Source organism: Pagrus major, chromosome 4 (assembly GCF_040436345.1).
Source record: "Pagrus major chromosome 4, Pma_NU_1.0".
Classification (NCBI taxonomy): domain Eukaryota; kingdom Metazoa; phylum Chordata; class Actinopteri; order Spariformes; family Sparidae; genus Pagrus; species Pagrus major.
Window position 1 is genome coordinate 21269747 of NC_133218.1, and position 57854 is coordinate 21327600.

The 57854-nt window shown below is 39.3% G+C and overlaps 1 protein-coding gene across 1 annotated transcript; it reads left to right on the forward strand.

The window, feature by feature from the left end:
• Positions 1-15212: 15212 nt before the first annotated feature.
• lgr4 (leucine-rich repeat containing G protein-coupled receptor 4) lies at positions 15213-55782 on the forward strand. Its single transcript, XM_073463987.1, has 18 exons — positions 15213-16038; positions 30228-30299; positions 37303-37374; positions 38469-38540; positions 42104-42319; positions 44002-44073; positions 45071-45139; positions 45856-45927; positions 46163-46234; positions 46348-46416; positions 46500-46571; positions 46864-46929; positions 47336-47407; positions 48277-48348; positions 48471-48596; positions 49821-49918; positions 50960-51013; positions 51125-55782. The coding sequence occupies exons 1-18, from the start codon at positions 15857-15859 to the stop codon at positions 52531-52533; spliced, it is 2937 nt and encodes a 978-aa protein (XP_073320088.1). The 5' UTR covers positions 15213-15856; the 3' UTR covers positions 52534-55782.
• The last annotated feature ends 2072 nt before the right edge of the window (positions 55783-57854 follow it).

The following is a 57854-nucleotide window of genomic DNA, read 5'->3' on the forward strand; positions in this document are numbered from 1 at the left end:
TATGCTGAGCCTCTGAAACGATATTTCGTTCTGTGTTCACTTGTTGCTCACTGAATGACAATAAAGTCTGTCTAAGTCTACGTCTAAGTGTCTGCATGGACATTCATCAAACAGGTCGGGAAGATGTACCACAGCAAGAGTTGATGACTTTATGGTCACTGCCTCGAAAGACAAAAATATGGTTTAAAAGCAGCCTTATATTTAAGACTATTTCTGACCTTATTCACAGTAGATCTACTCTATACTGTTGTCATGTGGCATAATCTATATGTAGCCCACACATGACAAAGCCACACAGAAAGGCCCCACCCTGCCCGCAGAACCTTCTTCTTTCTGCAGGGCGACAGGGATAACTGCTGAGCCACCAAGCCATCATGAACATAACATATTTATCATTACGGTTAAATTGCATTAAGTGGCCAAGCCAAGCTGACACATTGTGCATAGTCAGAACAATTTGCAAATCAAGTGAGATTCCAGGCTCCATTTCAGTCTCCAGAAATATTATCATACAGTGACTGGGTCCTTATTAGCAGATGAATAATATCAAATTAGCCACTTCAAACAAATTTTAATGCTCTTAATTATACTAAATTGGATTTGGCTGGACTGTATTACCTCTTGCTTGCCAGTAGAAATTCAGTATCATCTTAAATAGACAGACAGACAGACAGACAGACAGATAGATAGATAGATAGATAGATAGATAGATAGATAGATAGATAGATAGATAGATAGATAGATAGATATTTTTAGGCAAATGCTGTATACGTAATGCATACGCAATCGATATATTTATGGTGCCAGGAATTCACACACACACACACACACACACACACACATATGGAGTCTGTGATCCTATATTTTGTTTGCTAAAAGTGCTTTAACAGCAGCATGTAAAAATAGGCTCCGAGGAGTCAGAATCTTTAAACAGCTCCTTTACAAGAAAGTGCTTACGGTGCGATGCTTTGTTCAAATGTTCAGGTACATTTATTCATCTTCACATCATTAGGCCAGCTGTTCAAATCGAGCCTGACTGACGCACGGCAACGCGTGCGCAGGACACGATTTACTTGATTGCTGTATTAATAGTAACATGTTTTAGTGATTGTGTCCACGTTTTTGGAGGGTGTGGTGACTCATATCTTGTTGACATGGAGACCAAAATAGCAGCCAAATGGAAGAGGACATTCAGTCTACCCTTGAGACTTTGCACGATGGTGAATAAAATGGAGAGAGAAAGACAGAATGAGAGGAGTGACAGAAGGAGCAAGGATAGGAGAGAAGAGCTTAGAGAACTATGAAGGTTTGTGTTGTATAAGCCAACGGTGAGTCACACTCACCGTTTGAATCTTGAGAACTAATAGAAAATCGTTTGTTTTCTTCTCACTAGGGAGTGGGTTAACTCTGCAAGGACAAAAAAGGAAATAGGGTGATTTGAGAAACAAGAAGGAGTTGTCTTATGCAATGCATGTCAGGGTCAGTGCAGAGTGACATTAGGATTTGGTTCACCAAGTGCACCATTAAATGCACTTGCAGTAGGTCAGGTGAGGTTCTGAGAGGCAGGGCTTTTACTGCTCAAATGTGTCATAGCAGCACAGAAGTGTGTCAACACGGCAACAGATTTTACCACCAGAATGAACCCTGATTGTGCCATTTAGAGGGCAGACAATACAAATTTAGCTATGTATGCAAGCACCATAGCTCTATGGATGGTGATGTCAATCTGTCGGTCAGCCGATTGTTCCACCATTTTATTCCAGACTGGAATATCTCTACATTCACTGAATGGATTGCAACAAAATTCAGAACATACATTAATGGACCCGGGAGGATCAGCCCAAAAGACTTGATGATCCTCTGACCTTTTCTTCAGCACTACCATGAGGTTAATTCTTGGTTTTGAATGAAATGTCTCAGCAATGATCAGATGGATTGCTGTGAAATTTGGTACAGACATTCATGTTCCGCTCCAGCCCAGTCTTACCTTAAAATGTGTAGTAGACTCGCCAATCCACTAGAGGATGGCGCATGTCATGGTTTGCCTTGCCTAGGTGTGTATAAAGGTGCAATACCAGCAGGGGGCGACAATGACAACAGCACAGGACAAACGTGTTGATGAGCCAGAGGATCCGTGCCTGAAGGAAGATGGGGCGGATGGCTGGGTCGGTCATTGGATTTTTGTTAAGGAAGTAATTATTTTAAGTCAACCTATTGTCTTTTCCTAAACCTGACTAGCTAGTTTTGGTGTCTTTGTTGTTAAGTGTAACCGGACATGGGATATTTATTATTGCTAACCACAGAATGAGAACGCGGTAGTGACATGGACTGACTTCGGTGATCTCTTTTTATTCACTGCCATCATTAGGCCAAAATTTCAGTTTGTTCAATACTTCAGTTTATGATCAAAATACCTGAAAAACTAATGACACTCCCACAAGCCTCAGCTGCACTTAATGTTTACGGCTAATTAGGAAATTGTCATTATGCTAACACACCATACATGTGTAACACTAGCATATTAATATTGTCTTTGTGATCATTTTAGCATGCACCATTGTGCCTAAGTAGCTAGAGCCTCACAGAGCTGCTGTCAAAGCTGTAGACTCTTATGTCACATTTCCAGTGCATTTAATCAGGTTATGTTAGAATGTAATGTTTGATCACCCTTCCTTAGCTTAGCTGAAGAATAAAAATGAGACATTGTTTTGGTCTACACCGCTCGTTCCTAACCTGGGGAGCTATGTGGAAGAATCCCGGCCAGAAGTTGAGTGTTTTTGGCTTCATGCGCCACTGAGCAGCTTTCATAGGAATGAACGGGGCTCCGCCTTGAAGGCTGTGTCCACTAGTTATAGGTCCATGATTTTAGCATGGGGTTTCATGGGTATTGACTTGGAGACAGCCTCAAGTGGCCACTTGAGGAACTGCAGCTTTTGGTACCTCTGCGTTGGCTTCATCTTTCAGTTCCTGGAGGTTGCTGCTTTGCCACACCACTATAAAGTAGGTGATGTGGAGTTTTTGTTCCCACTAATAGTGCTGTGGACCAATACATTTTCAAAGGTGGATTGCAATGTTTTTTCTTCACTTTCAGACAGAAGCTTGTGGCGACACAATCTACTACGTTCAATCTGTTACTCGGATCGACATTGACACCCCAATAAACATAGCAATGCACCAAAACAGGCGTAGAAAAAGACAACTGCAAGCTAGAAAATATGGACGTAAACAAGACAGAATCTTAAATATTTTAAAAATCAGCTTTTCTTTCTTTATGAGATAGTGCACGTTTGTTTGGCTTCAATGTAAACTTTTTGTTCGTTTACAAGAAAATTCCTCATGCTAACTTTAACTTTTAGTCATCAGTTCTTATCAGAGGATAAACGTGTTATGTATTCGCTGCTTCACACTTTCTCAGGGACTTCCCAAGGAATGTTTTACACCGACAATCGAGAGAATCCAAAAATCTTATATATGGCATTTTAATTTACACAATATGAATCTTAATGAGACCAGTTTGTCAGACAGCTTTTGCTACAATTAATTTGACCCATCAATAGTAAACAACTGTCTAAGCTGGCATTTGCTTTGTCAATAATTTTTGGCCCAAACATGTAACAAACTTGCAACCTTTTAACTGATTTTCATTCCCCACCCCCTTCGCCCTGCACTGTTCAAATTACACCACTGTTCCTTTTCATTGTCTACACCCAGTAGACTTTGTGGGCATACAAAAGGAAAGCAGCATGGTTTTCTGGTCCTCCATCAATTGCAAATGTAGTCCCACAATGAACAGGCAGCATAAGCCGAACCTCGCCATCAGCAGGACTTTCAGATTGAGAGGTTGAAAATTAATCTGACAGCATGCTTTCAAAAGACAGCCTGGAGCTACAGGACACACATGGGCTAATATGTGTTTCTATGTTTCTCCTGTCACTGTGGTTTTCAATTATTGTGTTTTGGGACTGTTTGGGCAGAGTTTCACACTGGGTAGCTCTTTGTGCCTAAAAAGGTCCACATTTAATCCATCATCAACCGGCTGTTTTTCTTGTTGTATACTATGAACATTCTCTACTGATATTAGCTTGTTAATGTTTTATTGCTGGGGAATGTGCCAAAGCTGATTTATTTCAAAGCACAGTTAACTGTCCAAACAAAAACACATCTAAAACAACAGCAATGTGCCATGTAGTGTAAATAAAGAAAAAAATATCAATGACAGCTGAAGTAATGAGTTGATTAGTCGATCAGTTGATTGACAGAAAATTACTACATTTATAACTGATTAACTTTTTTGTCCTTTTATTAAGAAAAAGTGTCGCTAACACTTTCTATGAAGCCCATGTCTATAATGCCTTATGACACATTATAAACATACTTATAATGCATTCTAATGCAACTATAGCACTTTATAATCAAAGTTATAAACACTCATGAATATTCATAATGCTTTACACAACTCATTATTATGCCGATGTCTAAAATGCATACATATTTATAATGTGTTATAGTGTGCCTGTAGTTATAAGCAACTATACTGTAAATATTCAGAATGCTTTATAACAACCACAACACATTTATCATGACTTATAAGGTCAGGTAACAATACTTCATAATTGCTGGTCACTCACTGTTTTTGCAAGGATCATATTAAAATTCTTGTAGTTGTAATACATTGTAATTATTTTATAACACAGTATAATCACTCTTATTATGTATAAAATGTTACTGTAAGTGACCATTGTTTGTTTTAAGTAAAGTTTTAAAAAATAAGTTTAAGTCAATGTAAGAACAGTGCACAAAACACTAAAATGTATCTTTTTGCGAGATGAGTGAATGGATGACTCGGATTTCACAATCCATTATACTAATGTTTATAATGCATTATAGACATCTGTGTTATAATGAGTTATGGATATTGTTATAAAGCATTATGAATATTCATAAGTGCTTATAACTACGATTAAATGGAGCTCTAGGTGCATAATAACACTTTACTTAACAAATATGTTTGTGATGCATTATAATGCATTATAGACAAGTGCTTCATAGAAAGTGTTACCAAAGTGTCAAATTATATAATATATTCATATTTGCTGGTTTTCTTAGTCCTAAATTGACTCTTTATGGATTTTGTACTGATGTAAACAGCAAAATCTGAACCAGTTCATTGATTTGATCAAGCTAGAATGAAATTAATCGTGAGTTGCTGCCCTGTTATTAGTGAACTGTCATAACAGACTAATTATTGTATCAAGCATTTTGTATACCCTATATTAGCTATTGATTGTGTTGCATTGTATGGTTTATCCTATATGTGTACAGATATCCCATCATCTTTTTAATCAATTCTTACCTGTTGGGGAAAATAAGTAGGGCTGCAACTGACAATTATTTTCAGTTAATCTGTTGATCATTTTGTCAGTTAATCTATTAGTTGTTTGGTTAATAAAACGTGAGAAAATGGTGAAGAATGTGTGAAGCAGTGTTTCTCAAAGCCCGAGGTGACATTCTCAAATTTCTTGTTTTGTCCACAACTCAAAGATATTCAGATTACTGTCATAGAGAAGTAAAGAAACCAGAAAATATTCACATTTCAGATGGTGGAATCAGATAACTTAGACTTACTTAGATCAACTAATCCATTATCAAAATAGTTTGCCGTCAATTTAATAAACGTATCAATTAATTGATTGACCATTGCAGCATGAGGACACACTTATGCTCATGATGCAGACGCTCCATCCTGGATTGAATTGTCACTTCTGATCATTTACAGAAGTCAGTCTGATGAAGGCACATCTTGTTCATCTGAGAGGATACTTGATGTCAGTCATATGTCACCAACTGGTGAGACACAACAGTGAGCACTGTGCTGATGCTACCACGCTCATATACCAGAATATAGCTTGAGGGGACAGTATCACAATGAGCATTTATACAGACAGAGAGGATGAATGACAGGACCACATAGGCCGATCATGCAAGAATGCAATTACCGGACATGCGTTCTGCCAGATTTTAGAGGGTAATTTGGGGATAAAACGTCTTAATTTACAGAACATTTGTGACACAATGTTCCTTCGCCAAGAGCCTTTCCACAAAAACGACAACTGAAATGTATATACTTATACATGAGAGTGTTTTCAATAACTTATAACAACCATTCTTTGATTAAAAACCTGGAACAATTTGCCCTCTGTTGCTGGAGAGGCATTATATTCATGAGTAACTTTTAATGAGAGTGGTAGCTTTAGGCCTTAAGACTTAGACGCTTCTTTAGAGCAATTTGTCCTCCATTGCTGCTGAGGAATTATATCCATGAGTAACCTTTAATATAAGAATGTTAGCTGTAGGCCTTAATAGTTAACATTTCTAGGTCACCATATCCGCAAGCCTCATCCATCTGAGTCAGTATAACCCGATCCAGTTTCCATTTAGTTCCATCACCGCAGGTTTATAGTAAATTTAGTGGCTCTCGGATGGGCCATATAAAATTTGCGTAAATGACACTCACAACAGCACATTGAGATTTGAATGGCTGCAACTGTGTATGCCCTCAAAGCCTCCTTTCACAGCCTCAAAAACACAGCAATGTCCCAAGGTTATTTATATATGCTGTCTGAACAAAACGACAAGTGCTTCATTACCTTGAAAACGCCAATGACTTCATTTTCATTAGTTCACTTCACAGTCCGCTCTGTTTCTGTGATCCTTTTTTACCCGAGATGCTCCTTATTTGTGTCAGCTATGGTCATCAGACAAAAGAAGCTTTATTATAGTCTGGGAATGACGAACATCAGACATCCATCTAGAAGAAGGTGATCATTGTGACCACTGACACTCCTCTGAGGACAGACAGATAGCGTCATCTGGCGTTACGGTCACTTTATCCCTTACTTGCTAATAACTGTTCTAGCCTTAGCATCAAATTGTCCCTCAGGGCTTGCCTTTCTTATTGAGCATCAGAGCTAAAAGGAACAGCCTAGCGGAAAGAGACAAAAAGTGACAATCACTGACATTTTTCACAGTATACACTGGAGTTATGTGTCTGACAGGACAAAGAAGTCCAACTCGACCCGGAAGAAGGCCTGTGTGAAAACCAAGGTTGTCTTCTGCATGAACAAGAAATCAGAGCTACATGAAAGAACTCTGAGACTCTGTGTTAGTCATATCAAAGTAATTACAGGGAAATAGATCTTTATGTTGCATAAAGTGTATTCAAATGTTTTAGCTGTAGCCATTAGCATTATTGTTGGATGATGTGCAATCAGATTTTGGCCTCAACGTGGTGCAAGAACAAAGGTATGTTATTGCCTAAACCAAAAGGGTTTATCACGTGAATTTAGACTCAGCTTATCTTGCTTTACAGATTTAAGGTCTATAGTCAATCCTCATGGGCTGTGCTTTTAAAGCATCTCTAGAGTGATTTTTACTTCTGTCACTTGTCCATCTTGTGGAACAGATATGCCTACATTTTAAAGGAGCTCATTTTTAGGTTCTTAATTTTATTTTGGTTTAGCACTAGAATAGGTTTACATGCTTTAATGCTCAAAAAAAGGCATCAGTTTTCATACTGTCCAGTGCTGCAGCACTGTATTCCCCCCTCGCTCTGTTTTAGCTCCTGTCTCTTTTTTCCAAGATGGGGGGGTCATGTCCCCCCTGCCACCCCAGGATTTACACCCATGGATTAGTCTAATCTAACGGTAAAAAGCACAATATTTCCCTCTGAAATGAAGTAGCAGAAGTAAAGTACCATACAGCTGATACAATCAAGTTAGGGACAAGTAACTCAAAGTTATACAGTACTTGAGAAGGTGTATTTAGTTACTTTCCACCACTGGGATTACTTTCTTCATTTTCTGTAGTTATGTCATCAACTGTTATACTTCATTACTTCATCAAGAGGTTCAATATTTCAGTTTATTTTAGATTTGTGCTGTTCTAAATTGGTGTTTTCCTTGTTTATTCCTTCTTTTCCCTCTTAGTCTTCTTCTCGTATTCCTTCTGTTTCTTTTCTGAAGACAGACACGAGCCTTTCTGACAACAGAGATGACATTTGTTACACATCGTACAGAAATGAAACTCCGGTGTCACATTTGAATTCTTACACACTGTGCTGTAATCCTCTGTCATGTGGAATACATTAACTCACAGTTTTCCTCCGGCTGAATGCAACACATGCACGGTGTCTGTTCCAGTGCTCCAGGGGGGTGAAATTCACGACTGTTGAATGGAGCATAGTTTGGAGCACTGAGAAAATCTAACCACTGTGGGGTAGTGTTTCTCTTCATAAGAGTTCCACTACACCCACAACTGTGTTGAGAAAGTCACTATTATAACAATTAATGTACACTCCGGGCTTAATATCTGTGTGCTGAAATATCACAACACAATCATATCAAATTCTACAAGGTACACATATTTAATGATAGGGCACATTTATAAGGGCTTGTGGGCACATTGGCTTCAAAGACCAAGACAAACTCATCTACCTGCTCAGACACGTATACCTTTCATATATTTATAATATATGAGAGTTTGTTGAATGAGGGCATAGCAGAGTGCTTGTCTATTTCAATACTTGAAAACAGGCAAAGAGGAAGTATTTAAGAAAATATCCTTGGTAGATTAATGCTATTATTCTTGACCAGATAACCAGATAATAAATAAATACAGGGAATTAGTGCTGGTATTCAATGAAATTCTTTAAAGAAACACTGCCCCTCAGTGCAATTTTCGTTCATGTCAATAAACACAGACATGATTTAAGTCAGAGTTATAATGTCAGACTTAACTGCTAATCCTTTTGGATGTTTCAGGGAACTTATTCAACAAAGCAATGCTGAAGGTACCCACTTGATGACCTCTGTGTAGGTTCATTTTACTCATTTAGAGTATGTAGCACAATGTTGAGGCTGTACTTGGACTCAAGGCTGACTACAACTTGAGTCTGTGGATAATTCAATGTGTTTTGACCTTTCGCCTGATGTCTCACTAGAATAGATCACAAGTATGACTACTTGTCAGACATGTACAATGCCTCATTTCTGACTCATAAGCAGAAAAGTTTTTTTTTTTTTTTATAGATTGTCATTGACAGGGACTTCATGTAAGACCAAAAGTCATCACTGTAACTTAAAGTTATTACTTTTTGTTCTTACAACTCACTGATTATGTCTTAAAAATGTACTACAGAAGAAATATGGCTGGTTGACATCATAACTGGAGCTCTGAGTGTCAAGTGAATTTGTTGTTGAATTTGCAAGAGGTATGTTTAGATGCACATTTTATTCATGGTGGAAATGTTTGTGGGAAAAAAGATGTGGAGGCAGGAGGAAGATCACTGACAGAAGCCGGGTATAAGAAGAGCAATTATTGTGATGTTTATGACATGCAGTGAAAATGAGACTGATGAAATCAATTTCATCAATGTGGGTCCAGTACAGAAGTTCAGAATGTCTTCAGCCTTGCTCATCCTCACGAGGCAGTGAACTTTATTCAAAGCAACATTATGTAACTTTAATACCTTAAAATAACAGCTTCAAAATCATGTTGATGGTACAGTGTCTTGTAATAGGGTGAATGGTGTCTCTGTCTCTATCACTTGTTTCTGCACTATGTAACTTCAGTGAGAGGGTAGGATCACAGCGTTACATACATGTTTGCTTCAAGATACAGTTTTTCGACATATAACATTGTTATGATGTAATGAGTTTTGTTTGTAGTTAGCACCTACATTACATCTGATAAATTATTACAGACCTGGAATGTGTATTTAAGATGGTGGTGTTGCACTCAGAGACTGTAGGGGGGGCCAAATCACACAAAAATGCCAATTTCTACATAACATTGCTTCAACAACAAAAAAATGTTTGCTGGCAAGCTGGTTAGCAAAATGCGTGACTTCTGACGAATCGTGTGCAGTTACAATGATATCGGGGTGTACTTTGCTCTAAGAAATGTCATATATAGAAGTGGTTTTGAAAGTGGGGTCCAGGAGACCCACATGGGTCCATGAGGGGATTCCAGGGGGTCCACAGCAAAATGGGGAATGATTTTTTTTCACTACGATTCCATCTATAAGTAACAAATAATGTGTAATAATGTATGACTATTCCAGTCATGGGTTTCATATATTTTTCGTAATAAAGCATCTTCAAGCAAAACATCTTACTGTATCAGATCGTGGGGGAAAATTTTATCAATTGGGGGTCTGTGGTCTAATTTTTAGGGATCCTTGACAGGAAAAGGTTTGACGTCACACTGATTTTCGGTGTGAGTCTAAGAGCATTATTTCATTTTCACTTTCAGTTATTTTGCGCTATTTCCACAAATCTGAATATAGCTCTACAGCTTCTGAACAAGACATTAGTTAATTTTTGGGAGAAGTTCATTTAAGAGAAGTGTATGCCATAGTGCAAACAGTTCTTTCAAAGTGAATGTCCGTGGCTGATTTGACTGGCCATGATTGATGCCGTGCTGTAAACCACCCCGCTGATAATGTATTGCTCGTAATCCAATCCCAGTTTCTTTATGTGCTGCAGGTGCACCATGTTCCTCTGGCTACAGGAATACCAAACATAGTCGCCACACCCAGCGCACCTTTTGCCCTGTCCGATTGATTGCCCTTTCCCCACGCACCAGTGGTTATCCCACAATGTGAAGGGTGGAGATGCTCTGAGTGTCAAGTGAATTTGTTATTGAATTTGTAAGAGGTATGTTTAGATGCACATTTTATTCATGGTGGAAATGTTTGTGGGGAAAAAAGATGTGGAGGCAGTGTGGTTTTTGTCCCATTTTATGCTTGCAGCCAGCACTTAAAGATATAATGTGTAGGAATTCTACATTAAAATGTCTAAAAATGAATAGACCTTTGTTGTATTTTTGCTGGTACTTACGTTTTTCCAAATATTTCCAACAATGTTCAAACCCAGAGAAATCCAAATGTTTACGCAAGGTAACGGTGTGTTTCATTTGGTCACCTGCTGTGACTTCCACTTCCCATGTTTGTGATCATTTGTGCCTGAATCACGTCAGATAGATTTTAATCAGCAGTGGTTGTTTAATATCGTGGTCACCATCAGTGAAGCCAGATTGAGTGCAGGATCATTTGTGTTTACTCCTGCAGTGTTTTTCCAGCCCAAAGAGCTACATTGTTTAACTGGACATCAGCTGTAAGATAAAAATAATGAGCAACGGCACAAATCAGGAGTGTGTGTCTGTGTGTTTGAATTCAGGTCAACTCTCATTAAACTCAGCACTCACCAGAGACTCCAGTTCTCTCTCTTCTTTCCCCTCTCTCTTCTCTGTAATGTTACGTTCATGAAGTAAAGTAAAAAGTAATCACTGTGCCCTCCTCCTGTCAGTAAACAGCTCTGGATCAGAGCAGAATCTGATGTGACTCCTCCAGATGCTCTGGCTCTGCAACTGACTCTCAGCAGCTATGGCCCCCACTCGCTCGCTCGCTCTTCACACAACACAACACACAAACATCTAACATAGCGTACAAAAACATAAACATAAACATAAACAAAACGTAATGCAGAAAAAGATGGTTGGAGTTATACATAATTATTTAAGTCCTAAGTGCAGTAATGTGATTTTGGACAATTTTAATATTAAACTGTAAAGTATCCTGCCTACGTCACATGTTTGATAACCACATTTGAGGGAAAATTGCAAAAAATGTGTGTGTATTGGCCAACACATTGATATCTGAATTATTTTACTCCCTAATAATGGCATCAGAGTATTGGCTCTAATGTAAAGTAACAAGATAGAAGCATTTAGGAGCCACATGTATAGGACTTGATGGCAAGTCTACAAACAATTAACATCTGTATAGCAGATTAAAGACCATGCCATAGTCATACCTAAGCATAACTGTGAAGATATGTACAATAGAAATGTTATGTCTGATGTGTTTATCCTCTGACATGTTACTTCCAATACAAAATAAGACTTTATTCTATGGTTATTATTTTGCTGGTTAATCAGTCTCTTTTATAGCAACATCAGGAGATCAAACTGTCTGTCAGACATCATGTCGGACTTCAAGACCTGCCAAACCAATTCCACATTCGGACTTTCAGCTGTCAGGACCTACAAATTATTTGATAGAAAGGTCATGGATGTAAAAGACATTCATTAATACCTTCTTTTATAATTTCATGCTTATTTAATACTCATGTTTCGTATAATGTCATTTTAAATGTCTGAAGATACAGATGTAGGCATGCGTATTTCCCTACATTTGTTTGTATGTACAGCGAATTAGTGTATTACTTTGTTTAAATGGATGCACATATGTAACAGAAAAGGATTGTATTCTGTAAATATCCTGGTTTCACATATTCAAAATGTCAGGGATAGCTTATTTGTTCTATATGACAAACTTCTGGTGAGTTGACCCATGTTTGAATAAGGCACAACAAAAACTTAAACGCAGCTTAGACCTGCCTCAGTCAGCTGTCCAGTTCAGCCTGAGCTGTGTACGGTTCAGTGTCTTCTTCTTCAAAGGTCTTTGATGGTAGCTGGTGATTCATTCAGCTCTTCATTATAGTGTTTTCCTGTGTATTGTGGGTTAAACAGATGAGGAGGTAATCGGTAACCCTAAAAACAACAATATGCAATCACCTTGAGGCAGGAAGTGTACAGCGTTCTTCAACTAATTTACCCTTCATCCCCAACCTGAGGCTTAAGGTTGTGCACTTTCACACAATTTTAAACTTGTGATTATTAGACACTTGTAATTACTAGTGATTGCTATTCTATCATCTGTTACTCATCATCTGTCATCATACTAAATACTATTTAGTGTTTTTTATTCTTGACATTCCCACTGACACAACACATACAGATACCCGCATTATCTGTGCAAGCTTAATGTGATCTCCACTGAACTCTGCACACTGTGAATTTCTTTTGTGAAAGAAACCCAATTCATAGCATTGGAGGTGTTAAGTATGGAAGTGAAAGCACTTTACTTTGTACTTTTGTTCCATTACATTTATTGCATCTGGCTACTTCCCAGAAAAAGATTTTACATTATAAACATATGATGAACATAATTGAATTCAAGGTATAACTGTTTAAATCATGATGACTGAATAAATGAGTAGTATGAGCCACATAAATACTTCTTATTATGCATTAACATTTTATCAACTCTGTACTTTTAACTTTGGTACACATACACACTTTACATATTATAATTTGTATCAGATATTCTGTCAATGCAAATTGTAAGTTGTGATTTTGTTGTTCTGTTCTGTACATGTGACATCTACTGCATGTCTGTCCATCCTGGGAGAGGGATCCCTCCTCTGTGGCTCTTCCAGAGGTTTCTTCCATCCATCCAAACGTATTGCTTTAAAGTATATCATAAACTCATGTTAGCACTTGCAAACCGCTATTCCTCGTATCGAGAGCTCTGTCTCTGTTTGTTAATAGGCCTATAAAAGTTGTATGGTGCACCTTTAAGTTATATATTTCACATTGTGATTTTACCTTCAGTATCTGACTGCCTCTTGCACAGATGAATATTTTTGAAAGATGCTTTAATATTTTGAAAATGTGTATGGGTAAGGCTGGATAAACAACTGTGCAAAACAAGCAGATGCTCCAGGGCCCCAGAACATGTGCCCCAAAACCTCCTTGTTCATGGTGTGCTAACTAGCTGTAGGTAGTTTAATTAGTTGCTAACTGGTTTAGGAGTTTGCTCCATAAAGTTTAATATTATGTTATTTCCATACATAATTATGGAATTGTGACTTGTGGTGGGGCACTTTCCTAAATAAAGTTGTTTACTCAAACTGACACTAAACACCTGTGTAACTATTCTTTAAGTACATATTGTGCTTTTTACTCTCCGACATTTATTTGGCAACTTTATTTATTAGTTACTTTGTAGACTGCATGTTGCATTAGAGCCACAGCAGTGCATTTCTAAATTGATTTATTTTATTGCCAATAATAAACACTGACTCGGATAATCAGAAAAATGCTGACTATTGAATGTGATAATCCTCCACGTGGGTAATCCTATAGTACACATGTAAATATACGTGATACGTTGACATTTAAGATTCAAGATGTTTATTGTCACTCAGGCTGTACAAGTACACTCGATAGAAATTCTTTTGCTTCGACTCCACTACAGAAATGGTAATAGCAATTGGTAAGTAAAATGTATATAATAAGATTTAATAATAATAATACAATAATAAATAAAGAAACACAAAAACAGAGTATACAGAATAAAAAAATAGGACCGTTAGAGTGCACCGATAAAGTGCATGTGTATATATCTATCTTTACATGTATGTACATGAGATACAAATATTATAACAGAATATAAAGGCAACACGGGTGTATTGTTGTTTATTGTCTTTATTCCCAGTAAATTACTTTTGATACCAAAGTTCATTTAATATCAGATACTTTAAGACTTTTACTCAAGTAGGCTACTATTTTAGATATTTTTTACTTTAACCTTTACTCAAATTGCCTCAAACTGACACTAAACAACTGTGTTGGGCCTTTAAGTGCATATTGTAATTTTTACTCCACTACATGTTTTTGTTAACTGCAGTTACTAGTTACTTTGCAGACTGCCTGCATGGGATAAGGTGCATGTGTATATATCTATCTCTACATGTATGTACATGAGGTACAAATATAATTACAGAATGTAAAGGGTGCATTGTTGTTTATTTGTTTATTATTGCGAGTAAATAACTTCTGATACCAAAGTTCCATTAATATCAGATATTTTAAGACTTTTACTCAAGTAGCTTTTTGAGTTCTTCTTACCAGATGTTTTTTTTTTTTTTTACTTTCACCAAACTGTGACTTTTGTGTACTTTTTACCTGGAAATAACACTTTAAGTACAGTATTCAAGTAAAAGTATTTAATTACACTCCACCACCACTACAATGCCGAAGTAAAAACTCTTGCATGCTACTTTTTCCACCTCTGCTGATGCACACAACAAACAGCTAAATGTGGCTTTTGTGGTTGAGAAGTGGTTAGTAGTTGTTTTCCAAGGAATTACCGGCTCATTACCTATACAGGACTTCCAGGCATGCGTTCACAGTTTTATCTGACTTTGTCTGTAAGTCGTAGCTGGTGGGAGTGCAGTGTGTTTGGCAGACCCTGACGTTGTGGTGGTGGTGGTGGTGCAGGTTTCAGTGTTGCACAGGCCGGGCCCATTGCTGCTGCAGGTTGTCCGGTAGGGTGCCTGCCGAGCTACAAGCATGCTGTTGATGTCTGGAGCAGAGGAGGGGAGCGTGAGGAATGGCTGAAAACTGACGGTGAGCTCCTGTTAGGAAACAAAACCCAGCACGGCTCACAACTGTCCGGTACGTTTAACTGGAGATTTCACTGCCCCCCCCCCCCTCTCCGACCCACACCACCGGATCAGCCGCATTGAAAGCCACCGCTCGTTTTTTTTTTTTTTTTTTTTTGTGGTTGCGTTATTTAATGGGACAACGAAAACGCAAAAAAACGCAAGGTAGGCTACCGCTCCTGTCGCCAGCCCTGCTACTTTATTTTCATGGACTCGTACGACACGCAGGGGCTTGAGAAAATGTTTCACAGCAAGGTAGCCCGCTCGAGGACACCGCCGGGCTGCTGACCGGGGACCGTGTGCGTGCCGCTGAATGTATGAAGAGCTCGGACGCTGCGTTTTGTTTTGAAAAGCGTCGGTTAGGCTTCATCTCTTCGTGCCCCAACCGACCGACCACATGAGAAGAAGAAGTCGACGTCCGGAATAGGTTCAACCACAAAACAACCCCCCCCTCCCCTCTTTTTTGTTTTGTAAATCGCTTTCACCTGAACCGACGAGGAGGAAAAATGCGTGTGGATTTGTTTTGGATATGTTTGTGGTGTTTCCTTCGTCCTGGTGCCGCCGGTCAAGGGCAGTCGACGGCCGTTTGTTCGCCCTCATGCAGCTGCGATGAAGATGGGGGTGCAGACTGCTCCGGGAGAGGGCTGACCACCGTCCCGACCGGGCTCAGTGCTTTCACCTACTACCTGTAAGTACTTCACCGACATCCACAGTCAAATATAACCCCTAAATACGCCTGTACGCTTATAAAACGCCTCTCTGTAAAGGCCCGAGTAAGGGATGTTCGCTGTGTTTACATCGCAAGTGAATAATGGGGCATTCAACATCACAGGGGGAACTTCCTACAATGGCTAACCAGAGGAAAATGTCCTGATGAAGATGTTAGGAAGTGTTTAAAGTCAGCATTTAAAGTGTCACAACTCTCAAGGTCCTTACAGTGATCAGGTGAAGTACACACAGTTAGTTTAAGCTTCGCAACTCCCAGCCAAAAAGTTAAATCCATCTCTGAAACAATATTAAATCAGCTCATGTTGTAGTGTAGGGCTGTAGCTAATGATTGCATGCTCTACATTATCAGTAATCTATCTCTTATGTTAGAGTTGGAACAAATCAGTGCTTTAATCAATCTACAGGAAACCCACCAGCAACTATTTTGGTAATCGACTTATCATTTTTCAAGCGATTGGACAATGTTGTGGTCCAGTGTGCAGATCTGATGCTTTGTCTTTGACATATATGATAGTAAGCTGGATAGTTTGGGGGTTTGGGTGTATTGTTTGGATAAATAGGCAGTTTGAGTATGCCATCTTGAAAAAAGTAGTGGTCATCTTTCCCAATTTTTGATGATGTCAAGACTAAACAGTGAATTGAGAAACTTAAAGCGGCACTATGTAGTGTTGGAGAAGAAATTCAAACTCAGAAATTTAAAATCAAGGTAATAATACAAACTCAGAATTATTTATTTTTTCCATAACTGAATAAACAAGTGTTTCTCAGAGGAAAATAAGATCCCCAGAACACTGTTTTGAAGCTAGAAAGGTGGCAGGGTCCGCCACATATAAACAGGTGAAACAGTATGAAATTGTGTCGTCCTTTAAGGTCAGTTTGTTTATTCAGTTTCTTTCAGTCAAAGATGATCTTTCTCTTCTGATTAAAATGTCCTCCCCAAAACTACATAGTGCACCTTTAAAGCTTGACAACTTGCAGCCAAAAAGTTTCATCCTTCCTCTGAAACAATATTAAATCAGTTCACAGTTTCTCCTCATATTGTCATGTAGAATGACTGCAATTAATGATTATGTTCTCGTCATTATCATTAATGTTTTCAAGAAATCTTATCACTTATTTTAGATAAACCAATTAGCGCACTCATCGATCTACAGAAAACCTAACTGCAACTATTTTGGTAACCGACTTATCATTTCAACTTACTTTTCTGTGCAGATGTTCAGGTCTGATTCTTTTCTTTGACATACATGATGGTAAACTAGACACTTTGGATAAATCCAATGTTAATATGCCATCTTGGACTCTGGGAAATTGTATTGGTGATTTTTTTCAAACCATTTGATGATTTTTAGACCAAACAATTGATTGAGAAACTAAGTAGCAAAGTAGTCGATAATGATCATAATTGTCAGTTGTCAAAATAGTGAAAAAAAATGCCATCACAAGTTTCTGTAGCCAATCTGATGTTGACAAATTGTTTGTTTTCTCCGAGCAACATCCAAGATATTCAATTTACAATTATATACACCTTAGAAAAGCAGCAAAACCTCATATTTGAGGAATGTTAAGCTTTTTTCCTCATTTAAAGACTAAGTGATTGATCAATTATCAGAATTTTCTGTTTACTGATAAATCATTTCAGCTCTCGTAAATGTCGATGAGATTTTGTCTCCACTTAATGATCGACATGATTTAGTTTAATCCTATTTGAGACCTCAGTAGTCAGTATTATTTACCTTTTTTCTAGCAGCAGGTTGTCTTCAAATGTGTTTTTGTGATGTAGAAGTTCCCTACTTTTTCAAGGATCGGGGGCCAAACCAGCATGTAAATCGTGTATCTCCACAGTTTGAGCCTCTCTGTTCTGCAATTCTTCTTTACTGCACATACGTTAAGTCTTCTGCGCAAACTGTGGCCAGTGCTGTCTGTTATTGGATTTTAATATTGGTTTGGCCCCTGACAAATTTAATTTTCATTGCAGCCTGCTGCAGGATAACTGGTTAAGACATAGCATTAAGATTTTATCCTTATTAAGGTTTGGGTGTGAAATGCAATGTGACCGAATCACAAAGTAATGTACTGAGTGCTGAGGTCACACATAGGGCCAGATTTGGGTGAGTAATGCTGCATGGACTGTAGCCAGCAGTGCCTTGTTCCCAGTGCTCTATGTGTAGTACAAAATAATTAGGAGTCATGCTTGTGCCGTTAACAGATTGACAAGTTTGACTTAACTACTGCTTCAAGCAAGGGCATGATTTTTAATTTTTATAAAAAGTGGAGTGCACAAGGTAGGTTAGACCTTTATGTAGTGGTGCCGATACAGTTGATGATTGCCCCATGAAGAAACTCCTCAGTAGTTTCACAACCTCTGGGTTAATCATAAACTAAAGTAACCACCTCTGCAACAGCATTGAAAACAGCAATTTAATGTGACTTTTTGTAATTACTGTGCTCCCTTTTGAAAAAAGGGCATAGAAGAGATTATGATTTTAAAGTTTACCTAAGCGCTGGTTTTTTTAAAATGTGTTATTTAGTCAAGTCAAAATACCCGTGATTCCCTGCCACATGGCCTAAAAGTGTAAATGTACTTGTTTGTTGTCAAGAATGATGGCCCAAGCCTAGCTACACCAGAACTACTATTGTGCCTCTTTAATTCACCATTATTAAGAAGTTTTAAGCAACCGGAGGAAGTGGATTCATACACCAGGCTGTCAAGACATGTCACACTAGGCCCACTGAAGCTCCTAGCATACCAATCTGGGAAAAAAACTCCAATTTATTCTGTGTAGTCTGGCATCTCAATCAAAACATGTTACAATGTTTTCACAAACGATATGATAGCCATTCCTGCCTCTCTGCTGGCCTTTTTGTATGCCAAAATGAAAAACAATATGTTATTTTCAAGATTGTGCTATCTTCTAGTCTCACAGTCGGTTATCCAAACGCTGTGTGACAGGTTTTAAACACTGAACTGCCTAATGTATTCACTTCAAACTCTGAAAAGTATGTGAAAGGTTGTTTGTCCCTCTCTCTGTCCTACTCTCATTTGTTCTCCTGGTCTCTTGAACTTAAGTTGTCCTCTCCCACTCCCTCCGTCTTTTGTATGTGGAGCGCTGGGGTTAGGGATCATGATGGATTAGTGAGACATATTGCAGCTGCAAGGGCTCCTTCTCTCAGGGCTAATGCAGCCACAATGCCCTGCTGATGTGTAAAGGAAAAATCTCATATATGAGTGTTTCCTCTCTAAAACATTTGTCACTGAATTTGTTTGCAGTGATCATGTCTTTAGGATCAGTATGATTGAATAGAGTCACTGAGAAAAATCTGGTCTGAGTCTGTGCCAACAACAGGAAGGAAGGTGTGTTCGACAGATACAAACACACATGTATAGCAGAAACGGAGAGGGTTAAGGGAGTGTTTTGTAAGAGTAACAGAGCCCAAAGGTCATGAAAGTTCCTCGTAGAAGGATGAGAGTTTTGGGCTATTAATTCTATTGTTGTCTACCTTTGCTTTAGAAAACACTTACGGTAATGGAGGACCACACATTTTCCAATAAATCATATGACAGCGTTGGAGTGGACTCTTACCTACAGCCCACATGGGCTTGAGTTTTGGCACCTGTAATGGAAACAGCCCTCTCACAAAAAAGCAGATGAGAGGAAAGACAAGGCCCCTCAGCCAGTAACAAAGCAAACACTCCTTTTCAGTGCAGTTTACCTGAGTCTCTGTGTAGGTTTTCTTTTTGGTATCCTACCTGTGTGAACTATTGTACATTTTGAGGGAGCTTTTGCAGCTTGCATCTTAGTAGTGCTAGGTCCTTTCATAGCGTGAACAAGGTTGAGACTTAGGGGAAAAGGAGGGGTGGCGTCAGGGGTCTTGCACTCTGCCGGTGGAGCTTGCCGGCCTCACCATTGGTGCCCTCAGTCCATTTTTAACTGAATGATACTTTTGTTCTTGGTCAGCAGAGGTGAAAGGAGCCAGTCAGTGGTTCCCCTTCTCCCAAACAGGATGACTTGTGGATGGGAGAATATTAACACTCTCTTCCCTTCTCTGAGTCCCCAACCCTGCCCTCCACTTATACACCTAGTCCCATCCCCCCATCACACAGCTTCTAACTGCTAATGATTGCAGGAGTCTTGTGCCCAGTATTCACAATTAAATATTACCTCAAGCTGAGTTTGGTAGAAATTCAAAGTTTAAGGTGTTTTACTTCAATGGTTTAGTAAGTATTTTTAATGTTTAGCAATATTGCTTTGCAAGTGCTCAGTTTACTTTTGACAATGTGGTAGTTGGTGTTACTAATGTTACACAGTGTTCGCGCATACACCGCTTATATTTCTTGCCGATCGCACTGTCACTTACAACTTGACGGGAGTAAAGAGAGTTGACCGACAAGATGATGGCAGAGGATTTGTTGTCAAAATGAAAAGCAAAAGCGCCTATTTGTAATATTTCGATTTAAAACCATTGTAGCAAATCCTTATATTCAAGAGGCGGGAACCAGCATATGTTTTACATTTCTGCTTGAAAAAACGTTGAAACGATTACTCAATTATCAAAATTGCTGGTAATAAATCTTTTTTTTTTTTTTCTTTTGCAGCTCTAGGGGTGTCATTAAGATAACTTGGCTTGTAAATGTCCCTGGTAGCAAATATGTACTAGTATTACATTAGCTGTTTCACTGAATGGTCTCCAAGTGTGGTGCAGCATTAGTGTAACTATGTTAGACACACTGGGTCTCATTCATGAAACGTTAGTAAATTTGTGCGTAGATGTGCACATAAAAGCCTACGCTACTAAAAACCTACTCCGGATTCATGAACACTGCGGGAAACTCAGATCTGATCGTAAACACGTGTGTATGATAGTGAATGCCAATCCATCGTAGAGTGACAGCGCGCTCCCGGTAATCAGCTATTAGCATAAATCCCCGCCCACGAATTGCCAATGACCACCATATAAGGAGGTGTAGATGCATCCAGTCGACCTGTCAGTCATGGCGCAAACAAAGAAAGGGAGAGAAAGAAAAAAGAACTTTGCGGAAGCGCAGATAGAAATACTTTTGGGTGAAGTGGAATTAAGAAAAAAAAATGTATTTTCATCTGTTAGCAGTGGTGTGACAGGGACAGGCAAAGCGAAGGCCTGGAGGGAGGTGACAGATGCCGTCAATATTGTCTCTGTAGTCCAAAGAACCATGTCCGAGGTGAAGCGTAAATGATTTGACATGAAACTGGAGGCAAAGAAACGCATAACCTCACACAAAAGAAATATATCAGCCACAGGAGGAGGAGGCTCACAGTCGCAGCTATCACCTGCAGACGAGCGCATCGCGGGGATAACTGGGGAGACCTCTCTGTCAGGAATTATACCTGGCGGAGACAGCGACATGCCTCCACTGGAGCCTATATTTTTATTATCATCATTCAACATGTAGAAAGAACGTGTAATCTATTGAGTGGATTTACATAGATAATTCACAATCATGAACCTAATCTGGATCTTAAACCTGCCAATTGCCAACTACTTTAACTAAATGTGTTATATTTTTATCATATGTTTAGGCTATATCACGTGTTTCAAAGGCATCTGCGTATTGTGTACATAACAGAGCGCAATATGAATTTAAATTGTAATTTCCAATAGTGACAAGCATTATTTATGTGCGTTCTTAAATTTACACAAGCACTATGCGTGGTCAGCAGCATGTGTAGATTTTGTTAGTAGCTACGAAAAGATCGGAGCTACTAAAATATTGATGAATGCGAGATGCACGTAAATTTTCGTCTGCGAACAGTTTACACACAAATTCGTTCTGCTCACGTTTCATGAATGAGACCCACTATCTTCAACATCTTTCATCGTATGTTTTGAGGAAAAGATGGTGCAACATACCATTGGCCTAATGGAGTGATGCAATGTTGGTGACAGGATGACATAGTTAGTCTAGTTTTGTCTGTAGCAGAAATACGTCAAGATGTAAATAGTCCCTTGTTACAAAATAGGAGACTTTTACCGTTTTTGCATTACATCTTCTGGCCTGACTCTACTCAGTCTGACTCGATGCGGCAGCCCGGCACAGTAGGGGTTTTGCATTTCCATTACAACTGGGGTACCTGCCTACGTGTGTCAAAAACCAGTGACGCGCTTGTCCCAGTCCCGGCAGGACTATCGAAGAATCACTGCTAACAAAGTGGCCCAGCTAATTCCGTTACAAAGACGTTTCATTTACTGTAATTTCTTCACAATAAAAGCCCCTAGTTATTTAGTCATTTAAAAGCTTTTATTTTGAAGAAGCATTACAGGAAAGGTTGTGTTTTCACCAGCAGTCACTTAACATGACTCCCAAAACAGCTGAAAATGAACACGACGAAACATAGCAGATGCTTGAAAGAACAAACAGGACAAGAGAAACTAAAGAGATTCAGTTAGAGGCTACAAAAGTACCAAGAGCTGAACACAGACCTTTAAAAAGTCTTTCACTCAGGTTTCCTGCACATATATTAGTTGAGTATGATTTTAGGGGGAGACGGCTGCTTGCTACGGGTTGGCTGCAGCAGCGAGTTGTCACCGCGGCATGCTTGGAGGCGGGGCGGGCACGCCTTGGCCCTACTCCGGAGCAGGTCCATTGCGGCTCGGCTCAAACTGGTAATGGAAAAGCATCAAACATAATCAGCGCGGCTCGTTTTGACATTGCGCGGCCAAAAGTGCCAGTGGAAAAACGGCAGTACTCTGTTAGGCCAGATTTTTAAGACATCGTTTTTTATAATTGACATAAAATTGCCCCAAAAAGGGGCATTTGGAAAAGGTCTTGATCCTTCCAATGCATTTTACTTTAATTTTATTTTTTTAATTGTTCAGGAGACGAGGGGAAGCTCTTCCACTTCACCTGTTTAAGAAAGGGATCAAGTTAAAATACAAATTAAAAGGAAGTTAACTTGTAATTTGCATTCCAAGATATGTAAATCCTACTATGAATATGCAAATTCATCGGTAGTACTATTAAAAGATATAGCGTGGAAATGTTACTTACACTCAAGTGCAGTCACAGTTAAAAGGACTGCCTCGATCAAAGTTCCTTTGGTACTTTTAGCACTAAATGATCATGAAGCCTTTTTTGATACATTTCATGAAACGGAAATAATCAGAGGCTGAATTTCAAACTTGATCAAAGATAATAACTATATAAGTGCAAATTGTTATCTGAGGCTGTGTTTCCTTATTAGTACAGATTCAATATCAAAATATTTGACTACTAACAATTTTTAGAATTGTCCTTTAACACCATTGGCTGTGCAGTAAAAGCAGCACAACAGCAGCAGCGGCTGTCAGTGTGAACTGGAGTCTTTCACCTGCAGTATTGCTGTGCCCTATGAGACATCTGACAGAGCTCAAAGCCCAGCTCACAGTGATGTATTTCTAAGTGAAAAAAACAGAGTTGGGGTTAAAAAGACATTTCAGGTTGCAGACACATGTGAAGTGAAAGCTGTATACAGGCCAGTGTAGGCAGCCGTACTGGTTAAAATGGAGGCTCCATCAGAAAGACAACTCAGAAACTGAACACTGAAATGTGTCCAATGTAATAAAATGTAGAAAAATGTTGGGGTGGTTAAATGTTTTTTCAGACCAACAGTCCATAACAAAAAGATTTTATATTCACAATGATATAAAAGCAAATTCTCACATTAAAAAGATGCAAAGAGAGTTTTGCCTTTTTTTTCTCCCTCAAAAATCTACTGATTTTCAAAAATATTTCACTGTTAATTTTCTGTAGATTGATTAATTTGTTCTAAAATCTGCACGTTCCTTTTTTCAACATAGTACTGATAACTGTCTCATGACACGCTGAGTAAAGGGGAAATAGTGTTTGAATTCCCCATGAGCAGAATCTCGAGCTGCTCCTCACATCTGACCAGATGAAAACACTTGAACCATCTGACTGACCGAGCAATCAACCCCAGTGACCACACTGTCTTTATATCCATTACTAACAAACTGTGAATGAGAACATGTGCCAGATCACAGTCTGTGCTTCTGTCATCTGAAAGGCTGGCTGGGATCCATTAAATCACATAATGTGATGCATAAAACTTTGTTCTGGTCAACAGTATAAGCACCATCAGTGTGTAAGGTTTAGAAAAGGTCTTCTGCTTTGTGCTACGTTAGAAGTGAAATGCGCCAAGACATTTGTTGACTGACAAATAAAAGTGGTATTGCATGTGTTTTAATGTAGAAGTCATTGTAACACACACATTTTACATTAAATAAGGCTTGTTCTACACCTGCATAATGAATTACAATATAAACAGTAGTTTACAGTATTCTCAATATAATTGCAATACTCACAAGGTCATGTATTAAAGTTGCTTATAGTTATGCATGGGATGATACGAAAATTTAATGTCACGATTGACCTTGCCAAAATGATTAAATGACAGGAAAAGATGCAGGCTCCCCTTGTTGGCAAAATATATCAGGAAATCAGTATAGGACTGTATGTTATTGAGTTTTTCAAGACCATTGGGCTCCCAAGAGCTTGGGAGCCCAATGGTCCACCATCTAACAAGCACAGACAACATGTTATGCCTTTTAATCAATCAGAAGAGGCTGACTGCAGTCCTAATTGTTTCTAATTAAGCATACAATAAAACTATGGAACTACTTATCCTTTGCAAACAAAATACAGTAGAATGTAAATTATTTCCAAATATTTTCCTCATGTATAAATAGCTCTTACAACTATTATCGCCATAATGGAAATTAACCACAATCAACTTATCCTTCGTGTTTTTAACCTGATCTGCGATTAAATCTTAAATTCTACCATCTTAGTTGTTGTTACTATATAAACTTTGCGTAAAAAGTTGTGCATTATGGACAGTGTGGTTTCTGCTTGGAGTGTGTGGTAACTGTGTGGCATGCCATGTATTTATAATAGCTTTAAGATGTTATTTGTCACGTACATTTAAGGTGATTTACGTGCGTCGCTATGAGATGATACTGGTCAATCACTTCCACAGACCGAAAAAGGGAGTGATGACAGCATGAACTACATGTTTCACTTTCACAGCAAGAGATATTTTTTGGGATAATACAACTCACAGGGACAACTGGTGATCTAAGTCAGCTGAATATTCAGAAATTCAAACAAAACTGTAGTTCTTTGTTTAGGGCTTTGGATGGGAAGATATTTTCAAGTTAACCAGGTGATACAGGTGCCCTCAATCTCAATTCTGTTTTTGAACACCGATTCACGTCTTATTGTTTTATAGCACTGAATCACATAATAATGACTCTAATTGGCTCCCCCCCCCCCCCCCCCCCCCACACACACACAGGTCTACAATTAATCTAAACTAAAAAACAATGGATTGCATGTTTTTTTATGACCTTTTTTTATATATATATTGTGGGATGATGGTAGATGGATGAATACAGTAACTGTTTCTGATTGAGGAGTTATATACTTTGCATAATGATTGAAACGTTGTATGTTTGTATCTTTATTCAAAGCATGTGCCTTTTTTCGAGAATTGCGTTTGTTATGTCCACTCTGCCACACAGGCTTGATTTGTGAAGTGCTGCACTGATTGTTGTCCCTCTGGTCAAACCTCTCATAGGAACCAATGAACTTTCTCGCTATATCTCTTTCTGCCATCTTGGCTACAGCCTCAACCAAGTTGTTCCCAGTACTTTGGTTTGGTAAGGTGACAAGTTTTAGTAAGAGTCTAACTTGGGTTTTCTTCTGAATTATGAAGCCTGTTGTGATATTAGAATTTCTTGTACACAATTTCTTAACAAGCAGATTTTGTCAGATTGTTAAAGCGGCTGTGAAACTCTTACACCCAGTATTTATTTGGTGTAAATATTTAGAAGCAATTAAGCTCTTCGTACAACCTAGTTTGTGAGGTTATTTAGTGCTGTAGATCTTTGCAGTTAAGGAAATATGTACAGGTTTTATATGAAAGCAATAACCTGACGGGCCTCAGGTCAGGACTGTCAAGTTGTGCTTACATCTTGAGAGGGTTTTAAGAAAAAATCTAGTTTATGTCTACGGATTAATTACAGATAAAATCCTTTTCCAGTGCATTTTTATGGTTTAGTTAATCTTGGCAACAGATTTGAAGGCCCAGTTTATGTACTGCATTCATTCTGTGCAAGGTAGGAAACATGATTGATACATTGTTTCATAACATTTGTCTTTATATATGTACAATAAAAAATAAAAGAAATAAATCTAAAATGATGTCTCTTATTTAACTGCAGACCACAACTTTACACTTTGATGTAGTGTTAAAAACCATAATCCACCAGTGAGTGAGTTAGTAATTTGACCTTAATCCAGTGTAGGCTAATTTAATCGACAAATCGCTTCCACTCTAAACGGTATAGATTGGTATCGGTATATTCTGGTAAATTATTAATCTTCTAACATCCTCCTCAGTTGTGAGAATTTGCTGTTTTACTTCATCTTATTGGATAGTAAAATATCTTTGGGCCTTAAACTGTTCGTCTAACAAACAAAAAAACAGTTTGAAGATATTAGTTGGGCTTCAGGGAATTCTGTATTCTGTTTTTTCTGTGTGACATTTTGTAGTCGGTATGAAAAATTGAGATTAATAAATCATTAGTAATTAATCAAGAATATAAATAATAATTAGTTTCAGGCCTATTATCTTGCGTACTAAAAAAATAGCAAAGTTCAGATTTTACTTTTGACTTTTATAACATGTTCTACTTCACCTTAGTAGCTTTATTTTCTTTTCCTTTTCTCAAAGCATGTCTGCTACTTTTCTCAAGTTCTCTGCTTCGTCTCTGCTAAGATGAAGCCAAATGGCACATGGGATAGAAATTTACAGATACCTGTTTGTAGAAGCGTTTAGGCTTGTCACCATTTATCACAGCTGCATTTTTAGTGTCCCCTTCAATCTATCTTAGCACGGACAGGCCAAGACCTTGATGACTAAAGCAGCCAGACACAGAGGGAGGGAGGAAGTGTGATAGAGTCATGCAGGCCTCCCGTACTCCCTGGCCCTGCATGTGGTTCAGACCAGTCAACAATCTGCGGAAGATTTAGTCAGACTGTTTGAAATGTGGTTCGGGATGTATCCATCTGACCACCAGTGGTGGCAGATCCGCAGCAGAACACCAGCAGAGATGTTGTCAGGGTAGAAAAAAAGCTCAGGAGTGGGTGAATGTTGAAGGAAGTGTTGTTGTAGCTGCATAGTCTATATGGTAATTGGATAACCAGGTAAGTGGAGATGGGACATAGGTCGCAGGGATGATGAGGGTTCTGTCAGGGCCCGCCTTTTAAGGCTTCTGTGTGTGTGTGTGTGTGTGTGTCTCTGTGTGTGTCTCTGTGTGTGTGTGTGTGTGTGTGTGTGTGTAGTTAGGACTGCAGAGGAAGGGCAATATGATCCTTGTAGGATTCAGGGGCCCACACACAAGGTCCATGAGAGATCTGGCAGTGAAATTCAAGATGGCCAGTTGGAGAGTGAAAGAGGAGGGAGGGGGGCAGGGGTTTGCTTCATTTGTGAATCCCGGATGTTTTTTCACCTTTGATAAACATCTCTTTATATATGACGTTGAGGGGGGTTTTCTTTGAAGCAGGTTAGTCGATTCCTAATCAAGATTAGATTGTATACGTCTCCTCAGTAGAGCTCAGACAACCTTTTGTCCCCTCTTTTATTGTGACAGTCCCTTACTTTTCCCAGGTGAGAACACTTTACTGTTTTACTAAAGTTAACACATTTTCAGTAGCAGGCATATCAGTGTGGGTTTTGTAATTGTCATTATGAAGATGTAAACACATACACTCATATTAGCTTTGGTGGGGAGGCAAATCAAGTCCTGTGTGCATATTTTTCATGCTGCTACATGCCTATCTTTACTTGAAGTTGGTTTGAAAAATGAAGATCCCTGGGGCTAAAGAGAAGGGCTTTTTCAAGGCTTTTTTTGTTGAGGTTAGATCATGCAAGCACAGTCAGAAGACATAAAACTGTCATAAAGCGTGGGTGACACAACTACCCTGTTGTTTATTTATGTGTTTTATAATAACGGTCAAAAAGTCACTGTGTTTACATGTTTTCTGGAGTTAAGTGGTTAAAATAAGGCTTCATACTCAGATGACTTCATTTTGAGTCATTTGAGAATTTAGTCTCTTCTTGAAACCAGAGAAAATATTTTGCAAATTCAGTGAAACATTACACTTTTCCAAATCAGCATTGAAAAGGACTTCACAGTAAAAAAGGCAAGGCAATATAAAGTAGAGCCCAACTGAAACTGAACTTTTGGAGCCGATACTGATATTGGGAGGTGAAACAATTTTGATATTGATATATCGGCTGATATACTTTTATCAGTGTTTCCCACACAGACCTGACTTTGGCAGGCCACCCAGGTATGCCCAAGTATGTTTGCCATTTTAGCATTTTATACATTTTATTTTATCAAAACATACTGCTGACAAAGACAGTAGATAACATTGCAGGGATAGAGAAACCAAAGGAGTAAGGCGAAGCAAGCAAGTGTGCGTGCATTAAGTTGGACAATTAAAGTAATGCTATGCAATGTGGGCAAATTCTTAAGAAGCAAAAGGTACAGTGTGTTATATACCAAGTATTTAGCGTTATCTAGCAGTGAGGTTCTAGATTGCAACACTCCCTTGCTCACCCCTCCCTTTCCGAAGACGTTAGAGAAGCTCCAGAAGCCACGGTGGCCCTCACAGACAGGAAACTCATTTTCTAAATATGGACTCGACAGCGATGAGTATTTCTACTAATTCAAATGAATTTATTCCATGTGTTGTCTTACTGCAACAGACAAGGAATAAATCTAAATTAATCTTGCTAAAGCAAAGTTACCACCAGCTCTCTGAGAGGCACAAACTGAGGCTACAGTGTGCTAATATTTAACGTTAAACGTGGCGGCATTTCTTTTCACTGAAACTAATGTACCGCAAGTAAACATTGTACATTATCTAGATTTTGTACTATTAGCAGCAGGGGGAAAATATATATTATGGTCGGTTGTAATCTTTAACGTTACTCTTACCTGTCCAGCCGAAAGCAGGACACGTTGGCGTCAGTCTGCAAAGACTTCTCTATCATCAGAGATTTCCATCTAGAAAAGGCAGCTCCATTGTTAATTCTTAAACCGGTTTTTGTTTCTTCGGCAACGATTCACGAACCTGTGATTTTTCTTGTCCATCCTTTATAAGATTGTTGTTTCCAAACGCCTCACAATACCAATTGTTTTGCAGGAAACAGCAGCCACTCGCTTTTTTCTTCTTCTTTCTTACAACCCGGTCATTTCCACTGGCCACATGAAACGCGAAAGTCCCTCAGTAGTGCCAGGTTGGTCCATTCTCGGCTACTGTAGAAATAATTTACTGTGCAACATGGCGACCTTCATGGATGGGGACCTGCACTCAATGTAGATATAAATGGCTCATTCTAAGGTAATGATAACATGACTACTCTTATTTTTGGGTAATTATGCACTAAATAAAACACACTTAGGAATGTTATATTCCATTTCTGCCAAGTCTGTTCTGCTAGATGCCACTGCATATTTCACACTGTATCTTTAAGAAAGATAGTTGATTTTCAATCTCAGGTTGTCTAATACCGATATACATTTTTTTGCAATTATTAGGCAGGATATTTTACAATTTAACAACAAACTTTATTGGCCAAAAAGACATCGGAGCACTGAAATAGAAGACTAAGAGGAATTTTAAAACTATAACCTATCCCAAGCATGTTCTCTGCATTATATGGACAACATATACGCAGATATCAATATATCTGTGACAGGCCAATGCATATCAGTCGCACTCTAAAAAAAAAAAGCATTTGAACAAATATTTAAATCAAAGACAAGCAAAATGAAATAAGAAAAAGGCCAAAATTGGGCCAAGCAGGCATCATATCATATAGTGCCTTTGAGAATGAATAGCTAATGAAAGTGAATAAAGTGAGCTGTAATTGTAAACAGTTTGAAAACTACTATTGTTTTTTATGAAATTATAAATAATGAAAATGATGTGTGACCCAGTCTGCCTATCAAGAGCCTGAAGGCAAGGTTAACAAAATTGAACTGTTTCAGTGAATGATTTTACTGTGTTTCTGACTGACATTTTGTTCTCCACAGTGACCTGAGCATGAATAACATCACTGAGCTTCCAGCATATGTATTCAAGGACTTCCCCTGTCTGGAAGAACTGTGAGTACATGCCTTCTTTTTCCCTTGTCAGTGATGTATTTACTCTCTACAATGTTGACTTGAGGGCCGGGCTTAATGATACGCACCTGGATATTTGAGTTTGTACTGCAAAGCACACAGCACCGGTGCACAACATGCCCTTCTTCTCAGCGGAAGCAGATAAGCAAAGCATTACGCGAGGTAACGAATCACTCACCGCTCATGAGCTGAACAAGGGCAGTTATACAAGGTGCAGTAAAGCTCAATTAAAAAGGTGAGGTGAGACAAGCTGTATTGGAGCTACAGTCATGTGACATCCTGTGTGGATTTTTGCTTTTAAGGGATTATCAGGGTGGCAACAGCACATCTCTGCTCTGGGGCTTTGTTGAGTGGCGTACATCTAATCTGAGTGGGTGTTTGTTATTTCTTCACTCTTTAAATAGTCCGCTGTCTGGCTCTGTGCTGCTGGGAGTCAGAGATTAAAATCAGTCTACCTGATATCAGGTAACATGCAGCTCGGAGAAAACAAAATGACCAGTGAGTGAACACACTCCAGCGGTCCCAGCTCCACTTGGCCTTTCTCGGGCATGTTTTTTCAGCTCTCGTGCGTCTTTCAGCCGCTTGAGTCGTCACCCGCTTCTTTTCCATACACCACTCCAGTGTGCTTTTGTCGAAAGGCAATTTACTTTTCATCGCATTGTGTGGAGGAATGCAAGGCAGGAAGGAAGAGGGCAAAACAATGGTTTCCATGGCAACAAAGCTAAAAAACCCACCCAGTCTTGCTTGCTACTTCTGTCTTGTCTTAGATCAAAATAATAGATGGACTCGCGCTGGGATGTCTGTTTTTTGAAAGTCTTTTGATTGACATGGGCCCATACTTCATTTTTATGTTTGTTTAACCTTTTTCTTTTCTGGAAACAAATCTGCAGGCTTGTCTCAGTGAACTTTGGTGGATGACTTTTTCGCCGTAGGGCTGCAGCAGTGTCAGTGTACCAGAGCATAGGCCCTGAGGGCAGAGACGGGGAGAGAAAGAGTTGACAGAGAAAGAGATCAGGGAGAGAAAAGAGAGCAGGCCATCCTCTAGCAGGGCAGGAGCGGAGACAAGGAGATGAATATTCCCTCCTTCATAGTCACGCAATCTCCTCCGCTCTCTTTCTCTTTTGCCAAAGGCGTCACAAAGCTCAGCAAACGTGATGACAGGTATTCTCTGTCTTCTTTGGAGTTTGTTTATATACCTGAAAATAACCTGTGACTGATAGGCCCCTATATATCCTCAGTGAATTATGGTAGTAACACCTGGATCAGTCTTCTGTGTCTATATTTTACATAATCTTCACAAATTAAAAACATTTATTGTAAATCTATCTGGGTTTTTTTTAATCTAATTTTCTTGTTAATGCATCAATGTGCGCTATCAAGAAAGATTGTTTTTCTTTCCTGACATTTTTAATCTGTGCAAATCCGGACGAACTAAATGCTGTAAAATCCACATTGGTGTAATTTATCCTTTAACAAACAGTGATATAACAGTGTCCACATTTAAGTACATCAGTATATGACGTCATTTTAGTATTGTTTTACATCTGCAATGCTTGTCTTGATTAATAATGTTCCTGTCAGTTGAAGAGTTTTTTGCGTTTTCTTGGTGCTTTATCACATATTCTTGTAAGCATATAACGTTAATACAGACGTCCTCCATGTTGTACACAGCCACGCCATCTACAGTCGTACCCTCCCAAACTAGGGATGTCCCGATCAGGTTTTTTTTACCCCGATCCCGATCTGAGTCATTTAATATTTAGTATCTGCCGATACCAAGTCCCAATCCGATACTTAGCCCTAACTAATATTTTCTTAGATAATACAGCTGCATTAAGAAAAAAAATCACCTGCATCCAAGCTGTTCTTAATAGCTTTTTTTATTTTGTTGAAATAAAGTAAATACTTTCATATGGCTCTTTCTTATTCTGCATATCCTATTGCAACATTGGTTTTCATTAGTTTTTTTTTTTTTTAACAAAAACAACCAAGTAAACAAAGTCAGTAACTAAACCCTGATCCTCTGCCACAGAGGTGGGCTGGTTATCCAGAGCGATGAATTCAATGACCTTCTCTTTAATATTTGTGGCCATATCGCTGACTCGAGGATATTTCTCTTTCCTTTTGAAAGTATCCACGAGTGTTTGTTGCTTCGGTGCCTTTGCCTGTATTGCTTGAGTGAACTCATGTTTTTGTTTATGTGCCGTATCAAACTTGTAGTATTAAATGCAGCTCTTTTGTTACCAGCTCGCGAAATGGTCGTATTGCAGATGTTACGTGTTGCCGTTGGACTGCTTTCGCTTTCGCTTTCTAATTTGAAATATTTCCACACTGCAGACATTTTATCCACAGGTTCTCCAGACTAACGTTACGAGCACGACTGCATTCTGCCACAAATTGTGCTCCATTGACGACAGCTGACGTAAAAATAATCGGGCTTGGGTCCACGTTCAAAATTGCTGATCCCGATCAGTGAAAAAATGCCCATATCGGCCCCGATCCCGCAATCGGGATCGGGACATCCCTATCCCAAACTCCTCTGTTGTGTTTTTATATATTCACCTGTGAGTTGTGTTATGTTCACCATAACGAACATAAGGGGTAATAATAATCATTATAAGGTTAAGAAGTGGGAGGTGCTTGTGGTTCTGTGTTTTTTCCCCCACTCTGACTGAATTAGAATGTTTGAACCCCTGCATCACACATTAGCTGACATGCAATGTAATTGTCTTTTTCAGTGATGTTATTTCAGAGTGTTTAGCCTACATCTAGTTCATCTTAAAATGCATGTTGGATTATTAATAGCAACACTTTCACTAATGTTAGGTTAGAGAACTAATTTTCCTGTTGGGCTACAGACTAAAGATAATGATAGCGTAGGTTTAGCCCCAAACTAGCAGTTAGCCAGAGATGCGCTTTTGGGTAGATAACGAGGACTCTATCAAAGCAACACAGTACATAAAATAATCACCATGGAAACCTCAGATAGGTCGGACCACTGTGTTTGACTACATCTTCAAATGTTACAGTTATGGTTGAAAATGACGATAGAAATTAATACGTTTGCCAATTTCACAATGCAAATCAATGACCACGTCACAGTGATTCGGTCTATACCCAAAAGCCTTGTTCCCTGTTGCCATGGAGAAACCAGTCAGGCATAAATCAGAGCTAAAGCAAAGTTAAAACACTTAATTTGTTGTTTAAATAAAACAGAGGGCTGTAGGTGCTGATTTGATCCAAAATGAACCTAGAATCTTTTAAACTGCAGATTGTAAAGTTAGTTTACTCGCAGCATTATTTTTAGCGTGTACCACTGTTAGCGCTGCAGGTAACAGATTATTCAGCTTGGTGATTGTTTCCTGCACAAATGCTCCTTGAGAGTTGTTATTTTCTACCCAGGAGTTTTATTGTACGTGTCATGTGTTTTACCAAAACATATATTTTCATTTGTAGCACATATGTTAAAAAAATTATCTTATACTTAAAAGTATCAGTATCGATACACTGGTACGGCTGTACGTTCTTGCTCTCTCTTCTCTGCAATAGTGAGTTGACACACGACAATATGAATATTTTCTTAGCCAACATGAGTATAGGAAATGAAGTCACAGTCTTGTCATCACAGCTACCTATACCAACAGTGGTGCAAAAAGGTGTGTATTGTACATGTGGGAGCATGTTGTGGGGGAGGGGTGCTTGTTTGGGTTTTGCCAGTATTGTTACAGCTAAATATTTTAGACAGTAAACATATCACATCATGTTTGCAGGCCTTTCCTGCTGTCTAGGATCACTGCAGGGCACTTTGTGAATTTTGCTATTGACAAAGGTAGACCTGTGGGAGTGGTGTTGCACAAGGAGAGGATTTAGCCTTTCCTCAACAAGATTTAGCACATTCTTCTGTCCTCGTTGAAGCCCGGGGGGACATGTACTGAATTTGCTGAAAGATGCAAGGGGAGGAGAAGCTTTTTATGTTGTGAAACCTGAAGGATAACTGAATGATTTGTCAAACCATGTTTATATCTGGTGGTTAGCGGCTTGTGTCAGCCACTGCAGCTTCAGGGTTGTGCAAGTTATCGCGTAGTTAGTCATGTTGAATTAGCAATCGTGGTCGCTCTCTGCTGGAAATGAATAAGAAGTCTCAACAGCCCCAGACAAGCTTTGTGTCATTTTCAATATGATCTTTGAAGTAAAAACTAAATGTTAAAGCTCTTGCAAGCAGAGACAAAAATATTCTCATTGATCGGTTGATTTGGTGGAGTAGTGAATCATGGTATTCAACTTTGGAAGTTGTTCTTTGGGGTTGTCTCAAAGTCTGGTCAACTTGAATTGACAGCCTTTTTATAAAGTTGGTGAGCATTCACATCCAAATATGACAGCTTTGGTCGACTGCAATTAATCAAACAGCAACGCAATAATTCACCAGTCTAGAGCCATTAAACCATTGCAGAAGAAGAACAAGTTGACATAATTAAGAGTGCCAGTCATAGGTTGAATGGTGAAAAACAATGTAGAAAACATGATGGATCATGGCATTTATGTTTTTTTAATATTAATTTGTGGGAGGTTACAGATTCCTCATCACTCCACATCAGGTCTGATCTTTTCAGTTATCACCATTTTTCATCTCTTAAGTGAAACACCGGTTTGGCACTTTGTTTTCTTTGCATGCACATTTGCAAATAAACTTTGCTTTCTGAACATTTATGAGACTGAATAACTAGCAAATACAGATAATTAGAAACTCGTTAGCCCAGTCTACAAAGAGCCCATGAGGCAGCACGATCTTTAAGTTTCAGTTTAAATGCCTCCACTCTGCAGACAAGATTGTGCAACTTGCATCTGATACACCGCTGCCATTAAAGTGAAACTCTCGCCAAAATGCAACTTAGGCTTTTTTGTGAATGTACCCGAGTCAAACCTTCGTGTAAAAGCATAATAACGATGAAAAAGCCACTTTTAAGATTTACCGTAGTTTCGTTTTCGGGTCAAAATCATTTTCAATTGTGTGCTAGGGGCAGCTGTATGGTAGAATCAAAATCGCTATTTTTAAAACACTAAGAAGACTTGACACAACATGAAACTTTGCACGTAGTATCACCAGGGTCTCTACACATGAACACGAGCATTGAGAACATTGTTTGTGTACACAGAGTTTACTCAAAAGAAGGTTTTTGAACAACTCACGTTAGCAGTAGCTTGCTCCGCTCACCACCGCCCTGCCAGTCGAGATGCGTCGATCCTCGAGTGCGGCGTAACATGGAGGAGAAAGCTCCATGTTAAGCTGCACTCGGGGATCGACTCTTCTCGACTGGCTGGATGGCTACTGCTACTGCTAACGTGAGTTAGAAAAAAAGCCTAGGTTGCATTTTGGCGAGAGTTACACTTTAATAACGGTGGATAACTTCCAGTTATGGCACATATGTGACACGTGGTCAGTGAAGATCAGATTCGCCATGATGAGGTTCAATTCTGATCTTGGATTCTGCACTCAACATCTGCAGTCCAATTTGTGGACATTGTCGCCTTTTTTGAGTTTTGTTTTGTTGGGCCCATTTATTTTTCAGCATTGTTTACTGGGTGCCAGCATAGATTTACAGGCTATGTGGAGATGCAGCAGCATATATCCTCAATGAATTTAGTGAAGTGTTTTATTTCCTTTTTCAATTAAACTTGTTTAAGGGTCATACCTGGGAGCACATGTTATTTTTTCTCCATTTGCCAATCAGCACGAACAGAATAACAGCAGCTTGTGTTATTGTAAATCTTATTGGGTAAAAATTATTATTTTCTCAGTTGTATGCTTTCTGTGCACAATGTAACTTTAAATGGAATTGATGGGTTATTCACACACAGTACAGTCAATGTTGAGAAATGTGTCTGTTAGACTGCTGCCTATTTGTATTTGAGATGCAAATCATCAGCTATATTTGTCGCAACAAGGTCATGTTTATTAGGATTCCCACAAGCCTTGAATTTCCATTGTTACCTACATTAGATCTGTGATTATGCAAATGTTTTAATGATATACATAAAAAGGAAAACTGCAGCTTTCACTGGGGGCCCTAATATGTGTGTTGGAGGGCCAAATGTGGTTAACGGACCACTCTTTACCTACACCTGACATACAGTAAACCTATGGAGCAGGTAATTCATCAACTATTTCAGCCCCGGGACTCAACTATTCATACCTGTCGACTCAGTTTTGCTCCAAAAATTCTTGGAAAATTCTGGCATACACACAAAAGAGCAGTTTTGAAGTGTATATGAAGGGTTTGTGGTCCTCTAACACAGTCAGCCTTGATTCTCAGGCTCACACCCAGCTGCTCTTGTTGCAGGGAATTCAGCCTGGCCTGACTCATGTTGCAGAGTGATAAATCTGTTGCTAATCTCTCAGGCCAGATAGTATACTTGGGCTGTGTGTCCCAGTCTGCCTGTCCCATGCTTATTTACACCCCTATTTCCTATACACTTCCTGTTCCTAACAGGAAAGGGAGGTGTCCCCTCAGACTCAAGTAATTCATGCAGAGACTGAAACAGCTGCCCAGTGATAGATGTAAGGCAAGGCAAGGCTGAATTAGTTTTTCGTGCTCTCTAAAGGGAGCACTGAGTGTAGTAGTGGTTGAGGGGCTCGGAAAGGGATCTGAAGAGGGGATATCCAGGAACAGTTCTAATCTCTTGAGGGTGACAGACGAAGTGACAACAGGCCGTGGCACAGACTCATGTCTTTGACACCCTTGGCCCCATGTTCAGCATCAGGGCTGGAACCTAATCTCCTGAGGCGCTGGGTGTGAAGATATTCTCAACACTATGCATCGCTTTATTCAGAAATAGAAATACACTCTGTTGTGTTGTCACATTTTGCTCATATTTTTGTGCAGAAATATCTTGTAACTTATAAACATTTGAAAATATAAATCTCTTGCGCTCTCTCTCTCTCTCTCTCTCTCTCTCTCTCTCTCTCTTTCACTGTCTCTCACCACAGGCGGCTTGCGGGGAATGACCTATCATTCATCCACCCTGAAGCCCTGTCTGGACTCCATCAGCTCAAAGTCCTGTAAGCATACACCCTCCCTGCAACCACCACCACTGTCAACACAGATGCTTACTGTGACAGTGGGAAGTTTTCCACACACTGTGGGAGAGAGGATATATTGCAGCTTGTGGTAACATTGTGGTGCTGTCAGCTTTTGCCACACTAAACACAGCCATAAAATTTACGTCCACTTGGACTAGACATCATGCACTCTTCCACCGTTGCCCAAACTGTATCTGTGGCTGTGAAAAACCCAAACAGAGCATTGCATACAAGCCCTGTTTTGAAAATTAGTTCTGCACAATTTACAACGAGCAGCACACCCTAGTGTGCTTGCACAAACTCGAACACATCGAGGGCCACACAGACCGCTCCCCTGTTGATTCTGCACGGGGCCGAAAGTTCAAAGTCCTGTTGATCTACAGGTGAGGTCTTGGTTACAGGACTGAAAACACAAACACTCTGACTATCATATCAAGTTATTTATTCACAATTTTAGCTGTAATCACACAAGTCAAACAAATGGAATTATTTTGACTACATGCTGCTGAAATAAAAACCCATCAGATTTGGATCAGTTCTCACAAATACTGTAACTATGTAACTAATTAAGTACACATAATTTAACATGCTCCTAGTGAACCAGGCATATTTGTTTCCCATTGCAAACATTGTTAAAATACATTTATTTAAAATTGCACTACTTTGGCTCTGATGCAGTTACCACTCTGAGGTGTCACTCAATGTCCCACCCACAACAATATCTGATTGGTTACACGTCACCAGTAATGGCCTTTCAACACTTACTAATCTGAATCTGCAAAGTAACTAGTAAGTTAAGTTATCAAATAAATGTAGTAGAGAGGAAGTATCAAGTTGCAGAAAATGGAAACACTCAAGTAAAGTACAGTACATGAGTAAATTGCACTTAGTTACTTAGTTACGTAGTTACATCACTGTTTCTAAATTTTGCCACTATGATTTTTATTTTCATTGAAGATGTATATTGATTCCATCTATCAGTTGTCTGTTCCCTTGATTACTAATAATCAGTATCCAGGATGCAAGAAAAAGTGTTGCGAGTTGAAGTCATCATTTTGCCTTTTTACCTTCAGGATGCTCCAGAATAATCAGCTGAAGACTGTGCCCAGTGCCGCCCTGAAGAACCTTCAATCTCTCCAGTCTCTGTAAGTCATCTGCCACACACACACATTAGTATTATCTACTCAAGGAGCTCTTGAACTTCAAATGCACCTTTCAGCTGTTTTACCATATTAGGGAAACACTCACAGCCAATGCAGCAGAGATTGTAATGATTATTTGTCAGTGTCATCGTACTGGTTGGATATGTTACTGGATCAGTTTAGTTTCAGCTGGTTGCAAACATGGGAAACCTGAACTTGGTCTTTTACTGAAAAATATCTGCCTTAATTTCTGATGGAAAGTGTAAATGATCAAAATGTGGTGTTGGTGCTGTTAAAAGCAGTCATGATGTTTACACATAAATATCACTCTACAATTACAGTCTCAAGTTGTATGTCACGCCAGCCCTGTTGTTGAGTTTTATGAATAGCCCCTGTTTTCACTAAACGTTACAGTTAGTAAGAAAAGCTATTTTGTCCTGAATTCCTGGACAGGAAGGTCTGCTGCAGTCATAAGCGCTGTTGTCAGAGAAAACACTGTAGTGAATTTACACCGCCTACTATCCAAAGCAACAACATTAGTCTAGGTCGTAAGTCACAAAAATTATTATAAAACAACAGCAAAAGGAGAACTGCAGGACAGTTTATCTACTAATGTATGTAAAGATCTAAACGTTTGGAATTAAAATTTGCAAAACAAATGTATGCAAATATGGGTCCATAGGCAACAATGAAGTTTAGTTTGAGGTCACTGGCCACTGATTTGTCAGTGTGAACAGCAGACAGAATGCACTAAAGATTTGTGTAGACTTGAAATCAGTACTTGGGCTTTGATTGTCCTGATTCTTTCTGTTAGTTGTTGAAAGTTTTGGTAAACATGATACCACATGAACTTCAGGATGTTTGCTACCATTAGCTTTTAGCTCAAAGCTCCACTGTGCACTGTACAACCTTGCAGCGCTGCCAGCATGACTGTACACTTGTAGTCTTCTAAAAAAATGCTTAATTTCTGAATATTAGATTTGGATATGACACTTTTAAATCCTATTTTTTTCTGTAGAGCCCAATTGATACTCATTCTTTGGAGCTGAAGCTGATATTAAAGAATAAAAAAATCTAATATCGATATATCGGCAGGTAAACACACAGTGTTTTGCAGTGATCCCTCAAATGTGGTTATCAAACGAAGATATGAAACTGAGGCAGGATATTATACAGTTTGACAATATACTTTCTTGTCTAAAATGACATCAGTTCACTGAAACAGTAAACTTCATTGGGAATTTAATAATTATGAATTGCTGATTATAATTGGCAAAATATGTGCCAAATGTTATTTAAAATAAAAGTTTACACCAGAAACGCCAAAATAAATTGTGTCACAATTTGTCAGTTTGTCAAATGTACAGACAAAAGTTAGGTAGGTAGCGGACTTTCACCAATATAGTTAAATTTCCCTGTTTAATATGTGACTGCAGTCATCACTGACAGTATTTTCAGTTTTAACTTTTAAATACACAACTCTAACATGGCAATGTAAGAGAGTAAAGATATATCTCTTCGTCCAAGTTGAGAATAATAGTTGACATCTCTATTATTTACTCAAGACATTGTTGATGTCATTTAGGGGTGGTTCCATTCACACTTTACTCCTGCTGCAGTGTTTGTCATGCACTAAGCCCAGCAGTAGCCCTGTGTAAATGTAGGTCAGTCATAGTCAGCAGGACTGTGGCTAACTTTTCTCTTTGTAAATTTGGATTGGTGGGTTTTACAAAAACTTGTTTCCATATAGCTGTCAGCCCTCTCACAATGTCCCGCTCCACTCTCCTTCAGCCTTAGCATTGTTTTTCTGCGACTACTGAATGTCAGTTTCATTGAGACCATAACATGTGCATGACTCTATTTGTGCCACCTCCCTCTACCACCGCGCCTTTGAGTTCGACAGGGACTAATGGAGGAATGGATCCAGCTGGAGAAACGTGCTGAAAATCCAGCTTTCAGCTATTATCACCCCTCCATATCCCTCCCCTTGTCCCTTCCTTCCCCTCTTCTTTTTTTTTCTGCCTTTCTTCCTTCTATTTAACAGATGTCTTTTCTCTGTGAGGGTTTTAAGGTCTGTAGCCGAAGTAATATGCTTTGACAGAGCCAGGAGTAGGTTTGTATAAAACCTTAGAGAGCTAAATGTCAATCAAGACTGTTTTTCTTCCAGCCCAGACACTTGAGGAATTTTGAGGGAGGGCGAGACACTCAGTGAGGGAGGATAGCAGTGTGGTGATGGTGAAAAGAACACTTGTGCATTCATAATACTGCTTCAATAGAGGTTTTTTTTTGTTTTTTCACCAACAAACTACTGGCCAAACTAAGGGTCAATGGGGAGAATATCCACAGCATTTAAACTTAAATCTTCCTCTCTTTTATTATGTAAGTTTTGTGAAGTCAGCAGTTAGAAAATGTCAGGTTAATATATTAGATTTACCATGGCAGCTAAATAAAGATTTGTGGCATCCTCCTTGTGGTGGTTATAAGTGCGATGTGTGTCGTTCAGTTGCAGAATGAATAGTTGGCCAAAGTGAAGGATCTCAGGTAACTCAGCATTTGTGGGAAGTGAGGGTAAAAAAAGAAGCTGAGTGAGTTAGAATATTGCAGTGGTTACAATAATGCAGACATTGTACTGGACAGTGGAGCCACAGAGAAAAGTAATTTTTACCAGCCTGTCTCTTTTCAAACCTTCGCTTAAAGTCACAAGGTGTTGGTTATGACTGAAGAACAAGATGAGTTAGCAGAATCTTGAGGTATCTGCCCTTCTGCACTGAGAGGAACCATTTTATGGTGCCTGTTTTTGATGGTATACAGGGAGGTAATATGAGGTTAGCATGAGTTGTCCAGTTAATATACATCAAAAGTAGGTGCAAGCCATTGCAATAAGAAGAACACCAAGTGCGGTAAAAGCGTTGGTGATAATGCCTTTGTGCTGGCGATATCTTTTCGGGTTATCCGTCCCATTCTTGTGAATGCAAGGGAATTTCTTCAAATTTGGCACACATATTCACTTGGACACACATTTTGCACAGACTCTGGGATGACCTGATTAGAATTTGGTGGTGAAAGGTTGCTGTGTCCTCACAAAAATGTGTTCAGTCATTATCAATTCATATGATAATTAGGACATTTTAATTAAATGTTTGATGAATTGATGACATTTTATATCAAAAGGTCAAAGGTTAACTTAGCTCTGTCATAATAATTTTCTGTAAAAAATGTACTCATCATTATTCAGTGCAATGGGTGAAGAGCAGCTCGACTTGTGTATGGAGGCATACAACTGGTAACTAGTAAATAATGATGTAGAGACCAAAGGCCAACTGAGAATAACTAAATAGACTTCATCTCCCAGATGGATTGAAGTCAGATTGAAGCTGCAAGCTTGCACGTACAAGCTATTTGCTATTTTGAGTTAAAATGTTCTGAAATTAAAATACATTGAATTTAATGAATGAATGAATGAATGTTTCTACTTTGCTGTGAGGTATATATAACCGTGTCAAAAGCCTCAATATCATATTGATTTAATGAACCCATGTGTTTTCCTTGTTTTCTTTGTTCTGCAGTCGTCTGGATGCGAACCATATTACCACAGTTCCAGACGACAGTTTTGAAGGCCTTCAGCAGCTGCGTCACCTCTGGTTGGATGATAACAACCTGACGGAGGTCCCCATCGGTTCCCTGAGACACCAGGCGAACCTTCAGGCTCTGACGTTGGCGCTCAACCGCATCTCGTACATACCAGACAACGCCTTCGCCAACCTCACCAGTCTAGTTGTGCTGTGAGTTATTTTAAGCTACTGTTCTAATTGTGGTTTGGAATGAAAAAATGTAATGTGATGTTGAATAACAAATGTTTGTATCTGGTTCACTAATGTTTGTGACCCGTCAAACCTGTCGTACAATGTGAAGGGTGGATAAAAAAAAAAGACCAAAAGCACCAAAGCATCCGTTGAATTTCACTGTATTTATAGGTGCACTAAAAATAATTTATTGATTGTCAATATGAACCTGAATCGATTACAGTATGGTATTTTACATCATTAATAAACAAAGCTTAAAAAAAGGAAGCACAATGTTTGTAAATGGATAATTAGCCATTTTGTGAAACCATAAGTCAGTGGATGGATCTAAAGGTTGTTTAGACAGTTACATGCCGGGGCATTTAATCAATCATTATATTTGGTGAGATCTCTTTTAAAAGCTCCAGTAACGGAGTAACAAACAGTTTCACAGTCCTTAGAGTGAACTTTCCCAGGACAGCCAGGAGAACTTTGCATGCACCTATACACTAAAGAACTCAGCAGGAACAACCTGCTCGTGTACTTTTTCAAAAGCCTTAATTAACCAGACACACTGACGAAGAACATTGACATGTTTACTAAAATGACCTGAGGGAGTAGCTGCTGTGAAAGTTGAAAGTCACTCAGCATTATGTAGGTGAGGATATTTCTCAAGTTGAAAGCCAACACATGCAAATTCTCTGCAGTGTGATGATATTAGTTTGATGTCTCTTTTGTTTCTGAGCCATGTGTGTAATTTGTGGCTTGACATTACTTTTGGTTAATGTTTCGGGATTTTTTGGAGGGGAAATTTGTCTAATTATGGTTCTCTTAGGGTTCTTCTCTTATCTATCTGGCTGTGTAGATTACATCAAGTTAGTAAAATGGCTGTGCTGCTAGTGCTCCCCTCTAAATTAATGAAGTTGTATTTCCTATTTCGTCGTTCGTATATCTTCTGCATTTTTCTGTCACCACAAATCAATGCAAAGCACCTCTCCTTGTGTTCCTCTCGAGCTCTCACTGTATCCTCCGAGCGACTGCAAATCAGATTCCAAACACAAACATGCTGTCATATTTATTTCCACAGCTTACAGTTAATCAGTCAACAAAACGGGATGCTATTCATGCCCTGCTGTGTTTTTGCATGCAAGCACTTTTGCAGTGAAATGTGCCATTGAGGTTTGAATTTGAATGTTAATGACACTTGGAAAAAGTCGCTCGGCTCCGAGAATTAATGTAAAATCAAGATTATCTTGTTGTTGTATGCATGGCAGGAAATGCTAAACCCTTCTATGAGAGGAACTTGTACAAATACTCGGTGCATTACGAATCTGGGGGATTGTTCCAAACATACTTTTTTTTAATGCTTCTGTTATACATTCACACAAACACACACAAGCAGACGCACACGGACACACACACACGTTGAGTGGTATTGCTGCAGGGTTAGTATAAACACATAGGGATAAACAGGAAGAAAAGACCTTGAATCTATTAGGCGAGGTAAAGCCTTCTGCATATACAGATAGAGTACAGGCACCTGATTCTAAAATCACACTCTGACATTAAAAATGATTCGTGGAACATTTAACAAAAGACTGAATGAATGTGAAAGATTATTTTATATCCGTCTTGGAATGAAAACCACACAGATGTTTGTAAAACTGCGTTTGCTTTTCCAGGCATCTTCACAACAACAGAATTAAGGAGATAGGAGACAACTGCTTTGCTGGGCTGGTGAACCTGGAGACTCTGTAAGTGCGCAGTTATACAGTAATTGACGTGTGTGAGTTCACTGGTGTTTGTGTGTGCTAACAGCTCCCCCACCCACCCCTGCTCCAGTCCTCCAGACATCATTGTGTCCACTTCCTCCTTTAATTGCTCTAGGATAAATAGAGCAAAGTACATGATGCTTATCATATCTGCCCTCCCACTGTTCACTTCCTCCTGCCACACAGCCATGAAAAATCTTTTAGTGACAGCCTTACCTAATGGCAAACAGCTACTGTACAACACACAGACCTTCACAGGAGACCAGGGATATCCTGATATTGTCCTGTTTTTGTTTTAAATCTCAGTCTGATGCATTAAGAATGAAGTATCAGCTGGTACTCAGGCGGACCCAGTGTTTACTTCTTGCGTAATAACACAGCACAGGGGACACGTTGCCACGAATACGTAAATGCAGTGATGCAGTTCTGGGTTACAGCCTTTCTGCAGTGTTTCCAATGGTTTTGTTCTGTTGTGTTCTGAAAAAATGTGTGGATTTGCTGATTTTCTCTGTTTTATGTCATTTAAAATTGAACGTCTTTTGGTGTTTGACTATTCAACTATATATTCAACTGCATGCAACTGAAAGATAAGTTTTAGTATTTTAGAGTATCGGGATGTTTTTTGTTTGTCTTTTTTTGAAGTGGGCTTGATTCCATAAACTAATTGACCAAGGATCAGTTTTTAGGATTATGTATATATTTTTAGTATTGTATGAGCAGGATGTTGATCATCCTAATAATCATGCAGCACTGCTAGAAAGTTATTTATTTTGTCTTCCTAGTTTTTAGTATGTGTGATTTGGTGTTGAGAGCAGTCACAGAGAGAACCAGATACTTCAACACTCCTCTAGTAATGCTTAATCGTCTACTTTTGTGTTTGAATGTGTGATTAATTAGTGTGCTTGAGAGGGACGGATTTGTCACATCAAAATACAAGAAATACTGCGCTGACTTCCTGTGTCTTTCTGTCTTGTTCTAGAGATCTTAACTTCAACAACCTGATGGTTTTTCCCAAAGCAATAGAGGCCCTGCCCAAACTAAAAGAACTGTGAGTATATTGTAATGTTTCTCCTCCGTGAAGGAAATAGTTTGTACTGACACTAAAGTCAGGGACCTGATAAATATCTGACAAAGTATTTATGAACTAAATAAGAGATAACTGGAGCACACATGCCAAGTAGCAAAACAATTTTAACCTACCCTCAATTTTCGTGAGTGTCAGTGAATTGTTAAAATAAAAATCTTGATACAGACACAACAGGTTTAAAAGGGATCTATTTGCTATAATAACAATTATATTATTAAATTATTGTTTATTTGACATATCTAGTGGATGTGATGATTAAATAGAAATACATTTGCTGAAATCTTTTGCAACACTTTTCAACATTTGTGAGTTTTATTTTGAAAGCCAAAAAAAGTTCTTCTGATGAACATGTTAATTATGTAATGAAGAATTATTTTAAATCAATTGACAGATCTTTTTTCTCTGTAGCAGACATTGAGAATTGACATCTTTTGTTTGTGCTTGATTTGGTTGAGCTGTTTTCGTCTTTTGTATCATTTCAGGTTTTCTAACAGTTATTTCATTGTTAACAAAAACTTTATACTTTATAAACCATTTATTAAGTAACTTTAAAGGTTTATAGTTACCAGTTGCAACTTTATAATGGCCATCTGAAGAATGGTGGTTTTGAATCTGTCTACCTTAAGTACTCAACAAAGTGTCTTTCTGCCCTCTCTTCCTTGACCTTCTTCCTGCAGCGGGTTTCACAGCAATGATATTGCTTCCATACCTGAAGGGGCCTTCCATAACAACCCCCTGCTGCGAACCATGTAAGGTCAAACTCCCTCTCTGATTTACTACTAGACAGTACTTAGAAACAGACGTAGCACACTTATAACTCAAATTTGTACTGTGTACAGTATGCTCTCTGAGAAGCACACATACAGTATTAGCTGATACGAGAGTGAGGCTTCAGTAGTTGAATGTCCAGAAGATGGTGCCATTTTTGCAAAGTAAATCTCTTTGAACTCTCTTCCCCCCCCCCCACTCTTGCTGCCGGCCCAGACATCTTTATGACAACCCCCTGTCATTCGTGGGCGCTTCTGCTTTCCAGAACCTTTCTGACCTGCATTCACTGTAAGTCCTGCTGACACAAAAGCTATTGGAAGTGTGTTTTAAAGGGTCCTTGTTTCACCCAACTAATGGTTCGATGTTTAAGATCTTTCTATTTGTCACCATGTGTGTTTCAGGATGTTGCGAGGGGCCAGCATGATGCAGGACTTCCCCATCCTCACGTGGACTAATAACCTTGAGAGTCTGTGAGTGAACTTTGATGCAGCGTCTGTTCCTGCTTGTGTTTTTGTGTGTCTCAGAAGTGACTGATTTAGTTTTTAATTTCCAGGACCCTGTCAGGAACCAAGATATCGTCCATCCCCGCTGATCTTTGTGAGGATCTCAAATTGCTTCGAACACTGTAAGAGACTTTTCTTCCTTATCTTCAGCGGTACTTAACACATATCTTGTAAATTTAATAGCACCTTCCTAAGATTTAAGAATGTTAAGATCCAAAAGTATTTCAGTATAGCCTGATGGGCAGTCTATGGTTTTAACACTGTTACAGACAGAATTTAGAGCCCCCTTTGTGCTAAAAATTGGCATTTTAGAAGACTGCACAAGCTGAGTTATAGGGTAATTGTGTATTGACCACTGAGGCTTCATTTGATATCATCACCATCTAATTGTTGCTGTTCACTTTCCTCCGTCAGAGACCTGTCCTACAATGAGATCAAGGAGTTACCAGCCCTCCAGGGATGTGTCCGACTGCAGGAGATGTGAGTGTTGAACTTGTAGAAGCCACTTGAATCATTTCAGATAAGGATGTTGAAGCTTAAAAGATGGGTCCTATCTTAAGAATAAGAGCTTACAATGTAACAACAACATATAATAATGGCGTTCAGTAGAGCACATACCTCCGCCAAGCCCCAGCAGTTCAACCACTGCCACACCAAAAGTTAATCGGATCTATTCTGGGCTGAGACCCATCCTCCATCCAAGTTTTGTGAAAATCCGTTCAGTATTTTTTGTGTAATGCTGCTGACAAACCAACCAAGTAATGGACACAAGTGAAAATAGAACCTCCCTGGCAGAGCTAATAATGATATAAGTAACAACAACAATAATAATAAAGATAATTATTTGCTTGTTTATAACCTGTAATTTCTTGTTTTCAATCTACAGAAGCTTTCAGCACAACCATATTCAACAAATTGACAGGGACACTTTCCAAGGTCTCTCTGCTCTCCGTTTACTGTAAGTCCACTCAGTTACACCCACACTATCAGTCACACACACTCATACCGCTTTTCCACCAAAATTAGCGGGTCTACACAGGTTTTTTTAAACGCAGGTACACCTGCCAAAAATTGCATATGGGCCCCATTCCCACTTCCTGCAGGCAAGGCAGCCTGTCTGTGATTTTTATCTGAAGCGTTACGTTATACGTCACTGACTGTTTGACGTCACGAATGTGCCAGAAATGGTTGTAACAGAAGAGAAAAGAAAAATAGACCCATTGTGAAAGATGCATCTGTAAAATGGTAGATAAAATCTTTTGAGTGTCACAACCCCTGCGAAATGACTCGTTTCAGTATCACAATTTGAGCCATTCGGTCCAACAACATTTGGAAAGTCAGGAAGATCGCATGATTAACTTATTTTATCCCCTTCAAGTAAGCCGGGCGCTAAACCAGAAGTTAGCCTGCTCGGGCGGAGATCCAGGTATTTTCATAACTGGGAAGTCAAGCTTTTTTGGCTTCAACACCACTGAGCAGCTTTCATAGGAATGAACAAGGCTATGCCTCCAATCCGGTAATAAAACGTACTTGGATCCCAAATTCCTTCCTGATAACGCATCATCACTTCGTGCGGCGGAATTTAGCGTGTTCACCCGGGTCTTACTTTTATAACCAAGCCGAGCCGAGGAGACAAAAACCCGGGTCTACTGCAGAGTCAATTGACTCGGGTTTAAATGCAGAGTCAACACATTCCCATTGGGTATTAGTCACACACACTCAGTCACACACACTCAGTCACACACACTCAGTCACACACACTGGATGCAGTAAAAACAAATGTTTATTGTCTGTATTGTGAGGACATTTTGTTATGACTTTCCACAGAGACTTAAGTAGAAATGAAATCCGAGTCATCCACAGAGATGCTTTCCTCACCCTCACCGCACTCACCAACCTGTGAGTATGATTGTACCACCTGTCATGATAATGAGTACAGAACTCCAGTTACATGTAATTGTTTGGTTTGACTGTTTGAGTTGTACTGAATTGAATTGCTTGTGTGTGATGATCGTTTGCAGAGATCTGAGTATGAACTCTCTGACTGTGATTCCAACGACTGGACTAAGCGCGCTCAGTCAGTTGAAGCTCTCAGGGAACCCGCAGATGAAAAATGTGCTGACTGCAAAAAATCTGCCCAAACTCAGGTGGGAAAGAACATCTGTTGAGGAGAGAAGGTAGAAACATTTAACAGTGGTTGGTTTTGTGGACGCTGGCAAGTGCAGCGTCCCAGGTTCGATTCCAGCCGGAATCGAGTTCCCCCAGCTCTTTCTTCCCTCCCTTTTTAGTCAGCTCCGCACTGTTACTTTCTAATGTGGGCACAAAATGCGCCAAAAATTCTTGACAAGAAATATTTAGCACATTATTCTTGTGATTTGTTGGAAGGTAATATAAAAATTAAGTAAAAATATTGAATTAAAGGAATTTCAATTTCTTACAAGGTTGTGAAGGGTAGAAAATGTACATGGGTTAGCTACACAGTTCGAATAAATCTAAAATCTGTGATTGAACTGCTTACTTGATTGTACAACATTTCTAATGAATTAATTTCAAAATGAAAGATCACGTTACAGATATGGCCAATTTATAAAGCTTGATTTTATGGCTGTTTAAAATTGAGAAATATTGAGGAGGGTCTGCATAGCAACATCAAGCCTCTGTGTTGTTGAGGAATTCAGGCTTCTCTGAAAAAGGTTGTCTCTGGTACTGGTGTACTCACTAAGCAGGTTTCATAACTTTTAGCCACTTAGTGGGCTTATTTTCTACACCTTCTTATTTTCACTGTGTAGTGAGAAAAGGTAGGAAAACATCTAATCTTTCAGATTTTTCATTAAAAGTCTTTACTAGCCCTAAATGTCTTATATGTTTTACATACATAACTGTATTCATCACAGGGAGATACTTGACAGGGAAGTTTCTCTTGATCATAACAATGTCTAAGTGTGCAGGTTCTTGCATCAAAAACACACTTGCTGTTTCCCAAAGAGGTCAAGCAGTCCAAAATGGAGAAGCCGTGTTGCATAACCTCAAACCAAGCAGTATTATTAATAAACCTGACCAATCCTGTAGAGAACTCAAAGTGTACATGTCATTCTCCGTCTGCTGTGATTTCATGTGTGTGACAGAAAAACAGAAACAAACTCCACCTCTTCTCCTCCGTTTAATGAGAAATCCAGCTGAATCTGTTTTCTCTACAATTGTGGACACTATGGAAACATCCAAATATTAGGGCCAAATATTTGCAGACAAACACATTATTTATACTTCTCCCAGTACGGCATTAAGAATCTGGACCATCTGTATTATTATTAACACAGAACCTCAGCAGGATGTGTTCACAGCCGTTTTAAATGATTGTTGTTTGTTTGTAGGTCCATCTCGGTCCCGTACGCCTACCAGTGCTGTGCATTCGTTGGATGTGACTCAATGACGAGTTCTTCTGAGGAAAATGACTTAAAGAAATCTACAGGTGGGAATGCTGCAGTCAGTCTTTTCCTTTGAACAGCTGACATGTTAGCTCGACATTTTTTGTTGTTGTTTTATTTGTGTAAAAGCAACAAACAGTATTTTTTATTCCCACAGCAGATGTAGTAGTTAATTATTTAAGTCACTCTAGCATTAGCCTGCATGCTTTGTTTTAACTGTTGACAGACTGTGTGTGGCAGATATATTTCTCTGTGCATCAGGGAACAGTTACCATGTGTTTTATTGCAGGAAATAACTAAATAACTAACTTCACTTGTCATGAAACGGTAAAATTAGAAGAAACTGTATATTTAAAAAGAAATAAAACTACTTAACCACCCTTTTAAGTTCAAACTGTAGTACATTTTCTGAGTATTTTTACTGTATATAAATTAGTTAATGGTATTTAAATAAAATTTCAGTTTAAAGGCACAATATCTAAGAATTGGCCACCTGCCAAATTGATACTCAAAATAAATAGTTGGTAGCATATAACCAGATTTACCACTAACTGCTTTTTACTGTAGCTAGCCCTTAGCTAGTTTGCTCAGTTAGCCATGCAGCTAGCGGTTCAGACTGGGAGCTCGGGGACCAGGGGAGTGTCACTCTTAACGCTGCTTGCGTAGAAGCTTTGGACCGAACCAGGCCTGGGCTTGCTGATTAGCATGCTAACTTCAGTAGATATCTCTGCAACACAATACATATTCATCATAATGTCAAAATAACTATTGATTCATAATTCTATTGATAATTTTAGTCAATCTTTGAATGTTTTTAACAGAAATTCTTTCATAAAGCCCCGTCAACACCCTGGTATAGTAGCAGAAAATGACTTTCAGGTTCTGGATGATCTTATGCTTGTTTTCTAGAACTGTTGAATATGTAATAATTCACTTAAATATCATTAATCGTTATATAGCAGGAACAAGAATTTGGAAAGTCAAATAAAAGCAGTTCACAGTTAGCATACTGACATACTGTATAGATCTGACAACTTTTTTTTGGATATGGCCACTATTTATGATTTTACATTATTTATTTTTAGGTGGGGAGGATGTGGAAAGAATCTCAATGATTATGCATTGCTCTCCTTCACCAGGTAAGCATTAAACAGCTTTTATTATGTGTCTGTTTACTTTTACCAATTAGTGTTGAAGAGCTTGAGATAATCCAAAAACTAGACCACTCAATAAAGTGTTTCTGTCTTCAGGAGCCTTCAAGCCTTGTGAGCACCTGCTGGGTAACTGGATGATCCGTCTCACAGTCTGGTTCATCTGCCTGGTGTCGCTGGTCTTTAACAGCCTGGTGCTCGTGGCCACCTTCTCCCCCACACACCAAGGGGCAGGCCACTCCCACTCCCTCACCCCGGCACTCTCTCCAGCCAGGCTGCTGATGGGGCTGCTGGCCCTGGCCAACCTGCTTACAGGCCTGTATGTCGGCGTGCTGACCGTGCTCGATGTTGCTACTTGGGGCTCCTTCGCTGAGTTCGGAGTGTGGTGGGAGATGGGGCCTGGCTGTCAGATCACAGGAGCTCTAGCTGTCTTCTCATCAGAGTGGGCTGTCTTGTTACTATCACTGGCGGCTGTGGAGCGCAGCGTGGCCGTGCGGACGATTCTCGGGAAGGTTATGATGTCGCCCAGGAGGAATGGCGGCAGCTATCGCGGATGCTGGAGGGGAGATCGGCGCTTCAGCCTGGCCGCAGGACTACTGGGGCTGCTGGCTGCTGCTGGAGCCTGCCTGCCTCTCCTGACGTCCAGTGACCAGTCGGCCTCTCCGCTCTGCCTGCCTTTCGCTGGTGGTGAGAGTCCAGCTCTGAGTGTTACAGTCGTTCTGGTGCTGCTCAACGCGCTGGCCTACCTGTTTACGGCAGCTGTGTACACCCAGCTGTACTGCCACCTGGGCAGGGTGGAGCTGGCAGATCCGGAGCAGACGGGTGCCCTTAGACATGTAGCCTGGCTCATCTTCACCAACTGCATCTTCTTCTGCCCTGTGGCAGCTTTCTCCTTCGCCCCTCTCTTGACTGGTTCTACAGCTGGTGGCCCGGAGATCGCCAAGTCTGTCACGCTCATTTTCTTCCCACTGCCTGCGTGCCTGAACCCAGTGCTGTACGTCTTCTTCAGCCCAGCCTTCAGGGAGGACTGGCTGAGACTGCGCGGCCGTGGAGGTTTGAGCAGGGAGGTGAAGGCTGGTACGGAAAGTCATGAAGACGATGGAGGTGGAGGGTCGGAGCTCACGGATGGAGGCTCCTCCACCCATGTGGGCTTTGACTGTGGGGTTTACTCGCAGCTCTGTGGAGAGACAGTTGTTTGCGAGCAGTGCGAGGCTGCACTGCATGCCAGGACCTGCTCTTCTCCCTCGTCCTCCACAGTCTGTAGACACTTGGTGAAGTCTCATAGCTGTCCCACCCTCCTGGCGGGAGCTGCAGTCTGCCAGCGCACCGATGGGTTTTGGGCAGACAGCGGCACACCCTCCGCTCAGTCCGAGTACGCAGACGAGGGGGACTCATTTGTGTCGGACAGCTCGGACCAGGTTCAGGCCTGTGGCAGGGCCTGCTTCTGTCAGAGCAGAGGCCTTCCTCTGGTACACTACTCATACAACATACCTCGAGTCAAGGACTAAGGACACTTCAGAGTGCCAGTACGTCACACAGATCTCTGTCATGTGAATTTAGATGCTACAAGAAAACATTTTTATATCAAACGACAAATGTGCCAACTACCCTGCTAAAAGACTATTCAGCGAGCACTTATGTTTGTATTTACTGAGTAAACAGAGATGCAACCAATCATTTAAAGGGAACTTGGAATGCTTTTTGAACTTAGAGACCATTTCCAAGTGAGCTGAACTGAGCATATCATGTCACAAACTGGTCGACAAAGGATCTTGCAAAGGAAAATCTTGCCACCAGTGCCTGCCTCTTGCTTTTAGTTTGATTTGGGGATGTTGCAGCCTCAATGTACGTGTCAAAGGATTTGCGATTTCTCTGTTTCACCTGTACTTATAAGCTTTTTCATTTTAAATTGTTAGACATGTTGTCCTTTTTTAAAACTCCTTCACTGCAACTGTTGATTTTATACTTTGATTTCTTTCTTCTTTTTTTTTTACATAAATGTAGCAAATGTAATACTCATCCTAGACTTTTCTGTGTGAATGTAACTTCCAGGTGGTCCTCATCCACCAGAGGGGAATAATGTAACGTCAGCAATAACTTCTGCCCAACCTGCCCGTGATCGTAATCCACCGGCGTGAGAATGGTATAAGCAAATGGCAGTCTATAATAAACACTTCTTTGCTTTAAGTCACTAAGACAAAAAATGTGATAAAAGTAGCAGATATCACTGTTTTAGCAACAACTATGCTTGGTGGTGGTGAAACATTGTTATTTATTGTTTGAGCAGCAGGAGTGTCCGGGTGGAGACGATTTCAGGTGTACGAACGGTGGCCTTTGAATGATACAATATAAACTAAGCATTCACCAAAACAACAGCAAATCTCTTTGTTTAACTTTTCATAAAAACCGCACTGGTTTAGGCCATTATTTTCATTAGTCTGGAGGATTATTCCAGTTATTTTTAAATCTAGGCCTTATTTTTTGAGTTTTTGCCATCAGGCTGTGTGATTAGGATCCAACTTTTTATTTCCTAACCGCAGAGCTACATGTTCTGTTTGTCAATGGGCCAAGAGACAAATCAAACCCAACAAACAGAAAACTTATTTTTGGCTGACGGAACAATTGTTGGCTCATTGCTCTGTTGAATACAACGTGTTTTTGTTTAGTATAATCTGTCTTAAATTAGAGTATCCTGTAAATTAAAGTATTACTTCCCATCATCACGTCAAAAAGTTCAAAGGAATTATTTAATATTTTTGGAAATGTGCTTAAATGTTCTTGAAGATCACTTGCACTTCAACTCTGTATGCTAAGTGTGAAGCTACAGACAGCAGCTTGTTATCTGAGATTAGCATAAAGACTAGAGGAGGAGGGAAACGGCTAACCTGTTTAATCTATTCAAAACCTGAAGAATTAAACAAACGCGATATCATGTGTTGATCAGTGAGCTTTAGATGTGCTGGTGGGTGGATTAAGTCACTTTTGGACAGTCGGACTTTTTCCCCATTGAGCTCAGACTTGCTAAGATAAATTAACTGGCTACAAACTGTAGCTCCATAATTAGCATACAGATTATGTGGGATCATTAATCTTATCTAACTGGGCATGAGGCTTTGGTTTTATTTTGCCCCACAAATTGTAGATAATAACTGTAATTGTAAGGACTATAATTGCTGTAATAATAATAATAATAACATAATTTGGTTTGATGCTTATCAATCAAATCAACAAAAAACAACTGTACTCATGCCAGTTGATCTTATGAGAAGAGTAATGGCTGACGTACGATTCTGGTTGATTTTAAACACAATCTGGCTCGTAAGCAACAAGTTAAACACATGAAAACCTTCCAAGTTAAACACGTGAATGTAATCCCACTCTTCCACTTCTTCCAATTTAAATGTGAAGGCAGCACAAGACTGGCAGCCAGCTGAGTCAACAAGTAAGAGTACAAGCGGAGCCAATAAGTATGAAATGGAGCATTATAATGGAAATGTGGGTGATCGTTATTCAACCACAGATATTTAAAGACAAGTATCTGCAGTTTTTGGTGTTTGCGTGCATGTGGGCAGTCTGTGTACCTGATGAGGTTCTTGGAGCTCTACAGTGAAGTAATTGTAAAAATTCTAACCAGAATAAATCGGCATAAAAGTAGGAAAAATAAGGCCTATGTTTGAAATAATAAGAATTATCTTTAATTCACTGCCTCCAGAGTGACTCAAACATTTTGCTCTTTTCAGTCTGTTATAACCCTGTTTTATTGTACAGCTCATCAGAAGAGCATTATTATATTGTAAAGAACATAATGCAGATCTCTTTCCCCCCTGAGAGCTGACCTGAGTGAGACTGTGTGACGAGGGATTGACTGATGTTTGGTGTGCTGGAGCATGACTGTACACAGTAAAGGTGGATACACCCTCAGAGCATGTATCCACAAGTGCACGTCATGTGAGTGCTCAGGAATTTAGGCGATGTAGAGAAACGTTTCCTTCCACCAACGAGACATTCTCGTGTCCTTGTAATGCACCATTTAATTTTAATCTTTTGGGTTTTATTATCTGTATTCATGCAGGCGTTGTCTCGACTGGGTGTGTCAATTCTTGCACCAACCAAAATGTCCGTTGATTGTTTGAGATGTCTGATGTCCCATCTGGTGAAAATGTACAAAGATCTTTTAGTAGTTTGGTTACTGTTTTTTTTTGTTTGTTTGTTTTTTTAGTTTTTTTTATTTGTATGTAAATTATTTGAAAACAAGTAATCAAAAATGGGATGCTAACTAAGGAAGCTACCTCCTCAACTGTAGTGGCTACCAGCAGTGCTTTGTAAAAGAAAAGTCTGTTTTTATTTGTTGTTATTCTTTTTTTTCCCCTTCTTCTGTCGACACGTGGTTGTACATCATAATTTTAGATAAGTGCAAATTGTGGGAGGAATCTTATGTACTGTATACTGTGATTTTTTTTTTTTTTTAACCAAACTATAAACTATGAAATGTTTTATCTTTTATAGGTACAAACATGCAGAATGATTCAGATTATAAAACAGAATCTCACTTAATTTCAGTTCAAATTAAAATCTTATTTGTAGTTTTTCATGTGAGATCTCCCAAAGTTGTTTTTATTTCTTCTGTTCAAGTAGAAAAATAATTCTATCAATTGTGAATGAATAAAATTGGAAAACCACAAACTTTTCTAATTACCTTTGTGTTAAAATGGAAACACTGCAGTGACAGTTGACTGCATTAAATATCTTATCGTATATCTGAAATTATTGTGCTCTTTACCTCGTTGTCATATCACATTTGTCTCACTAAAGCAGTTTTGCTTTGCTGTGTAGATTTTTGGGACTGAAGATAATCTATCAGATCCTCTTAAAGTGAAAATATTGACTATAATCCTACATTTTTTACTCCCCGCAGAGTTCTTCAACTCAACGCTGACTTATCATTATTCTTACCAAAACGTGTGATATATACTCCAAACTGAGAACCATCAAGTAGTCCAGCAAACTAAAAAGAAATCATATTAATTTGGTCTGTAGTAAAGATAACTGAATGTCTACTATCTGCTCACAAAATGTCCCAAAAAGCCATTTTTAGGCTCAACAGATAACAATGTTGGTCAGTTGGTCCGTTACATTGGTCCCACCTCGATATCTCAACAACTATCAGATGGACAGCCAATGACATTTTCTGTAGACATTCATGTTCCTCAGGGGATGAATCATCATACCTTGGTGATCCCTTAACTTTTCCTTCAGCGCCACCATGAGGTCAAAATATACATTTATACTTTGAAATATCTCATATACTAAATAAAATGAAAAATTGGTACAGACCGTCATGTTTCTCAGACGATGTAAAAGACTTTGGTGATTGGTGACTTTCTTTTAGCAGAAACGTCAAGTTAAATTTGGGGGTTTTTTTGTGAAACTATTGGATGAGTCGCCATGAAATTTGGCACACACATTCACGACCCCTTCGGGATGAACTGCAAGAGCTTCCTTTACTTCCCTTTAACTTTAATTCAGTGCTATCATTAGATAAAAATTTTATTTCAATTAATATTTTGGTTGATGCTGGAATACCTAAATTTTTTGTTTGTATCTGTTTCAGATGTATTTTGTGTTGAGTGCTAATCAGCTGATGTTAGCATGCTAACAAGTTAAACTAAGGCCCCAATTACATGACGACATTTTTTCGGAAAAAACTGAAGAGAAAACAGTCCTCGTACACACCGATCCGCAAAAACGATTGAAAAAGCTGTAGTATGCATTCCAGGCCAGTAGGTGGCAGTGTAACTTTGCAATTAAACACCACAGAATGACACCACGCACCTCTGCATGAATGCTTTCTTCTTCCGGGCAGTGAGTCATCACATCACAGTAACGGTGCAGCAAATATACACTCTTGGAGAGAAACTCAGTCAGCAGCACACAGCTCGAGGTCCACCATTTTTCTTGTTGTCCTGTTCGTGCATGGCTGTTAGTTTTCACAGGAATTGTGTGTTGCCAGTTTACAAGACGACAGAAAAATTACACTGGAACCTGGTTTCCAAAGTTTTGTGTTGTCAGGCCCCCAAAACGCCGTTGTCGTGGCCAAAACGCAAAAAAAGTTTGCCGTTTTGTGCAAAACCCATGGTCGTGTAAACAGCCTCTAAGATGGCAACATGACAAACTGCAGACCTGAACATCAGCATGTTAGCATTGTCACTGTTAGCATGTTAGCATGCTGATGTTAAGTTGCGGAAAGCAATCAAGTACAGTGTGTTTTGCTGCTACTTTAAGTAGATGTTGATGGCAAAACCTGAACTCCAGTAGGCCTAACATTTTGACTGCATGACTTTAACTTCTAACAGCATTTCTTTATTGTTGTATTGGTGCTTTGAATTAAGTGGAAACAGAGACAGTTTTTACTTGGATATTGTTTCCAAGTGGTGGTGTTTTATTTTCTCCCTCTTCTGTTAGGATGTATCAGACCATTTGAGTGAATCAGTGGAGTTTCCTTTCACCCTCAGCCACGAGTCATGTTGTCCACCACTGCTGGCTCCCGTCACTCGAGCACCGAGCTGTAACATTGTGATGAGTGAAAAATAACCTCCATGATTGTACAAAGAAACAGACATGATATCTGATCTGTCCTGTTTAGCTTTGAGCCGTGTAGCCATTTCACATGTAATTTGTGGATTTTGGTGAAACCCCGTGTCAAAACACCTGGCAGAGATGGAGGCGCTGTAAGACATTCGTCATGTGTGTTAATAGCTGCCTGGGGACATGCGTGAGCCTCACCGGATCTTTTGCAGCTGTATGTTGAGAGGGCACAGGAAATATTTAC

Bases quoted from the DNA above. Each gene is read 5' to 3' on its own strand.
- lgr4 (XM_073463987.1), top strand. From the start codon at position 15,857: ATGCGTGTGGATTTGTTTTGGATATGTTTGTGGTGTTTCCTTCGTCCT. The intron at 46,235-46,347 runs GTAAGTCCTGCT...TGTGTGTTTCAG, and splicing joins CTTTCTGACCTGCATTCACT to GATGTTGCGAGGGGCCAGCA. The intron at 47,408-48,276 runs GTAAGTCCACTC...GACTTTCCACAG, and splicing joins CTCTCTGCTCTCCGTTTACT to AGACTTAAGTAGAAATGAAA.